We start from the raw sequence: 60948 nt of genomic DNA on the forward strand, positions 1-60948 counted from the left end.
GACGATGGATGCGCAGCAAAGCATGCGATGACATCATTTATATTAAAACCGTCTCTATCAAGGGCAAGGGGGTGGACCAATAACAGCACTCTTCCTGAGTGCTAGGGCATCGTCCCTTCCTTCTTCCACGCAGCATGCACGCGGTGCCACATTAAAAGCAAAATGCAAGCGTCTCCCTCCTGCTTGCTTGCATGTGGGACCTAGTCACCGAACTCACTAAATTGCCACCACCGACTGATCGACCGGCCAGCCGCCCACACATCGACGCTGCTCCCCTATACAGTACACAGTATAAATATGATATATATACATATATATTTTAGCATACACACCTCCCGTCTATGGACGACCTCTGATGTATGGCTTCTTTATCCCATGCTGCTGCGCTTTATCCGCATATATCAGCTGTCTATCTATAATTTTTTTCAGTTTCTCCTTCCTCATTTAACCGGCATGCAATGATTAAATTAAAGAACACAACACAGTGCTACACATCTTTTCTGCAGTAGTACTTAACACTTGCTGATATACATATGCTCTTCTTAGTAAGCTCTAGTGTAGTATCATGGAAGGTGTTGGTGGAAAACAGAAGATTTGGCAAGAAAAACAAAGTTAGGCGTGCACAAACCTACCTAGTATAGTTTGATACTTGTACTCATCAAATGGGAAAAATGGTCATGACTGCACATTTTTCTTGCGCGTAATTAATTAAGCTTTAAGCTGCGTTTATCAAGTGCTCTAGTATATTTTCTGAACTTGTCCAGGTGCATAGCTAGAATCCATTATATTTTGGAATGGAAGTAGTATTTGCAATTTTGTTATACGTGTACAAAGTACATATGCCGACCAAAATTTATCCATGTATGTTACATCATGTAATATGTCGGCACATCGCTAATTTTTTTAATCAATCCAATGTACACAAGATTACTACCTACAATAATGGCTATCTTTATCCATACAATGTATGGCTCAATTGCTAGGTCACAACGATCAATCTCAAGTAAATTAAGATTACTATGACATCGTATTCGATTAGTCAAAATACTAATATAGACATTGAACATTTCATACACATTTATGGTTTGTCAAAACTAATTAAATTTTCAAGGTTGCAAACTTTTTTCATGATTTTCTCTAAAGAATCTATAACAATCTAGTAAAATCTACACCACCCATATATTTTGTCATACATGTTTCTTGGGATATCATGACCGAGTGGCGACTATTCTTGCCGTATGGAGCCCGTTTGACGAATTCAATTGAAAGGTGCATTATGTGGAAGAAGGAACAAGAATTTATCATCCATTAATGTCTTCGATCTAGCTAGTGATTGGTATGCAACTTGCTCGATCAACAATGTTATTTTCTTGGAAAGAATTGGTATTCTTTTTGGACTCTGCAACTACTAGATAGAGGAAAACAAGCCAAATTTCTGTGTTTAAGATAGTGTAGTTTAAATAGTTGTTACTTGAAAATGAATGCATACATGTAGCCTTCATAATTCGTAACAAACTAAATGACAATTCCACGTTGAATACATAAAAAAGTATGAAAGGTCCAACTACCCTATTAGGGCATTGTTGTTGAGATCGAACAAGTTACCCACTACATTCATTGACTTCAGCTTTGATGCAATAACAGTAACTAATTTTGGTTTTTATGTTTTGGATAATATATATAATCTGTGACCATGGGTACTTGTATTTTTTGCTACTATTATTCATTTTAGTGGTTGTCAACATGCCAATATATATCTCACGAGATGCGCGCCTATAGTGATCTCCATCAATCTCAAGATTTGCTAGCCTAGTTTCTTGTAAGAGTGTCTCTGTTTATATTGGGAAGGAGAAGCTTTTTGTTGAAAATATGTTAACAACAGGTTCTTTCAAGAAGCTTCAATACGGGAACCTTCAAAGTGCTTATAGAAGTGTCTAGTTGTCTTTAATTTGGATCCATGCTTTGTTTAAAATAAACAATAATACAATATATATATATATATACTCCCTATCAATAACCAGGACATATCATAACAGTGCCAATTTCAAATTCATGTTTGTACATGAACATATATATAGTTCAAGAAGATGTCATGCACACATCTATCTAAAATAGGGGGCTTACTGTTCTTTCTTCTTTGTTTCATTTCCTTAACATACGCTTTCGATATCTGGTCGGGCTGCTATAACAGTCGATATATATAGTTGTCAACACATTCCTAAGTTTATCTAGTCCATTTAATTTACTTCACATGATTTTGACTATGCTTTTCACTTTGTAATCTGAGAACTCTATATATGTACCTATACACAGGGGCGAATCTACATCTTGTTACCGGGGTCGGATGACGCCGATGACTTTGAGGAAATTCCACTATCGCACTGCAATTTCCATAAGAAAAGTATCACATATAAGCATAGTCATTATATGCTGACCCCGGTGGTTAAAATCTCTAGCTTCACCCCTGCCTATAGAACAATTGGAAAAAAAAGGAACTTAAGGGGATAAAACAAAGATCCAACAATTAGTGGCAGAACAACTTGTTCATCTTTAAGGATGACAACAGGGCATATATTTCCCGATATTCGTCCATCCAAAAGGGGTTCAAATACCTAAATGGATAATTCATATATGAATTCGAACATTTAATATCCACCAAATCTGAACACCCAAAGTTATTAGATTTCTGATTCGTATATGGGATGGGTACCAATATTCAACGCATTAAACAACATTTGTATCCGGCATACCAGTTTGTATCTGTTCATACACAATCCCTTTTAGTTTCATCCTTATTCATCCATCTCATGGTCATGTTAATTAAGTGGTATGTGCAGGCCTGGGATGAGTATGTAGGATCTAGCAATCTAGCGGTCTAGAGTCTTGTTCAGTTCACCTCAAAAACCAAAAACTTTTCAAGATTCTTCGTCACATCGATCTTGCGGTACATGCATGGAGCATTAAATATAGACAAAAACAAAAACTGATTACACAGTTTACCTGTAAATTATGAGATAAATTTTTTGAGCCTAGTTATTCCATGATTATTGGACAATATTTACCCAATAAAAACGAAAATACTACAGTACTCAAAACCCAAAAATTTTCAGAACTAAACAAGACCTAGCTCTAGCTAGCTCCAATTTTACTCGGCAAGTATTGTACTACTAATATCAGGAATATGTTTGAGTATTTATGATTTGACTCATATGATTAAGTTGATCGAGTATGTCTAAGATATATGAAGTAAGCATATATATGTACACGTAAACCTCGCTACTGGAAAACCAGCCTTTGCCGAGAGCCGCTGTGTTTGCCGAGAGCAAAAACATGGGCTCTCGACAAACAAGACATTTGCCGAGCACGCCGCTCGGCAAAGAAGGGCTGTCGGCAAACGAACGACTTACCGTGGGCCAGAATCTCGGCAAACAAAAGCGCTCGGTGAACCGGCCCATTTTGCCGAGTGGGCCTCTCGGCAAAGAAAGGTGCACAGCAAATTGGACCTTTGTCGTGAGCTGAGCTCTCGGCAAACGGTGTTCTCGGCAAAGAGCTGCCGCCGTCACTTGGACTGATGGCGTGAGATCTTTGCATAGAGCCCCGCCGTCAAGGCTCTCGGCAAACCTCTTTGCCGAGCGCCCCTCTCGGCAAAGAGGTTGTCCATATTTCATGTGCATGCATGTGTTTCTCTTCTCCTTACTCTCTCCAATTAAATTTATTTATTTTTTCTTTCATTTGCTCCGAACTTTTTTCTCTCTACACATACTACATGTTGTTCAATATTAGTTTTTGTCTAGTTTTGTAATTATTTGCTATATATAATTAATTAATTGCAAATTTGAACAGTGAGTGTTGTATAGTATACTCTCTCCAATTTGAACAAAGATCCGAGGTTTATGATGACCGGTGAGTTCAACTTCTCTAACAAAACCTCTTTACTGTGCATGTCGGACATCGTGTCGTTCATATATGATGGGAGGCCTTCGTGCCATTGATATATATGTGTCTCGGCCATCGTGCCGTTGAGATGTGGTGGGCAGCCATCGTGTCGTTAGTTTTCTTACAGGTTTTGGAAACCCCAGGTACGGGGGAGGTGCTACCGAATTTTTTATGTGTCTAGGCTTAGATTATAATTTTATAACTAGTTCTGCAAATTTTTGACTTTACTAAGCCTAGATTACAATTTTATGCTTTGGTATTACTATAAGTACTATTTTTTCTTCTCCTTTGTGCAGGTTCAATCAGCGGGTTCGAATGAGGTACGGTGCCTCCGTCCGGAGGGTCAGCGAATCCACCACTTCTACCGCTTCAGCCGCCGTCGGGTGGGTCGGGTATGGGTATCCACCACGTTCGCCTCCGTCGCAGCAGCCGCCTCCAGTAGGGTCGAATTGGGATGCTTGGCAGCAGTGAACTTGTGGATGTTGTGATACTTTGAGATAATGTGATGAACATGTTGCTGTGGATGTTGTGATATATTGTGATACTTTGTGAATATATGTGATGAACATGTTGGTTTTGCCCTTTGAGTTGGTTGTGTTATATCTGTTAATATCTATTTTATCTACAGTTGGAAACAAAAATAGAAATTAAAAAAAGCTCTCTGGAGCCTTTGCTGAGAGCTAGGGATGAAAACGGTACGGATATTTTCCGACCGTATTCGAGACCGAATTCGTTTAGAGACGTTTAATCTATATGTATCCAAATTTGAATATTTAACATCTGATACCATATCTGTATCTGAATACTTAAATCGTATATTTATGATATCGACATTCAATCATATCTTATCCGACATGATTGATATTATCCGTATTCGAAACCGAATCCGACCAGAAATATGAAAACAAGTATGATATCGGTCATATGCGTCTGTATCCGATCCGTTTTCATCCCTACTGAGAGCTATGGCTTTGCCAAGAGCCGGGACTACGGGGCGCTCGGCAAAGCTGCGACCTTTGCCGAGCACCTGGAAGGTAGGCTCTCGGCAAAGAATCCCTTTGCCGAGCGCTGGGCTCTGGGCAAAGGCTAGTAGAAAATGGCGCAACCTTTTTAATTTTTTTAAAAAATCTTTGCTGAACAGGGCTCTCGGCAATCAAGCCCGGGCTCTCGGCAAAGGGTATTAGAAAATGCTTCAATCCTTTTTTTCAAATCAGCTCGGCTGCAATTCTTTTTCATTTTTTAAAAAAAATCTTTGTCGAGCAAAGGAGTTTGAAAAGTTGTCAGCATTAACGGTCGTTTTTTGGCACTCACGTTCGCCGAGAGCTTGGCTCCGTGCGCTCGGCAAAAACTTTGTCGAGAGCAATTCTCGACAAACTGTCTTTTACTGGTAGCTTATTTGTCGGCGGTTCTTTGTCGAGAGTTTCTTTCGGCAAAACTTTTGCCAAGCGTGTTTGCCCTTTTGCCAAGCGCTCGGCAAAAGGAGTGGAATCCGGTAGTGCCTACTTCCTTCCCTTGCGTCGCGATGCACACATATGTCTCTGACAAACAAATAACGCGCATGAGAGAGAGAGGGGGGAGGGGGAGAGAGAGAGAGAGAGGGAGATCGTACAAGTCACGGGTATCCCTTGATTGATATGCATGCTCGTACAACAAAGATTATGGAGATGTTCTAACCTCCTCCAAAGGAAAATCCACAAGGATCGACACTCTGTCAACTAATACTACTGCGCACATATATACAGGTGTATGTGCTACGACGCACTAGTAGCTGTACGTAGCAAACAGCGGCACATGCCTTAAATTACCGACATGCATGGCAAGAATTCCCCACAAGGACATCCTAGGCGTAAATGCCAACCTGTGTCCACAGCCTCGCAGCAACCGTGATGCAAAGCATACGCGCGCAAACCCTATAGCTAATAAGCTATGTGTGTATATATACGGTACGTGCAGATCAGTCTCGAGTGAAAAACAGTTAAATGTTGGGTTCAAAATATGTCGCAAATGCTCTCTTCTATTAGCTTCCATTCACCCCATGCATGTTTGGGAATTAATGTTGCACTGCTTGATGTTGTCCTGGAGCATGCAAGATACAGGCTCATCATCGTCTCGATCCCATGGTTGTGTAAGTCCTGCTTGCCACGTGTCCATCTTGCCATTATTCTAGACTACTGTAAAAAATAAGTTCAGCAAAAAAAAAATCCTCAATAGATAAATTATCTCGCTCACAGCTGGTATATTGGACTAACCATAAGAGATTGATGTGAAAATTTTGGGATGGATTGGAGTCTAATTTTCCACCTCAATTCTTTTTCCCAATGTACCCATGTGAATTGGGGTGCATTGGAGACTTGGAATGTAACCAAACAAGCCTTGAAATATTTCTAAAATTTTAGCAGTTCAGGAGTAGGTGTGCAGATCACACGGAGAGAGGTCGAGGGTTTCCCAGAGAGAAATAGTGAAATAAACGAACGATGGGTATGAGGATACCCCGAGAAGTGTGCTAGAAAAAATACAGATTAATTGCCCATTAAATTTCTGTCTAAAAAAACTGTCTCTTAGACGGGCACCCTGAAGTATTTTTATAGTCCGCACCCAGAGCCAAGGTAAAATTACAACAGGACCAAAGCGGGAACACCGCTCTAAGCACAGAAGGCAGCAGGGGCAGGGAAGTAAATTTCCCTTGCCCTTTACCAACTCCGTTAACCCTAGCTGGGTTAGAGGAGGCTGCCGCCAGCTTCATGCCCGGCTCGGCGAGCCTTATCTACCGTGCGGCGGTCACCTTTCTGTCAAGATCGCTTGGCGCTTCCAGTGATCCGCGATCGCCAAGTCATATCATACTTGGAAGCACCTAAAAAGAAGAACAAATGTCAGGAAAACTCTCATGCATGGGTGGTCGAGCCATCCGTGAGGTTGGTTAATGGAACATTGCAAGGGTCGGGGAACAGGCGGGGGTTGTTACTAGACGCCTTCCCCCAACGGGGATGATCAATCAAGTCAAAATTGCTTACTGCATATCTATAGACTAGGTTGTGCAAGTGGTATGAATCTATTGAGATAGACAGGAATTGAAGGATTAATTGGGCCAGCATCATGATTTGAGATTTTGAGTTGTCGGCCGGCCGAAGAATATGTACTGTTCCTAGGATGGAGCACGAGGCAAAGACAAGTACTTACCTTCAGATTAGATTCCAGTAGCATACATGCATGCATGCGTGAACACAAGAGGACAACTTGCACAAGTCGAGCGCGTGCCTCTTTATAGGTGGAGCATTTTTAAGTATACAAAAATTTACCTCTTGATTAACTTTGAAGGAACGGCCACACAATTATACGGCTAGTGTCAATATTTTGCATGTATTTGTTTCTTCTGGAAAAATTAGCAAGAGCACTGCTATATATCTGCATATAAGACAAGAAAGAGGAAAACGGAGTCTTACACACATTGATGTTACATATAAGAAAGGCACATACTACACAAAAACTAAGGAGGGTCATTTGGGGTATACAGGACCCGGCCGGTAGCTCTTTCTGCATGTATTATATTATTATCACATCATCCCAACTTTCTCATAAATTTAAAATATGTACTTTATGTTACCCACAAACTGTTCAATTGTATCACTATTACGTGTACTCCATAAGGCCAGTCTCAATGGAGAGTTTCATATCCAAGTTTCTAGCACATCTGATTTTAAAAACAGTGTAGAAGAGTTTTATGAGGATGAAACTCTCTCCGCTCCTATAAAACTTTTATCATCTCTCACTTCATTAATACGGTGCCACATCAGCATATTTAATGCCATGAAACTCTGATGAAATCACATTGAGATTGGCCTAATAGATACTCTAGAGTGTCATTCTAGCTTTGTTCTAAGTTGCATAATCTTAAATTTGACTAAGTTTATAAAGGCTAGCTAGCTAGAAATAATTATGATACTAAATAAATAGCATTAGATTAATAAATACTCTAGGTATTGGCGCCTCTAAATAAACCTCCATTTGGCACAGTAACACCAATAGCTCTAGAAGTTGTTTGGGACTATTTTTGCCAAAAGTTTTTAGATCTAGGCGAGGTGCTCCTTAAATCATGATGACTAAATCATGATGACTGGAGCCGAATGGAGGTGGAGCTAGAAAAACTAGGTTCGCCTGGTTCCAACCTCTATGTTTATGGGCTTGTCCCAAAATGCCCCTTCTTTGTGCGTGCAGATAGTAGGGTCGATGGAGATAGAATGTGATGCCTGAGGCAGTTGAGTAGGAGAACCATGTAAATGATTCGATGATACACCGGATCTACTCAAGGTTGACGATAATTGTGCCCTCATGGACTCAGATAATGGATGGCAATAGAGCGGGTCAAGCTAGCAGAGGCCTCGTTCACGAAGGCCATGGCGGCCTCGACGCGGATCCAACTACACCAGCTACCAGGATGTGTGTGGGTGTACACTAGAGAACAGACTTTTGATCCTCACTTGTAGTCCTGCTCTAAATTGAACCCGCCGGGACTAATAAGATTTAGTTCTGGTTGGAACCACCGATCGGGACTAGAATTTTCTGCCCAACGAATAGTGCAGCAGACTTTTGCAGCAGGGACCTTTAGTCCCGGTTGGTACACCAACTGGGACTAAAAACTACCCTTCAGTCCCGGTTGGTATTACCAACCCGGACTAAAGGTCCTCTAACTTTTAGTCCCGGTTGGTAACACCAATTGAGACTAAAGGGTGGCCTTTTAATCCCAGTTGAAGTCACCAACCCGGATTAAAAGTCTCCAACCCGGGACTAAAGGTCCCCCATGAGTGAATTCAAAGGGAGAGTGTCCAAGACATTGTCACATGTGGTGTGCAGTTGAGTTGGTAAGGAATATACGCACGAGACAAGAGGTCTTGGGTTCGAATCTCACACATGCAAGAGGGAGGTCTACAGGATTTCAATTATTTTTGAGTTGGAAAAACTGGGACTAAAGGGGTTTCTCAACAAGGTTTAAAACTCATCTGTCTACTAGTGGTGGGGGCACGGGCTGCTCAGGCATGATCATAAGGGGGCATAGACTGCCATCCACAGTCGTCGTGGGGCACAAGCCTCCGGGCATGTCCATTGTGGGGCGTGCGCGCGGATGTGTGAAGGGCCGAGAAGTAAGGAAGAAAAATGAATAGGAGAGGATGAAAAAATAAAGAAAAAAACAGAAGGTTGTTGTGGTCATTTAATTTTATGTTTTTTGTCTATCTTGAGGCACTATTTTGCCAAATGATTTACGAAAACAACTTCATTTCCACTAGTAGAGCTAGTCGTGGAGCTGATGCCAAAAACAACTTCACTAGTGATGTGAGTTATGCCAAACGGGACCTAAGTAACCCCACCACATATCAGGCAGATTGAACATTTCTAACCAATCTTACAAGATAAAAAAGAGCCTTCTAGATATATGTAGTTCAACAAGACCACAAAATAGAGAACCTCAAAGAGAGAAGGCAATTATGGGAGATAGGTGATTGGAGAGGAGACCAAGCAAAGCGCAAGAGGGATTAATCGTCAATATTGTGAAGTTTTAGTTCCAAACTTGGTTCGTACATTCTGTTATTGATTTGTCCAAGATTGAGAAATTTTGATGTATTTGTATGCCTCTAGCTCTAGTGTTCGCTAGATATGAGCTTTTTTCTTAAAACCCACAAGTTAAAATGGATGGAATGGACTTCACACCATGCTAAAATGGCATGACTCAGTAATTCATCATGACAGGAAAAATAGTGTCACCATGCTAAAATGGCATGACTCAGTAATATTCATCATGACAGGAAAAATAGTGTGTGGCTATAACAGTACCGCTAGATTATTTTTCACGAGGAGTCGGAGCACCTAGGAGCTATATAGCAAACAACCCTTGCAAGATAATGTCACATGCTATACCAAACAAAGCCGCTAATGTCACATATATGTAGAGTACTGATGAGAGTATATATAGCTACAGAAACTGTGATGTGCATCTCTTGCTCTCTCGGTCTTCTCTCTCTCCAATTCTTGGGCGTATGTATATATGTAGAGCTAGCTAGCTTAGCTAAAAGTAACAGCCATTAATACCTGCACATATCAATAGGACGACACGGCCGGTCCTCATCACAATTGGCGTGCTGTCATATTTGAGTTTTAATTAGGAAAATAATCTTCTCTTATCTCTCTCTCCGCGCCCTTCACCACTAGCTAGTGTACCAGTAGCACCACCACCACTTGCAAGCAGCAATCAACCTCTCGTCCGTCCAAGAGCCAGCCAGAGCGAGAAGAATACCGCACCGCACAACCGTATAGGCCGGCCGGCCATCCATTCCATCCATCGTCTTGTACATGTCTAGCTGGGTCTCCATCGATCTGTCTCTGTGTGTGGCGTGTGGGTGTAGTTAGGGCGCGCTGGTGGTCTTGTACTAGTCGTCCTCCTCCTCCTCCTCTGGTCCTGCTGCGTCGTAGCTATAAAGAAGCTACCTAGGCTGGCTGCCGGGAGGGGAGGTAATGACACAAGCAGGCCGCCGTCGATCGAGCTCGACCATGGGAGGAGCATCCGGAGACCACCACCAGCAGCAGCAGCAGCACGGCGGCGGCGACGATGGGCAGCTGCAGCAAGGCGGAGGCGGCGACATGGTGATGCCGGGGTTCCGATTCCACCCCACGGAGGAAGAGCTCATCGACTTCTACCTCCGCCGTAGGGTGGAGGGCAAGCGCTTCAACATCGAGCTCATCAACCTCGTCGACCTCTACCGCTACGACCCATGGGATCTCCCTGGTAAGACACGACGCATATGCAAGCAACATGTGAACACTGCTACTAGCTACTACCATACCAGCTAGCTCCTGCTAATAAAGGAGTAAATATCCAAGGGGATCGATCGATCTGGCATATATGATTTCATGCATGTGACCGACCCCCTTTATTTTCTTTTCTTTTCATCTCATGTGATCCTTCTTTATTTTAGCCTGCTTTTTGCTTGCTTTTGCTCTATGTTCCATGCATGCGATGATGGTGTCTATTTTTCACTTTTGTGTCTACTAACTATGCTCACATCATCTCATGCTCTACATAAACTACCACCGCATGCAGCTTTGGCTTCAATTGGGGACAAGGAGTGGTACTTCTACGTGCCGAGAGACCGCAAGTACCGCAACGGCGACCGGCCGAACCGAGTGACGCCGTCCGGCTACTGGAAGGCCACGGGAGCCGACCGGACGGTGTACGTCGAGGTGAAGCGTCCGATCGGGCTCAAGAAGACGCTGGTGTTCTATGTGGGGAAGGCGCCCAAGGGACTCAGGAGCAGCTGGATCATGAACGAGTACCGCCTTCCTTCCGGCGAGGCTGACCGCTACCAAAAGGTAGGAGCTTTAATTTTCTCGGTGCATCATCAGTTAACGAAAGTATAGTTGTGTGAAGATAAAGATTATTTCTTTTTGAGAAATTTTTGCTCCGATTCTCACCTCATGCATGGCTAGCTGCTTCAGTTTGTTTCCCTTATTTATTGACTGAGTTGTTTTTCTTTTTGAGTTCTTTGAGATCTTGGCAAAGCTAGCACAAAAAGTTCAAAGATCGATGCCTACACTGCTTAAAGTTCCCTATTTTTGGAACTTGGGATTATTCTTGATTGATGATTGCTAGCTAGATCTGTTCATGATTGCCGGCTGGCATGTGTATATATGCAAACAATACACTTGTTAAAAGCAAGTGCACCGTGTGAATTGCACGTGCAAGATCTGGCTAAGTTAATTAGGTTATTCCTATCACTTGCAAAAAAACACATCAATTTTTTTCTTCAATACTTATATATCCGGGCGTTTTTAGAACAGAGAAGGAACTTGAAAACTTTTCCAAGTCTCTGTACACAGATGGGTTTCTCTTTTCTTTCGTCTTAACTTTTGCAAAGACTGGTGCCTCCTTTTTGGATGTATGAATCATCACAACCTTCATATGTAAAAAGTTTTTGCAACTTACTTTTCAAGATCTTCACATATCTGGGATAATAGCTACTCAAAAGGGAAAGCTACACTTCATGCTTGTCAAACAATATTAGTATAGAACTGTAGAAAGAACTCAACATCAGATCTCAAAAATAAATTTAATTAATATTTTGGAGTACTGTTATGTGCCTATTTTGTTTAGTGTGAAGCACAACCTCGTTTACATGAAAAACTTTTTCAAGTGACATTTTTCTTCTGGCTGCAAACTTCCTCAGCTCTCTTTCAGTAACCATGGTGTGTATATCTACATATATATACTTAAATCACTAGCACATAAGAAATTTACCAATCCTTCTTATAATTGCATGAGCTATAGTTACCTTTTTAGCGTCTATTACAAACACTAATTTAATTTTGTACTGATCTTGATTAATTCATCTTCATATCATATATATAGGAAATTTCTCTTTGCAAAGTGTATAAACGACCAGGGATTGAGGACAACTTTCACCTCAGCACCACCACAACAAGATCATCCAGCTCAAAGGCTGCAGCGACCATGGAAAAGAAGCACCACCGGACTGCAGCGTCACCCCGCCTGGCGCCAATGTTCGACGGTGGCCACTCTTCAGTTCACATGAACAAGCCATACAGTGGAGCAAACACCACCATAGCCATGACATCGTCAGCTGCAGCTCGAGCAGCAACAATGGCGCCACAGACGTCAATGTTCCTGTCAGCCCCCTCACTCAGCTCCACCACATCGACGGAGGAGGACGGTACATCACTCTACCACATGAAAGGTGCTAACCCACCGATGCTGACTTCTTCCACACATGCCCTGCTTAATGCAAACTCTGCTACAATGGCAACAATTCCAATAGATGAGCTGAGTAGGGCAATTGGATCATATAATAGCCAAGGAAACCCTAACCAGCCCTTGCCATCACAAGGTCCATTGCTTCCTTTTCCTAGCATGGAAAAAATTTGGGATTGGAATCCACTCCTAGAATCTCCCAAGGTTTGCACAAGCTTCAAGTGACTTTCAGTACGTACGTGGCTCGAAGCATTTATATGCATGCTTGCATGCGTGCACGTATTATATATTAATACAAGTGTGTATATGTGCAGATCGACACATAATTATTACTTGGGCTAGAACATGGTGGTTAAGATGTAATGGTATATATAGGTTGAGTTAGTTCTAGTCCTATGCAATGCTCCACTATATTAATCAGTTCACCATCTCACATGAATAGCTGGTGTAACAACATGTCAATTTCTATTATTTGGTAATGCAGACCTTGTAGCATAACTCGATGGAATAAAGATTATTTGGTCATCTGATCTTAGGCTTATATATATGTATGTTTCAATTATCATTCAACTTAATTTATTGTCCCCCCAGCATTACTTTACAGATTTCATGTTTACATGAAATGACAAAAGACGTATGCAGAATTATGTCCACATATTATATATATTGAGATTTTGCACAAGTACACTGTTGAGAAAATGCTATTGTGCGATTGTCATGTTATTCTAGCTAGGTTCTTAAAGTATAAGTGTTTTTGCCTGATCATATGTATGTTAGGTCCCTAGTTTTCTGAAAACCAGGAGTCTAGTTATAAAGTTGGAACTAGCTATATCTAGGATCCGATACATTGGCGGACTCTCAAGGGGGGGGGGGGGGGGGGGGGGGGTTGGACTCAAAATTTGTTTAGCAGATTTTCTTTTTAGCAAAAGATTCCATGTATTTGGTATTTTTCTATGTTCATTTTATGAATCTTTCCTTTTGAGCACTTTGAATCAATATTGAATTATCAATCTTAGCTATATCTATTAGTGTACTAGATTGAGCGAGCAAAAAAAAATTTTAGCTATGTTATTTAGCCCCCTCTTGGTCCGTTTCTGGGTCCGCCACTGATTTGATACATGCATTAGAAATGAAATAATGATCATGTACTTTGCACCCATACAATATTGTGGAATAGTTAAGGTGGATGTATGTGATGTTTGGAACGAAAAGCATTAACAACAGTAAGAACCATTGTAGTGTAGGACTTATCGATCCATTCTTCGTGATCTGCCAATAATCATAAGGTATTGACTTTGAAGCATTGGATTGAGAGGCAGTAGCCATAATAAGAGTGTCTTTTTTCTCCAATGAAACTTATGGAAATATATTTCTATATTCAATTATGCTAATTTGATGTCATAAATATCATTCTCTCTATAAACTTGATCGAATTTGACATGATTTGACTTAGAATAAACTTGGATCCCTTATATTCCAGGACAGAAGGAATATATGTAACGACAGATTAATAATAAGCTAGTTTTGTCTTTTTTTTTGCTCTTATATTTATTTTCTTTTGTTGAACGAACGGGCACGAGACCACGCACTATTTCTTCTTAGATTCATATAAATCTCATCTCATATAAATATATAGGTGTGGATAGGTGGTATGCATATGTAAATGGCACATGAAGGTGGTAGTACATATATTTGTTTGTCGAGAAATGTAGTAGTATATATCTCAGCAGAGAATGGATGGTCTTGCATAGCATTTCAAGAGCACACACCAAACCGATCGAGCATATGAGCCGATCAAGAGCCGGCGGCCCACTTCGATCAATCGCTTTGTAGAATTATAATTAAGCGAGCATGAGACTGAACACAAAGTTCTAGTGTATTTGTTTACAAAATTTTAATTTTAAATGGTAATAGACTGCTCTTCTTAGGAGTTTAATTTTGTTCTTATTAATATAGTTATTAGTGTCAAGTATGTAAAAGAGAGAGAGAAAGAGGGAATTAAGTTTCAAATGGGCACCTCTTTCTGGTCATATTTATCTTCTTTAAATTATTTATGAAAAAATAAATTAAACAATACATAGTGTGCATTATTTTTGACAATCAACTAAATGCTGGTATGCTAATGTGTAGCATTTTCTTGAAAACACAAAATTTTAAACCGCCACGTTAGGATTTGTCTAATCAAGGTTGAATGCATAATTGTCGGGTGAAGATACAATGCATGACCATGCGAACTAGTTATTAAAAACATATGGCCATGTGAACTAGTTATTAGGTTTCTTATTAGGGTGGTCAATTCGCCCAGGTTCGAGCAAGCAACAGACACTCATACGCCTAATTATTCTTTTAGTGGCACTGAGTTTACATAGTTTAACTTTTTGTTTCAAGAATTATAGTTGTTAAAAGTTATTTCATTATGTTTTCTGTACTTGTCTACATATATAATTTAATCCCATTTTCTTCAAGCTGAGGAAAAGGTGAAATCAACCTTGAGCTAGACTAAAATTGACTTTCATTCAAAATCAACTAATTAATCTTAGTTTTAACAACAAAACTGTGGTGGTTTTGAGACACACGAGCTAGAGCCAGCTTAACGATCTACTAAAGGCGACTGTTCTTGCTTACGAAGTTTTTCGACTGCTGCTTTAAGAACACGACAACAACGGTAACTTGGCAAAGAAAAACTTGAAATGTTACACTACCTCTCACAGAATCACAGTCTTTGCTCATATCCAATCGTTTACCTTTTATTTTATTTGTTCTTTTTTGTGAATTATTAAACAAATCCAGTACTGTGAGGATAAGCCCTGCCTGGTCGCAGGATTTTATTTTGTTTACTCTCTACACGATTATTACCAGCCTGATGTAGCTGTCAAGTGTGGCGGTCCAGTTGGTGCACACATTGCATACACGCGCCGCCGCCATGTATGTATGATGCAGGCGTTGCCGTTGCCGACCGTGTTTACTCCACAGGCACAGTCCACACGGCACCCTTTCGTGCGTGCAGCTGCATCACCAGTTGCTCCTCCGATCCTCTCAACCTTTGGTAGCCATACATACTAACGCATTGTTTAGTTCACCTGAAAACCAAAAAGTTTTCAAAATTCTCCGTCACATATCGAATCTTATGGCACATGCATCAAACATTAAATATAGACGAAAACAAAAACTAATTACACAGTTTAGTTGTAAATCACGATACGAATCGTTGATCCTAGTTAGTCTATGATTGGATAATATTTGTCACAAACAAACGAAAGTGCTACAGTACCGAAAATTTTTCACTTTTCGGAACTAAACAATGCCTAAGTTTAGATGCGAAATCTTTTTGGATTTCGCTACTGTAGCACTTTCGTTTGTTTGTGGCAAATATTGTCCAATTATAGACTAACTAGGGTCAAAAGATTCGTCTTACGATTTACAGGTAAACTGTGTAATTAGTTTTGTTTCTGTCTATATTTAGTGCTTCACACATGTGTCGCAAGATTCGATGTGACGGGGAATCTTGAAAACTTTTTGGATTTCGGTGGGAACTAAACAAGGCCTAATTCTATATATACCAAGTATATATAAGTCAAACTGCTTATCTAATTTAATTTATTAACATTTACAATAACAGATAAATGCACTATATATATATATATTTGATAGTGTATCTTGTTAGTTTTATTTTAATGATTTATTAGATACTTGTGCTCTTTTTTATAAATTTGGTAAAACTAGAGAAGGTTGACTTGGAGAAAACTAAAAGGGCTTACAATTTGCAACTGGCGGAAGTAGATATGAGCGGAGTATATATACTTTACTTATATACGGTAATATCATTCTCCAAGCAGTGTCTCTCTACGTATACGTACTCTCTCGATCGGTTCCTTTCTATATGTCACATTAGCTTTGTCCTAAGTCAACACATTCAAAAAATCAACATATATAAATTATATATTATGAAAGTATTTCTTATAGTAAAACCTAAAAACATAAATCTTATGTCAAGAATCTATATTTTTTTAAAAAAAAATCTGTAGTCAAAGGTATAAATGTTTAACTTAGGACAAAACTAATACGATATGTAAAAAAAAATGGAGAGAATATCTGTAGCTAGCTGAAGCTGAAGCATTATGAAAATTTTACATATTAATTGCACTCTAGTTACTAGAATTTCTCTCTTTTGGGCCTCTTAGCGTAGGTTGAAAACCCACTATCAAGCTTATGATTACGGCCCATGTGTCATATTGGATTTGACCGCTTTGTCATAATTCGTTCTAGGAGTTTACTTTGGTAAGACCACTATTGATAACTAAAATTGACCCACTGCTGCAACTGGCCTTGGCCCATTGGAGCTTCATGTCAAGTTTTAGTTGTAAATGATCTTCATATGTGACAAGACCGCGGATAGTTTCTAATAATTTGTGTCTAAAAAAATAAAAAAATGGGCCTTGCATTAAGATTTAATTTTCAGCCGTCGTCTGTGCCACATAGACTTATCCCAAAATCTACTAGCCAAAATCTACTACTTTTTGTATTCTCATATCCGAAAATAATAGACGGAGAATCAGTTCTTGGTGAACCTCTATACGACGGCGGTCAAAGCGACACGGTATCAAAGAAGGGAAAAAAAAAACTACTACGCTATATATATGGTAAGTAGCGGTTGCCCACAAGGCCACAATGTCAATATAGATATCTAAGCAAGAATACTAGATTACAAGTTAGGATATATATATATAGAGAATCATTGGTGGATGCTCCTCTCATCCAGTGTCAACAAAGAAATCAAGATTGGAAGTTGTTTTACTCCGCTCATATGTACTTCCTTCATTCTAAATCAAGATTGGATTAACTGTCGGAGATTCTACTAGGCACAGTACGGTGAAATTAAAAAAAAAAGAAAAGAAAAAAGAAAAGCACACGACAATGGGTGATGGAGTAGTATATGAGAAAACCGCCATGGCACCACCCAACCGCCGCACGCTTTCACGCGTCCATGAATGCACTGGGCCTACTCATGCGTGTGCATGCATGCATGCTGGGCTATATTCGCTCGCATGCACACCGGGCTGCTTTTTATTACAAACATACGTGACGTCTTTTTTTTCTAATTTTGTATATTTCCTACATTTCAATTTTTATTAGAACAAACATGCCTTCATTTAAGTTATATATATATATATATAAATAATAGCCCCATCTCGTCCACTCAGAGGACTATCTATGCGGAATTCGCATGGCACTGAAACTGAAAGGGTGAAAATGACAAGAATGCTAAACATCGCCGATTTGGGAGTGTACAGTAAATATTTCAGGCCCGTTAGGTTTTTGTTTAAAGGCAGCCTATACACATGTTGTGCTGACGTAGTAGGCCTCGAATCTTTGAGGAAACCGCTGTGTGTCAGCTGTGGCCGGTTCTGGGCCGGAAGTCCAGCAATCAGGCCCGTGAACTTTTCCTTTTGGAATGGACAGGAAAAGGAAAAGGGCCCATAATGATTGCTCAATGCTCATCTGGCAGGCGACGACTGCGTGTTGGATGAACAAGCCACCATTTCGACGATTGTGGCAGTTTTTAGATTTTGACATTTTTATTTGTATTTGATAATTATTGTTTAATTATAAAATTTAATATGATAAATTTTTTTAAAAATATAGATTTTAGGATGAAATAAGACCTTGTTTAGTTTGCAAAAAATTTTGGTTCGGAGCAGTGTAGCATTTTCGTTTGTTTGTGGCAAATATTGTTCAATTATGGACTAATTAGGCTCAAAAGATTCATCTCACGATTTACAGACAAACTATATAATTAGTTGATTTACAGACAAACTGTGTAATTAGTTTTTGTTTTTGATTGTATTTAATACTTCATGTATGTGCCGCAAGATTCGATGTGACGGAAAATTTTGGGACAAGAAATCTTGAAAATTTTTTAATTTTGGGTGAACTAAACAAGGCCTAAACAAGGCCGTCTAGTTGCATTTTTCTTGCACGCAAGTGCAGCAACAACAATGAGGAAATCCGTGTAGCGTCCGGAGTACGTACTGTACATTGATGAGTGGTACTTGGGACTAGAAGGTCCAGGAGGAACACGACGGCAGGTACCGTGAACCCAGACACCCTACCCTCGGTAGTTGGGATTGCGGACACCTAAAACCCAAAATTTTACAAGATTCTTCGTCACATCGATTTTTGCTGCACATGTATAGAACATTAAATATATATAAAAAAGATAATTAATTGTACAGTTTATCTGTAAATCACGAGACGAATCTTTTAGCCTAGTTACTTTATGATTGGATAATGTTTGTCAAATAGTGCTACCGTGTCAAAATCTAAAAAGTTTTTGATCTAAACAAGGCCTGAATCTCTGAATTGCATATCCCAATCGCCATCCCAACATCACTCATCACATGATCAGGTCCGTCCAACTGGCTATCGTCGGTGTGCAGTGAATCCGATTCAAGCAGGTCAGGACTCAGGATAGGAGGAGACATCAACATCTCTCTCCACCAAGTGAAGTTGCTGATTGACATGTATCCAACAAAAAAAAAAGAACGAAGTTGCTGATCCAAGCCAATTCTGAATCGATGCATGTATTACACTCCATACAGGAAATTGGTGGATGCAGAATGCCAGAATCGCAACCAATTTCTCGCAACTTGGAGTGAGATTGCAGAGAGGATGAGAATGAAAATGCAAGAAAAAAAATGAAGGCATGAAAGAAACTGATCCAAAATCCCCGTCGAGGTGAAGCAAATCAAAATCGTCTCCATGTATGTACTACTAGTTCATCTCTCAATAAGAAGAAGACTCTGCGTCGGATTTTTATTCACATTTCCACGCCAAAATCTACCACTACTCACTCTAATCAATCAATCAGATACTAGTACTAGCTAGCTACTACAAGTAAGAGGAAGAGGATGAGGAGGGGGAGGCGGGCGTGGAGACGGTGACGGCGGCGCGGGCGTCGGAGGGGACGAGGACGAGGAGCAGGAGGACGGCGAAGATGGCGACGGGGACGAGGAGGAACAGTGGCGGCGGCGGGGGAAGCGGCGGCAGCAGCAGCGGCAGCACCAGCAGCGTGGCCGTCACGCACGCTAGCAGCGCCGCCGCCTCCGCGCCCAGGTAGGTCGTCGTGGTCGTGGAGGTGGTCCCGCCGCAGCCACCGGAGCCGCCCGCGCCGGGCCTCGCCGGGAACCCCGCGGCGGCGAATCGCGACGGCTTGCGGCTGCCGCCGTGGCCCGCCATGCTGCCGTGGTCCTGGCGGTGGTGGTCGTGGTGGTGTTGCAGACGCATCTGTCTGTGATCTCTGTCGAAGGCGCGCGTGGCGGCCAGGTCGTCGGAGGCGGAGGCGCGATCCCTGCTTCTCTTCTGGTGGAGTGGGGGTTGGATTCGCCGGCGGCGGGGCTGGATGGGTATGCGGGGACGGGACGGAGGGGGATCGGTGGCCGGTGGTCTGGTGGGCTTTCGGGGACATTTTTATAGGATGGGGGTGGGATGAGTCGGAGCCTCGGAGGGGAGGAAGGAGGGAGGTGGGGGGGAAGTGGGGCCCGCACGGCAGTGGCCAGGTGGGATGCATGCGGCAGGCAGTGCAGCCCACTTGGAGCGGACACATGGACACCGTGTCGCGTGTCCATAGAGTATCAGTGAGTCAGTGACGATGACACGACACGGTGGAGTCGTCTGCAGTGGAATGCATGCATGGAAATTGGGCCATGCAACTTGTTGGATGCAACACAGACAGCAGCGATGCATGAGTACTAGTATGATTAAGCAAACGAGGATGCATGGTTAACTCCCTAGAGGCCTAGATTATTACTCCCTCCGTCCCAAAATTATAAGTTATTTTAAAAATCTTAAAGAGTTAAAGTTTTTCAAGTTTAACCAAATTTACAGAAAAAAAATAAATATTTATATTTCTCTCTATATTTTTGGTCAAACTTGAAAATATTTTGACTTTCCAAGATTCATGGAATGACTTGTAATTTGAAACGGAGGGAGTAATCACGCCCACACACAGACACAGACTACACCTTCGGGTAAATCACGAGTGAACCGTGAGCACGCTGCACGCGAGGTTGGATCATATTGCAGGTAAATAAAGCGAAAACTCTTGGGGATTGGACTGCGAGTGATTTGAGTTTGAGAACGATGAAAACTGGATTCATATGAAAAGTTGAGAACGATGCATTGATTATATATATATATATATATATATATATATATATATATATAACTCGATGATCAGATGATGGGCTTGCTGTGCTGCTGTAGCATAGCAATGGAAGCAACCAACGTGTGCGTGTGATGCCGATGCGAAGCGCTGGGGGCTTGCTCGCTCGCTACACTACATTCTATGGTGGTTGGATGCAGATCGAACGGCCGGCGGCCAAGAGCAGGCCGAGACGGTGCATGCGGTCTCACCGTCTCTGTCCCGTGCTCGCCTCCGGCGGGGTCGTCTCGTCCCTGTCGAGGCAAAACCAAAACCAAAACCAGCAGCTGGCCCGGCCCCCGGTTTTGCCGTCCCAATCTACTACTGTAATCCCATGGCCTGCCTGCTGCCACCGCCTTTTGGTTTCGATGAAATTTTTTTATTTTGGTTATTATAATACTTTTATTTGTATTTATTGGGTGGGTGAAATTTTTTAGGTATTGTAGCATTTTCGTTTGTATTTGGCAATTATTGTCCAACCATGGATTAACTAGGTCTAAAAGATTCGTCTCGCGATTTACTGTGTAATTAGTTTTTTTGTCTATATTTAATGCTCCATGCGAATCATGAGGCACATGCATGAAGCATTAAATATAGAAGAAAACAAAAACTAATTGCACTGTTTATCTGTAAATTATGAGATGAATTTTTTGAGCCTAGTTAGTCTATGATTGGACAATAATTATCAATAAAAACGAAAGTGCTACAGTATCAAAAACCAAAAAAAATTTAAAACTAAACAAGGCCTTAGAAAATATTTGGCGGAAACGGTTTTAGTGGTAGTTTTATAATAATTTTTATTAGATTTATGAGGTGCCATGAGAAACTATTTCTTTCGGCTCCAGCTCCTCCATACTAAAACGACTCTAGCTCCTCTGGCACTTTGCAAGAGCCATTGTTTAGGTACAGGAGCCATAAGCCTGAACTGAGCCCTACCAAAGAGGGCCTCAATTTCTCGATTACGCAACTGCAAGTGCCGTTCACTTTGCTTGAACTTATATATCAAATATGTACCAACTTGTTCACTTAAGATTATCTGTCAGTCATTCAACAGTAATTTTCTCTCATAATAAATCAACGAATAGTCATTTCAGACATGGCTTATCAGTCAAACAAATAAATTGATAGTCATTTAACTCATAGGTGCTATATAAGGCCAGTCTCAATGCATAGTTTCATGGTACAGTTACCAAGACTATAAACTAGGTAACCGAGCCAGATGAGTTTCATGGGGATGAAACTCCTCTCTCATCTGATGAAACTCCTTCATTTAATGACTCTGCCAAGTCAGCAATTTTGCTTATGTGGCACCCTATTTAATGTGCATGACACTCTCATAAAATATGTATTGAGACTGGCCTAACAATATGCTCCAAGTAACTAGAAGTTATCAACAGATGCCTGAAGCAATAGAATATGCATGCCTCATACTTTAATCCGATCCTAATAAAGCCAACTATAAAGAAGTGGCAAATTGAGGAAGTGGGCGCTATATATACTACGCAACTAAACTGCGAGCAACACTCAAGCAATCCATCATCACTCCAAGAAAATAGGAGACAAGTTCAAGTTGGTATTTTATATACAGGAGTACGTTGTTAACAATGGCCGCAGGAATTATAGATAATTACTAGTAGTGTACAAATTAAGCGACGATCCAAGCATTGTACTCCGTACGACTGTGTTGTATATATGCATATATATCATATCAGGAGCGAGAATCTCGGTAGCCAGCTTGGCGTTTTGCAAAGATCGATCGAGCAGCCACTGACACTTCTTAATCCGGCAATGAGGCTATTTGTGGATGAAGAGAGTATACAAATAATATACTCTCTTTGTGTTAAATTAACTATTATTTTGTATTTTCGTGCTCTAAGTTTAACTTGATTTATAAAATATATATATAATATTTATATCTTTAAATAAAATTATTAAAAATTAGATTTAAAAATCTTTCCAACGATAATAATTATATATCATAAATATTAATATATTTTAATATATATTTAATCAAAGTTGGTTTTTAAGAAACGCAAATGATATTTTGTTTTAGGAAGAGTAGTACACTAGCTGTCAAAGTACGACATCGTCGTCAGATGCAATGCAGCAAATCGTGATCGCATTCTTGATTCTTCCAGCCCATAAAAATACATGCAACTTGGGCATGCATGTGAGTGTGAGCATATCTGATCGATTATCTAGAGACAACTATTACAAGTGGACTACTACTGCATGGCGCCGCCGGTAGAGGACACAAAAACCAAGGCCATATTTAAATGTAGATAGGAAAAAACTATTGTATAGTTTAGTTGTAAAGGCAAGACAAATCTTTGAAGACTAATTAGTCTATAATTAGCTATAATTACTACAGTAAACTAATTCATATGTGCTAATAATAGATTTATTAAATTTAATCTTACAGTTTTCATGTGAGCTATACAAATTATTTTTTAATTAATCTATGTTTAATACTTCAAATGTATGTTGATATATCCGATGTAATGTTTAAAATTTTTCTTTTCGCATACTAAACAAGAGGCAGTAAAGTACTAGTGCATATAAACAAGAAAAAGATAATTCGCAAAAAAAAAAAGGAAAAGAACGAAACAAAAGGATCGACAAAAGTTCGGGTATATATATCAGGTATGGCCATCAAAAGGTTGTCCAACAGGTTACCGAGCTCTAAGGCCAATCTCAATGGTCTATTTTAATGCACTGTTTCCAAAACAAATCTGTTGACAGAGCACTAATGAAACTAACAATGAAACAACCTCCACAATGCATGAGTTTCACCTTGATGTTTCCTAGGCTGGACAAAGCATTTAATTACTGTAAAATGATTGGATCACATGCAAGATGGTGAAACGATTTAGTCCTTAGTGGAGATTTCATTCTGTTTCACCGCGTGGGAAACAACGCCAGCGGAGTTTCACTATGGTAAAACTACTTTCTTCTCTCTCCTCTTCGTTTCATGCAAAAGGTGTAGTTTTGCTGACATAGCGCTTTAATAAATGTGTATGACATCCTGGTGAAACACCCACTGAGACTAGCGTAACGAAACTTGACCAGTTTTAGACCAATTCACCAAACATATTGTCCTATTTTGGGACCGAGAGAGCAGTGTGATCTTGCACTCCTTGAGATGGGCCGGCGAGAGCACCAGGCCAGCAGGGATGACCCCACTTTTTCCAGGTCGGCGCGCAGTCATCGATCTATCTGCTCGCAGGTTCACCTCACCTGGCCACCTCCCTCCTTTTGATTTCGTGCAGCGTGCATGTACCTGCACCTGCTCTGCTCCGTGCGACAAGCAAAAAGGGATGATTTGTAGGCCATAAAATAATCTCCCGTCGAGTGCACCACGTCCTTCCACGTCCACCTCCCCACTGCCACACGCTTGCATAAAATAGTAGCTGCTGCTGATAAGGCCTTGTTTAGTTTCTAGTAAATTTTGCAAATTTTTTGAGATTTCCCGTCACATAAAATCTTTAGACGCATGCATGGAGTATTTAATATAGACAAAAATAAAAACTAGTTGCACAGTTTGATCGGAATTAACGAGACGAACCTTTTAAATCTAATTAGTACATATTTTGATAATATTTGTTAAATACAAACGAAAGTGGTATTATTCTTATTTTTTAAAAAAAATTTAACTAAACAAGGCCTTTGTGATTTCAGCACGGGAGGAGAGGAGAGATGATGATATCAGCAGTACACCTGTGTGGCTAGCTACCTAGCTAATTAAGCAGGCGCTAATAATTGTCAATCGGTGCACAGTGGTGTGGTTAAATGCATGTCTAATCCTCCATCTGTTTACCGCGCCACAGTTCCTTCACTGTCGCTAGCTTTTTCCTTGGATCGTTGGACGGTCGCAATATAAATTAACCCTCTTCCACAAGGAAAAGGAACACGATAGACATTGTGGTACGTGTGATGACCTCCTTTTAATTAATAATTAACAAAAGTAAGTACAATTTCTGGCGCGCAGGCCCAAGATACACTGTGTGGTGTATCGGATTCTCTTTTTCTTTTCTGATATAATGATGATGAATGCGTATCAGAATCTTTTCAGATGTAATGCGTATCAGAATTTTGGAACGATATGCAGCTGAATGTGCACGTGACACTTCCCTTTTTTTTTAAAAAAAAAAGTGCACGTGGGATACGATAAAATCAATTTTTAGCGATAGTCTGATTTTGAACTTTAAACTATGATGAAACCGGCCGATAACAAGCGCCATATAGTTATCGTATACCCCGATAATTTCGTCATCGTGCTGGTCTTAAAAGTGGGTTTCTATTTTATAAACGAATAAAAATCTGATTTACTATTAGAAATTCATAAATACTTTATTTAAAAATATAAAAATTATGAAACTAGTAATTTTTCCAAAAAAAATGTTCTCTACTTATTTATGAGTATACGTATATATAGAATTGTTTATTTTTGTTTCTCTAGCTTATTTATTGCTCATAGGTAGCTGCACTCAATATTTATTTAAAACAAGTACAGACCGAATAACTCTAATTATAGCACCAACAGACAATGGCATGTTTAGAAGAAAACTAAAACTACTTTTATATTTTTTTTAATGATTTAAAATAAAGCAACCATGAATTTCTAGCTAGAGACCAGAGACCGGATTTTTCTATTGTTATTAGAAAATAAAGAGCCACCATAAAACCAGCCAACAGAAGATCGTTAAAAATCAAACTATAGCACAAGTTTGAGGACAGAGGGAGATATGGATCGGGATTCCTGACCACTTAAAAAATGCTCCATACACGCGTTGTCTAGAGATTGTAGAGGAGATTTGCTACTTAATACTATATGCTTAAGAGTATCATTGTTTTCCTAAAAGAAAGCAATAATTTTTGATTCAGTTATTATCCCAACATAGAGATCCTCTTGGGAAGAGAAGGCAAATTGAGGTAATATAGAAAAGAAATGGTGGTCCCATTAATTTAGAGCTTGTGATAGTAGTATGCTACGAGCTGTCTGAGACAGTGCAGGTACTCCAGGTGTGAATTGTGATAGCTCGCGAAAGGATTCCATTCTGAGACAGCAGTTGCTGCGTGTTGGGCTTGGGCTTTTGATTCAAGCATGGTGATGGGCTGAATCCATCAGTTGCTCCACTCCGGGCCGAAGTATATCTGACGTTGGGCCTCCTGGACCGCCTCGCTGCAGGCTGAGTCCGAGTCCCCGCAAGGCTCTGTCGTCGGGCCTATGATGGATAATATGAAAACAAACATGTTGGAGCACATGTTTTGTCGTTGGAAACACGGAGATCATGATTTGGAATTGTTTCTAGTAAGCCTTTTTTTGCCCTTTTTTCAATCTCCTGCTTTTTGTTGCATCTCTCTCTGCAAGATTTCGGCGTCCTAGATGGTCTTGTTGACCCTAGAACAACCTCAGACATACGGGTCCTCCTTGGAGATGTTCAAGAACGGGTTTTAGAGCATCTCCAAGAGCCATTTTAAATCTAACTCTCTAAATCATCATTTGGAGAGCCATTTGCATAAAAATCACTTTCTATATTTTTTTTACTTTCTAACAGTTTTGCTAAATCTCATGCGCACTCTAGAGAGTCATTCTCGTCTTCTATATTTGGCTAGCAAAAAACCCGAAATAGACAATGGCTATATTTGGATGACCATTTAGAGAAGCTGTTGGAGAATAGTTTTTCCCCAAAATTACTATTCCTAGCATTTAGGAAGAATATATAAAGTCTCTTGGAGATGCTCTTAGATCGGTCTAATCGATTTCTATACCAATTTTGTCGATTCTAGAGTTGTTTGCTGTGTGTGAAAGGTTGATTGGAACCTAGGATGTGCTAGCACTTGCTGGTGTATGTGTGATATGGATCTGAATTTGGCGTTAACACATAAAAGATGAATAAAATGACTTATGGAAATGCACTGTTGTCGATTATTATTTAATATATAAGCATAGTTAATTGAAAGTGTCATATATACAAAGAATTTTTTTTTCTATTGTTCCTAGTACTGACAGTTACATAACATTATCATCTATGCTGACCATCATTCTAAATCCACGTTGATGATGATCCATGATATATACATACCATTATTTGGTCTTTTAGATAGATAGATAGATAGATAGATAGATAGATAGATAGATAGATAGATAGATAGATAGATAGATATCACAATCAAAATGAAGACCAGTACTATAATGTGTTTGGTTTGTGTCATGAAGCCATCCACAATCATCCGATCCAAACATTAACCCTAATCAAAGCGTTTGGTTTGCATCTCGAACAAAAGGCAAAAATATCTTGAACTAGTTTATTCCTCTAGAAAGCACCGGACGACCTGATTCTTTTCCACGCTGCACCGTTTAATTTGCTTCCGGATCACTTTGATCTCCAAACCAAACACATTATGAATGGTTAAATTTAAAGTGGCATCTTTGTGTTAGGAAATTCTCCTTATGATTGAGCATTAGGAGAGTAATTGCCTTTTGAGGGCATGCCCACATGTTATAGGTGCAACATAGGAAGTGGACCAAACTTGTGTGCATCTAGTGTTTTGCCTCTTGCTTACAAGAGAAGAAAAGGGCCGACCCCGTTTGATTGGTAGCGGTAAATTTTAACCTCCATCAGATGGAATGTTTGGACACATACATGGAGTACTAAATATAGATTATTTATGAAACTAAAAACACAAACTAGAAAGTAATTTGCGAGACAAATCTTTTAAGCCTAATTAATCTATGATTGGACACTAATTGTCAAATAAAACAAAAATGCTACAATACATGTTAAACTTTAACACCTCAAACCAAACACCTAGGAGCAGAGAGAGCAACAACTTTAGCACAGCCCTTTGCTCCTTGTGCGTGAGAGGGGGAAGAAAACCAAAGAAAAAGAAAGAGAGAGAGAGAAGAGTGAGATTAGTGAGGAGATCTTGCAATATATCAAGAAGAATTATTCGTTCCCAAGATTATAAAGCTTCATATTCATATCTTTGGTGCCTCTATCTTGAGTTCCACCATCATTCGGTGAGGTCTTTCCACTCCCTAAGTAGCAGCCCCAAATCTTATTGTTGTTATCCAAAATATGTGAATCTTGATGTTTGTTGCTCTAGTGTTGTATAGAGATAAACTTGTTGTGATCCCAAAATCATATAGAAGAAGATTTGGCTGGCTTGGTCATGTGGTTTTTACACCAAATTTGAGGATTTACCATGTCAAATCTAGTGTCTTGTTATTGCTCCGAGTTTGGCTACAACTAGTTTTGGTTGTGGTTAGCTGTAATTAGTTCTGCTTGCTGTTGGTGCTGTTGCGACTGAGGTTGATGTAAACACAACTGACTAGAACCAGTTGTGACTGCTTCTAATTTGGATATAACTGATTGGGAACCGTTGTGACTGCCTGCTATTTTCTCCATATATATAGTGATGTATATGTTTCCTTGTGTGAATAGGTAATAATTTGGATTGATTTTGTATTTGTGGTGAAATTAAACGTTTCCACTGTCACTAGCAAGTATGTTGTGTGGTTATCCCAACACTCTGGTATACTAATTCGAAGGATATATGCTCCAACAACATCAGTCCACTACGGGAGACAGACGCTTTGCCGAGTGTTAAAAACACTCAGCAAAGGCCCAAATACACTCGGCAAAAAAAAATGAAAAAGCCAAAAAAAATAGAATTTTTTTTTGGGAAGGGCTGGCCATCAGCTAGCACCCGCTAGAGGTGCCCTCCACGTTTTTCTCAGCTTTTTTTCTACAAAATCCACAAACAGGGCGCAAGCAGGATTCGAACCCGCGACCTTGATCTTAAGGAGCTTCCTCCTTCACCACTGCACTACACCGTAGGTTGTGATTACATTACGTTTTGGTTCCTCATATATGATACTAAATCATATGTAAATTGATTATTTGAGCCTCTAAACGATTTCAAATCAAAAAGTTGTCAACTACAAAGTTTCATAACTTTTTGAGATCTATAATTTTCATTTAGAAAGTTTCTCCATCCGAGGTCGTTTACAAAATTTGAATTTCAAATTTGAGAAATTTAAACGTAGTTTTTGCATGACAATATGATTTCAAATCAAAAAGTTATCCACTACAAAGTTTCATAACTTTTCAAGACCTACAAAGTTTATTTAGTCAGTTTTTTCATCCGAGGTAATTTCAGAAAATCAAAATTTAAAATTTTCAAATAAAGACGCAGTTCTAAATTGATAAGGTAAACTCAATTGAAAAAATTGTCAACTATAAAATTTCATAACTTGTCAAAATCTATAAAGTTTATTTTGGTTGTTTGATCATTTGCTCATCTGACACGGTAATTCTAATATTTTTTACAAATCTTATATATCTCTCTTGTAGTTCTAGGAACTATAAGAGAGAGAGATAAAATTTGTGAACAAATTTATTTTCACTTTACCAAATGAAGAAATGGCCCAAATAAAGATTACAGATCTTGAGAAGTTATACAACTTTGTAGTTCAAAACTTTTTGATTTGAATTTGTTTAGGGCTTCAAATTTTGATTTGAAATTTTCTTTGCCGAGTGTTTCTTTTTTTGCACTCGGCAAAGAAGGTCTTTGCCGAGTGTCAAAAAAAACACTCAGCAAAGAGGGTACTTTGCCTAGTGTAAAAAAAAAACACTCGGCAAAGACCTTCTTTGCCGAGTGTTTTTTTGACACTCGGCAAAGTACCCTCTTTGCCGAGTGTTTCTTTTTGCCGAGCGTTTTTTCTTTAGCACTCGAAAAAAACACTCGGCAAACCATTAGACACTCGGCAAAGAGCCGGATTCCGGCGGTGGTCGTGACAAACCTCGTCCAAAAGAAATGGATAAACAAAGAACATACAAAAGTGGTTCTGAGGAAAAGAATAATGTTTTAGATTGGAATCTATGGAAAACTGGAACGGGCTAGCTAGGTCCTTAACAACTACTGTAGGAAAAGAAAGGAAAAATATTCGAGGATGTCGCCTCCGGCTTACGTTTGCTTTTGCTTGTTCTCAGGTATGGCGCGCACTGGATTCTCCATTTCTCCTGCCCTTCTCTTTCCACACTATATATATATATCTATGTATATATGTTACATGGCTTAAATTTGTGCATGCGCATGCAGTACTATCTCCTCCGATCCGATCCGATCGATCCATCAGCTGACTGGTCGATCGTTTCCATCAGCTAGCTAGGGATCGGATATACGATGGCTGACCTGACCCACGGTGCCGTGGACTCATTGCTGGGCGTCCTATCGGCGGCGATCAAGGACGAGGCGGAGCTGCTGAGCGGCGTCGAGGGCGACATCCAATTCATCAGGGACGAGATGGACAGCATGAACGGCTTCCTCCTCCACCTCACCAAGTCCGGCGACGACCACGACGACCAGCAGCGCGCGTGGATGAAGCAGGTCCGCGACATCGCCTACATCGCGCAGGACTGTATCGAGCTCTACATGCGCATCACCCCGTCCCACAAGGGCTTCTGGGGATACGTGCGCCACGCCCCCGGCCTCGTCAGGACCTGGTGGCCGCGCCGCCGCCTCGCCAACCGCCTGCGCGACCTCAAGGTCCGGGTGCGCGACGTCGGCGAGAGGCGGCAGCGCTACGGCGTCACCGTCCCCGAGGCAAAGAAGGGGAACAGCAAGCCCGCCGCAGTCCTCCTCCACGGTGGTGCCAAGGGTGCCGCCGACGAGGACAGGGCTGCTTTCCGGCAGGCTTTAGCGTCACTTGGCATGGATGCTTTCCTGCAGGCTTTAGCATCATCAGCTGCCGGAGGCGGAGCAGAGAAGAACCTCGCCATCATCACCACATTTCTTCCCGGGGACCTAAGGTCTGACGACACACTCATCAAGGACCTACAACAAGCTGCTGTTGCTCTACGCCATGGAGGAGAAGGAGATAATGCTACCATCTGCATGGCCATGGAGATGCTCCTCAGTGCTCTTCATGTGTCTCCTCAAGGTCAAGGCCGCGTGAGCAAGGAAGAAGTGAAGAACCTCGTCGTCGCTGCCGCCAGCTCCGGCGGCTCCATCGGCGTCAGTACAGGCGCAGATCTTGATCTTCCCAAGCAAGTGATGCTCCTCTGCTACAGCAAGCTGTCCAGGGATTACAAGAGCTGCCTGCAGTACCTGACCGCCTTCCACGAGGAGAAGAGCATCAGCCGGACAAGCTTGGTCCGGCGATGGGCGGCCGAGCGCCTGGTCGTCAAGGAAGAGAAGCAATCGTACGAAGAAGCAGCTGAGATGTGCTTCACTGAGCTTCTCTTCCGAGGCTTCGTTTACCCCGTCCAGTATGGCGCTGCCGGCAACAAGGTCAAGAGCTGCAAGATGAGAGACGAGGTGAAGGACTTCGTCGATGGGATCTCCAAGAGCGAGAACTTCGAGGGAAGCCGATTGCCACCCCACCTTGACAACCAGTTCCGGATCCGTCAGATGGTCGCCAAGCAGGAGAAGAAGCTGGACAAGGAGAAAGCAGAAGAACTACGAGGAGCATCGTCAGGCGGCTCATCAGCCATATCTCTGAACATCTGTGGGGTTTCCCTTCTTCCAAGAAAGCAGCAGCAGCAGCAGGGGCAGGGGCAGGACGGGAAGTCGTCCGTTTCGGCGGCGAGCAGTAAGAAGCTAGAGAAATCCATCGACAAGCAGCTGAAACATTTCAGATCACTCCCTGAAACCTACCGAGTGAATGTCATGGATCTCGGAGGCTGCAAAGGCCTGAAGAAGCGCCACCTCAAGAGCATCTGCAAGCTGCAGACCCTCAAATATCTGAGCCTCCGGAACACGGCCGACGTTCTGGATCTGCCCCATCAAATCAAGGCGCTCCAGCTGCTGGAGACGCTGGATATTCGGCAGACCAAGATCCATCCCTCCTGCACAAAGCACAGGATAAATAATCTACGCAAGCTGAGGCATCTTCTCGCCGGTGACATCAATCGTTCCAGCTGTAATTGGAGCACAACATTTTCCACAAGGATGCCGACCAACATCAGTGAGATGACCGACATGGAGGTATATATATATAGCTCTTTCTATTGCTTGCACAAGTAGTATATGATTGTACTCCATAGTGTTACATGCATGTAGCGAAGAGAAAAATGCAACACAAGCCACTAAGGTTTCCCCACATATGTAAGGTAGCTCTAGAAGAAGAACCAAAACCACCAAAACCTTGACTAATTAAATGTCGAACAGGTACTCTCCTGTGTCCAAATTTCCCATGGCAGCGAGCTCAGCGAACTCGAGAATTTGAAGAAGCTAAGGAAGCTTGGTGTACGTCTCCCCGGAATGCAAGAAGACATCAACGATCTACGCCAAGCCATTTCCAAGATGGGAGGACGCCTGCACTCCCTGTCAATTTGGATCAGTACACCCTGTGCCGACGACGTTTCTCTTGACAAGAAAGACGGCGATGGCACATTCTTGCATCTGAAGAACCTTGAGAGCCTAAGAATCGCTGGCATGGATAAATCTGGATTGCCTAGCTGGGTCGACGAAGGCCTCAAAATGCTTTCCAAGATAACATTGTGCAATACTCATCTGACGACTGGGAAACTGGAAACCCTTAGCAAGCTCACTCGCTTGCTATGCCTCAGGCTCCATCACGGGTCATTCATGGAAGAGGAGCTCGCCTTCAGGGCTGATGGGTTCATTGCTCTCAAGTTCCTCCTGCTCGAGAGTGCCGCCACCACCAAGCTCACCTTCGAAGAAAATGCAAGCCCTCAGCTTGAGAAGATCATCTGGTCCATGGATGCCAAAGTTGCCGCCAGAGCTTCTGCTCCTGGAATTGAGTGCCTTGCGGGGCTGAAGCAAGTGGTGCTCAAAGGCCTACATGAAGGTGATTCTTGCCCCTTGGTGGAAAAAGCCATCGCAAAACATCCAAAGCATCCAGCCATAAAGTTCAGTATTGGTGTCTGGAAGATCGTTGCTGTCACCTCCACTACATGATGGGCCACTTTCATTCATGAAAACCAAATTAATTACAGTGGAGTACATGTACATTTATATATATATATATATATCTAATTAATAAGCATTGGCATGTGTCAGATTAAATTACAATTCTAGGTTTTCCCATATCAACCAATAGTTGACCCAAGCTACTACTTTCTTCCTTGGTTTCAAATTATAAGCTATTTTGGCTTTGGTAGGTACATGCAAGTAGCTTTTGCAATGCACCTAAATATACATTATATCTTATATATACCGTAGAAATTATGTATCTAAGGAAGTCAAAACGGCGTATAAATTTGGATCGGAGGAAGTACGAAAATATTTCCATTGTCTCAGTACACCAATAAAGTATTCCTAAATAGTTAGTTTATTGTGTATATATCCTTCTAGCCATGTCATTTTTCTTCTGGCCAGACACACCGTTGTAGTACTCCATAAATGGCAACTAGTTTAAATATGGTAAAAGTGTTTATAAACCGTACATTTTCTGTCAGTCAATAATGTTTTTCTTTTACGATAAATCAGTGAATAGTACTTTTACCTATAATTTTTCGGAATAGCGAACAGACTAACTGCTCATTATTTAATTCAAACTCATGCATGCAGTTTATCAACACAATTAAAAAGGCAATGGCAAAGAAATTTAAAACAAAACAAAAGATGCATTTGAGGCATACACAAGGACTATTAATTACAGGAGGCCGCCTTCGAGGAATACCACGAGGATTTGGAGGATGAGGTTGGGCCGCCATTGCTTCACAGTTTGGTATTCCGTTTAGTTTCGACAAAACCAAAGAGTGTGCAGAATTATTCAGTTTCTTTACAGTTTGGTTTTGAAATTGAATTTCAAATGCATATAATGCTCATGATGAGTATGAAATTCAACATGTCATATTTGGGTCATGACACCCAGTAGGTTGCTTGTGACACAGGCCATTCATTCCTCGCCCGAGTGCTAGCTCGGGCTTGTGTTGGACTAACCGTCAACAGACGTGCTTAGGTTGTCTCCAACTAAATAAAAAAAATGCTCTTGCAACATGTGTCAAACATATGCGATATTCAAATAAAAAATGCTTGCATACATACATCTAAAAAGCAGATGAAATATTTTTTGAACAAATGCTTACAACATGCCTCTAAAACACTTGCAACATATGCAACATTCCAATCCACTTTTGCAATATCCACATAAAACACTTGCAACATACCTCTAAAATACTTGAAACATACACTTACAATGTGTCAGGCACGAAACTCTTGTGGGCAATGATCACCATGTTAGGTGCACTAAGCAACATGATAACCCCTCGATGGATAGATCGGGTTGAGGAGCCGGAGGAGCGAAGAGCACCACAGACTTGGTTGGTTGGCCCACCGTGAGCTTCTTCCGCTACCAGGGCATGAGGAACCTCGAGGTCGGTGCGAAGTTTGGTGCGGTTGCGACACCCTCGCTATCTCTAGCCGTAGGAGGAGGTGATGAGAAAGACATCAGCGCTAGCGCTGTCAATGAGATGGGGGTGTGAGAGGCATGACTCCATCGGTGGAGCCTAGCATCGCGGAGGAAGGGGAGCGGAGCTTGCGGCAAGCATGGGGGAGAGGAAGCAAAGCAGAGCCTGTGCAGAGTGTGTGAGTTGGTTTTTGTATTTAGACCTTGTTTAGACGCGAAAACTTTTTGGATTTCGCTACTGTAGCACTTTCGTTTGTTTGTGACAAATATTATCCAATTATGAACTAACTAGGATCAAAATATTCGTCTCACGATTTACAACTAAACTATGTAATTAGTTTTTGTTTTTGTCTATATTTAATATTTCATGCATGTGCCGCAAGATTCGATGTGACGGAAAATCTTGAAAACTTTTTGGTTTTGGGGGTGAACTAAACAAGGCCTCAGGAAGACGGCGCAACGATGGACGTTCTTACCGTATCATTATCATACCACCAATGTTTGACTCTTGTCAAACAGAAATCATCAATCATTGTATATTATATACAACAACAAAAACGTGCAAAGTTGCTTTTGCATCAAGAATACAAAGAATATCTTGTCCACCAACAATTTCAATTTCTTCTTTGAACAATGAACAGGTACGTAGAAGGAAAAACCTCCTCCTACATGGTTGAACAACCGAGAGAAAAAAAGTTGCAAGAAACTGTGTGAAACAGTAGCAGGCTACAGATTCAGGTTCACTAGCTCCATACGGCCCATCACATAAGTACATGGTAACACATGCTGCTGGGCTGGATCCATCAGTTGGTCCACTCCGGCCCAAAGTACCTGGCGTTGGGCCTCCTGGACCTCCTCGCGGCGGGCCGCCCAGCTGAATCCGAGTCCGAGTCCGATTCCGAGTCGGAGTCGGCGAGCACGGCGACGTCGCGCATGAAGGCGACGTACTCCTCGGCGCGCGCGGCGAGCGCCACCGCGCTGGCGGCCAACCTCCGATACGCCTCGGCGACCGCCTCCCCGCCGGGGCTCGCGGCGTACTCGGCCGCCATCCGCGTGAACCTCTCCACGGATCCGGCCGCCTTGGCGAGCAGCTGGAGGCCGAGCGCCTCCGCGCGCGCCGCGATGGCCTTCCACTCCGGGTCCCCCGGCGTGAGGTCCCCGGACGCGACGGTCTCGGCGGTGGCCAGCATGAACAGGCGCATCACCTCGTCCTGCTTCGCGTCCACCGCCTCGCTCTTGGACAGCAGCTGCAGCAGCTCCTCGAACGCCATGGATCGAGATGGATGTGGTGGATGGGTTGTGTTGGACGATCGAGAACCCGGGCCTTTGGTGGCCTTTTATAGACAGACAGAGGCAGGCGAAACTAACTGCAATGCCGTATGCGAGCCGAACTCGGTCGGATAGTCAGATTCCGAATCACCGATGGAAGATGAGATAGATATTAATTGGGTTTAGTCCAACCTATTTCAATTAAATTATAAGGCCCATAATGAATATATTACTTCTGAATCACTTAATTGGATTCCGAATCAGCGATGGAAGATGAGCTTGGAAAACTATGGAGAATGGAGGATTTACTGCGAACTCAGCTGCTGCAATTTATAATGAGTGTAGTATCGTCTGGAATGGATTCTAAGAGATTTCCATTGAGCACTTAAGTAGGGAGGCAAATAATGTGGCGCATGCGCTAGCTAGCTAGGCAGGCTATGATTTCCAGAATAAATTATATCTGGGACGATGATCTCCCTAGTTTTATTGTTCAACTATTATCAGACGTTGTAACTATCTTCGATCAATAAAGCTTGCCTCAGGGCTTTATTAAAAAAACTATTTGGATTTTTTTTGAAACTAAATTAACTAGAAATTGACTCGACTCAGTAAGTAGGTGGATGGTGAGCCATATGTGTGCCATGTTGCGGCTAGTATCTAGGGATGAATCCAGCGGTTAGGTGCGCGGAGCTGTAGCCCTCCTACCATCGCCGGAACCATGGAGCTCCCCCCTCCCTGCCCCACTAGAAATTATTATCATGGATGCAATTTGAGGAGGGACTGCAGCTGTCTGGAGGTTTAAGAACCCCCACCCCCCGACATTTTTCCTTATATGTCTGGATTCGAAATTATTGTCATGGATGCAATTTGAAAGAGGGAATGCAACTGTCTTCTAGAGGTTTAAGAAGCCGTCCTAGACATTTTCCCTATATGTGTGGATTCGGGTTTGACTGGCTAGGCTTAGGCATGAGTTATGCAATACCAATAAGATTTTTGTAACTAAATTAAAATATTGACTCAACAATGTTGTCCATTCTTTGTGGATTTGCTTTTGCTTGTTCCCTATTGGTACTGCAGGATTGCAAAGTTTTTTAGAATAAAGAATTTCCCTACTTTTATTGTGCAGAAAACAATATGATGATAGTTCGACATTTTAGTGCGCCCGCCCTACCAGAAAAAGGCATAAGATTGTGTCTAAACTCAACCATTCAAACTAACAGAAACACTGCTCATAGATACATCACTCAGATCCAAAATCGCAACGCTGGGAGCCAAAAGTTGAACATCTGATTGAACCAATCCTGATGATGAAGCCATTTCTATCTGCGGTGGTCGTCTCACCTTGTCCTCCAGCCGCTTGATAACCTCTTCCATTGTGTCGTCCCCATATCCTTTTGAGGCCTCGTTTAGTTCCTTATCCGATATAACAGTTTCGTTTGTATTTGATATTATTGTCTAATCATAGACTAACTAGGCTCAAAAGATTCGTCTCGCAAATTACAAGTAAATTATATAATTAATTATTTTTATCTATATTTAATTCTCTATACATGTGCCGCAAAATTCGATGTGATGAAAATTTTTGAAAAGTTTTTGGTTTTTGGGTGGAGCTAAACAAGGTCAGTATGAGCATCAAAAATGAAAATCGGTTGCAAGGCTCTTTAATTTGGGTCACTACCTGCGTGGTAACTGGGATGGTTGCAACCGTTTAAACTCCACTTCTACTTAATAAAATACATGTTGCAAGGACACATTCACGGAAAAAAATCGGTTGCAAGTGATTTTTCCTCAAACGTCTCCCTTTGTGGTGGTTAGCATTTTTTCTATTGATTTACTAAAATATCTATAACATTTCTCACTACCAAACCTGCTAGCTCGGCAAACCTCATTCGGTAAACCTTATATCCTTGCGCCTTATATCTCGTGTAAATAAAGCCCTTAATTTAATATATTTCTTTATGTTTCATAGACCGTTAAATTTTAATTAAGTTCTAATACAATGAATTGTGGACCGTAGAACAACACAAAATGTACATGATAGCACATGATTTTATAATGTTTGAACAAAAAGAATCAAGTGACGTGAACATGATTAAGTGTCACTTATGTTCATACTAAATAGTATTAAGTATGATGTAGTTACATGATGCTTGTGTTGTCTTTAAAGTAACTTGGTCGTTAAAGTGTGCATGCAGCAACGTTGGAGATCACTTCCAATACAAAAACCATCATAGTTTTTATAAATATTAATTGTAATGTCACCTGAGCATTTTGCTGATGTGGTAAGGTAGTTGTTAGAGAGAGAGCAAAAATTATAGAAAACCGAATCTAAGTTAGAACCATGTCTACACGAGATTCAAAACATGAGGTGATATGATTGGATAAAAAAATATTCTGTAGAAACTATTCATTGGTACCATGGTTTTTATATATAGTATGTATAAAAATTAATAGGTATAGAAACTATATGTAGAGAGTGTCTTTGGAAATTATCCACAACAAGGGACCAACGCCCACTACAGTCTGCGATGCTCAGCTGCGGCTTCTACATAAGCCTTGTTTAGTTCTCAATTTTTTTTAGTTTTAGGTACTATAGCACTTTCGTTTTTTGCTTAAAAATTATTATCTAATTATAGACTAACTATACTCAAAACATTCATCTCGTAATTTATAGACAAATTGTGTAATTAGTTTTGGCTTTTGACTATATTAAATACTCCATGCATGTGCCACAAATTTCAGAAAATCTTGAATTTTTTTTATTTTTAAGATAAACTAAACAAGGCTGTAGTCAGAAACTCAGAATAATCAATAGCGACTAATTACAAAAGATAACGAGAGCTTCTACACACAAGCAAGTACTCCCTCTATCCCAAATTATAAGGCGTTTAACTTTTTGATCCCAAGTTTGACCACTTGTCTTATTCAAAAAAAATTGTGCAAATATAGTCAAATTTAAGTAATTCGTGAAGAACTTTGATTAATATACCAAGCCACGATAAAAGAAGTGATATTTTGCACAATTTTTTGAATAAAATGAGTGGTCAAAGTTGGTGTCAAAAAATCAAACGTCTTATAATTTGGAATGGATTGAGTACCAAATAAGTCCATCAAGATTCAAACAATTTCAAGGTAGGCACCACAAGATAGAGCATGACGTTAGAAAACATTTAAAACTACTTTCATAATTTCAAAGGTAAAACAAATTTTTTGAGATAAAACCAGATTTTAGGATTTTTTAATTGTAATATTTTTCATGTAAAAGCATTTGGACAAATTTTTGAAAATTTACTTTCATAATTTTCTATATGTTTTTTTAAATATTTCTAACTTGATTTACCTTCTGAAGATAAAAATTTTAACTTTAACTTAGTTTGATTTGTCTTCTCTGAGCGTGACGCTGCTGCATCACCAAAAGCACAGTCAAATTTCACTCAAATATAGAAATAATTGTTTTGAAAAGTTAAAGGGGTAGAAAAAACTAGAAAAAACTTAATTTACAAAGCTGGATTGCATATGTTACGTTGCCACTTGCGTGAGCTGACTTCCTTGGGCCAGCTAGCCCAACTGCCAACTAACTTTTCCCCCTCGCACCGCCGGCGGCCACCCGTCCACGACCACCCCACCCCCGGCTCCCAGCCGCCTGACACGCGCTGCGACGCCTCCCTCCCTCTCTCTCTCTCTCGCGTTCGTGGATGAGTGGCACCGTCGGCGGCGGCAACACCTTGCTCAGTTCATAGTCTCTTCCTTACTCAAGTATAGTCACTGCCCTCTTCTCCAGGCAGCCCCTCGATCAACTGCAGGCAGACTCCATCTCTGTGGCCGTGAGTCGCTGGCGTCAAGCCTGCCGCCTGTCGGATTCACCGCAGCCGGCTTTCTCCCGGGTCCGGGTGAGCCGGTGAGTTCAGCTCCAATCTCCTTTCCGTCCTGATTTTTCGTGCTCCTCCAATCTCTGCGTCTTCCCTTCTCCCTCGACTCTGCAGTAGATCAGCCTCCTCTGATTTCGGAGGCACCTCTGTGCAAGCACGCACAACAGTTCTTTCATTCATATCATATATACTTCATACTTGTGTCTGGATCTACACGGATACACAACTTTCCAAATTTCTCTATCTAGTTTCCTCAAAAAAAAAATCTCTATCTATCCAATCACTGCTTGTAAACCATGGGAAACTGTCCGAGGAACAGAATACCATATTCCTTTGACCAGTTTGCTTACCAGAATCAGTGAGATCACTATAGCTCAACCAGTTTCATGTGCTTATTGATTTCTCTGACCCAATGTGATATACAGTCCGAGTTTTATTCTGAAGAAGTTAACATGCAGTCCTCCATGCTCATGTATCATCGTAATTCTAATTCTAATGTCTCTTTACCAGGTACAAAATTTATGGTAAAGTATACGCTATCAAAACTGACATATCCACACATTTTACTTCCCACCGTCAGGTGGGGTCTTGGGCTTCCGTACGGCCTTGATGCTCACAACCTGATCGTCCAGCTGATTCTTTTCCTGGTTAAGCTCAGTCAAGTATTGCCATGCGAACTCAAGAAGTCTTTTCCCCTTAGCCTTTGTTGGTTGGGGAAGAACAGCTCTTAACGCTTCAAGCCCATCTTTTGTTTCCTGTACTGCTGGTACAACTGCATCCATACTAGTCTGATCTTTCAACTTGTTATTTGCACTTTCCCCACTGCTCTGTAACTTTTGGAGTGTTTCAAGATAATTGGATGTTGAATCAATCTCTATTTCAAGCTCCTTGATCCTTGACGCTGCTTGTAGCATGAGGCTATTTTCACTTAGTTTTCCCGGACCAGGAATCATTGCACGAATCCTTGCCCGAATCTCATTTTTGACATGCCTGGACTGGGCACTCTGGCTGAGCCCGCACCTAATCACAATGTATGCATTGAAGTGAAAAAGAAATGTCGACAAGTAAAGTTTCCATACCACCCATGCTTATTCTCTGGGACAACCATCCAATATATGACACTAAAGAAAATGGTGTTGACAGCTATCGAGCCTCATTATAGTCTGTACATGCATACATATTACGTAGACTAAAGTTGTTGCAGAAATTTGCAAAATCTTAACTTTTTTTAATCAATTGCATACTCATATTCTAATTGGAAAACTAATTAGAGAAGAGTTATCATTTCTTTATTTTCCAGGATGCATTGCATACCATGTTCAGCAAGTTACAACAGCGATTTCGTTACAAGAGGTAGCATTTCGTTAGCAACTGAACCATCGGTTGTTAACAGTTAAATAAAACAACCATTATTCTTTATATATGTTCATAGCAATACTTCTTTTAACGCAAATTTAAGCAAAACAGACAATGGACACACACTTTAGTCTTCCTAAAAGAGCAACATTATTCAACATTATAGGTACCATTTTTTTTACCATCTTTGGTGTTAACCAGGTCTTAGTAGTCACCGCTCTACCAGTTTAGTTCAGGTTAGTTGAATTCAATCACATCAGCAAATTGAAGCCTGTGGTGTTTATCTACTTACCACTCTTCCTTTAGCAGAGTACCATCAGCGCGATCCTTCCTCTGTTTCTTGTTAGTCGCCACCTTGGCTTGTCCGGCAGCAGGGGAACTCCGTCTGAAACCAACAAAATGGACATAGATTTACCGGCATGAATTCTAGCAAAATAATGCGTACTTCCAATGCTCCACTCGTAAAAACAAGCAGGGCAAGAAAATAGGACGATAACCCTGCAAGAATTCAAGAAAACAATACGATAACCCCGGCAAGAATCCAATTAAACACGATAACCAAGAAACCCCAAAGCTTATGGCTCACAAAAAGCTGACAAGCAGAAGCAGGGTTGATTTGAAGAAACACAGCCCGACTCTTCCAAGAAACCGCCCAAGAACAGGAGAACGGCAGGATTCAAGAAACCTGCCGATCACATCAAAGCAATGATTCTGTAGCCGGCAAGAATCCATTAAAAAGAATAACCAAGAAACTTCAAAGCTTATAGGTCGCAAAAAGTTGTCATGCAGGCAGGGCAGATTTCAAGAAATGCAGGTTGAGTTCTCCGCCCAAGAACAGCAGAAACGCAGGATTCAAGAACCTGCAGAACAAAGATTCAGTACCCGCTCTCGTCGTCATGAAGCACTCCGCTGCGTGCGCTATCATTCTTCTTCCTTTTAGTCGGCGGAGGCATTTTCCCTTCTTGAATATAGGAACCAGAAACGGGGAAGGGGAGGCGGAAGCGAGGATGGCGACTTGGCGTTGGCGAGGAAGACGACGATGGGAGTGCGGGAAGGCGCGGCTTGGAACGCAGCCTATGGCTTCCGGAATTATAAGCCTGCGGAGGGATTAAGGCCCGATCCACGGCACCGGGCCGGCCCGTGTGTAAAACTCAGCCCAATAACAGCGGGCCCAAAGTTTATAGGTCCGGGCGTGGAACAGGGAACGCCGTCTCTCTCTGTCTCTGGTGCGTGCGGCGGTGCGGGGCGCCGCCGCCTGCCCCTCGCCTCGCACGCCGGCGATGGGCTTGCTTCGTTCGCTCCGTCCCTCCCGACATCATCTCCCTCCCGGCGGCGCATGCGCATGCGCATCTAAAGAACGCCGTGCGCCGGTGAGGCAGCCGCGACGGCGGCCGGCCCCGTCCTCTCCGTCTAAGAAGCAGCCGCCTCAGGTGCCCTCACCTTACTGCTTATAGAAAATCGTTTGTTTTCTCACTGCTACATGTATTTTGAGTACATAGCGTTAAGTTAGGTGACACATGATTTGAGCAGCCGCCTATGTATGCTAAAAAAGATTTGTGGTTTGTATCTGCTCTGTACTGCTACCTTTTGGAAATAGACCATTAGGAGAAGTGGGCTTTGGTGATATACCATCTGGCAATGGGGCTTCGCTAACTTGCAATCCACCCGGTAGAATGCTATCCGATGCCCTTAGAATACTTTTATTCCTCTTCTGCCCCTGCTCCTTATCTTCTTCCAGGAGCAGATGCCATCAGACGCTTGGCATTCTTGATGGGAGAAAGCACAGATGTCTAGCCTGCTGATGGGCCACCCAGCACCAATCAAGGAATACCAAGAAAGAATAGAACGACACCGAAGAAGTTGGTCCCCAGGAAAATGAAAAAAACATATAAGAACCTGTGTAATTTGAACCTATGTGTTTTAGAACATGTGTCTTGTATGAGTCTGAGAACCTATGTTATTTGAACCTGTGCCAGCATGGGTCATGTATGTAAAAACAAGTCCACAAACAAGAAGCAAATATTTCAGCAGCATTACTATCTCCCTAAGCTGCTTAACTTGTTCTTCCTGGCTTGATTCTCCATAGTTCATTTTGTCTTCGACAATTGGGACTTGCTGCAGCAACTTAGTGGACTCAAAAACCGGTTGATAATCTGGAGGCACCAATTTATTATCAACCAAGTATTGCTCGCGGTATTGTTTCAGAGGGAGTTCACTGATTGAACTCCTTTGGCTCCGTGATATTGTGTACTTGTTGTTCTCTATGGCTGCCCTTGGGGGTGTCGCTGCCGAGCTATACTCCATGGCCGGTGTGGAGGCGCTGCAGTCATGCGGCCAAGGCAAGCTAGGGCCAGCCATGGTGAGCGGGCCATTTGGGCGACGCTGGGCGTTGGGGGCGTGGGGAGGCGGGCGAGCGGGCGAGAGCTAGAACAGAGGGGCTCGTCGGCGATGGGAGGGGCTCGCCGGCGTTGGTGGGCTGCGGCGCTGCCGTGGGGGCAAAGAAGAAGCGCTCGAAGTCGAAGAAGAAGCCGCTCGATCCATTTTGTGCGAGTCCGTTTCGTCCAAGCGTGCACCTGCGAAAGGAACAAGGAAAGGGCAGGGGTAAATGAGTCAGAAAATTTTGTTTAAGGGCATCAGATGGCATTCTAGCAGGTGGGTCGTGTTTCATAATGGCAAGTTAGCGAAGCCTCGTTGCGGGATGGCATATCACCGAAGCCCACTTCTCATAATGGTCTATTTCCAAAAAGCTCTGCTTGACAGTAAGGGAGAGCAACTTGTCGAGATATACTACTATACAAGTATACATATAAGATGGGATTCTTGAGAAACGCTGACTAACAGTTGCATTGATCATCTCCTGACTCAGTTTGCAATTTTGCATGCATGCTGAACGAATCTTATAATAACTATTTTGTTTTGAGCTGCATACTCCTATTTTGTTAGTGGCTCATCATTGTTTTCTGTCCTTGTGTTGATCTATATTTTATAATAAACTAAATTATGCATTTGAATACGTTCTTATCCTGGAGACTTAGCTGTAACAATATTGTTTGTTTGCTAGGGTGATTGGTGACTGCATCCTCCTTGACCAATAATGTTATCTGTGCATGCTACCCTTAGATAGCTAGTGTTTTGGTTCAGATCAGTGATTGTGAATTCAAATGGAAACTTTTGCCAATTATAGAAGTCTTTAGATTTGTCACAAAAAGAATTTGGCGCTAATCATGTCTTTCTTAAGTTGCAGCCTGCGTGCTGTTTGCTTAACGCATGAAAGGTTTGTCGTTGTTAAACGGTAGTTGCTCGGTGGTATATATGTTATGTTCCATGCAGCGTTTGAAGTAGTATCAGGCCGTGCTTTGTGATCCCTGTGCGACTAGAGGCATTGACAAGTAGGGCTATATACTCCAGAGTCTAGATCCTTCTAATTTCCGTTTGAACCTGAACTTGCTGTAATTCCGTTGCTCTAAGATAATGAAATTTTGGTTGTGGGAAAAAAACAAATCATTTTTGTATTGTTTTTAGAAGCACTGTTCTGTTACATACTTCTCTAAATGCTATTAAACTCAGGATGGAGGTAGATGCATCATACATCCATAGTAGATGAGCATTTAGCTGCACATGCTAATAAATTAATGCATCTTTATTTTGTTTTAATTTCTTTGTCATTACCTTTTTCATTGTGATGATAAACTGCATGAATCACTTTAAATTTGAACCACTTTTATATAGGTTCTTTATTATGCATCTTTTGGACGAGGTTTCTCATATCTGATGCTGTTGGAGTATCTATGCCAAAGAGATGCCACTTTAAATTTAACCATTATTCAATAATGAGAACCTTGATACATTCATTCATTTTGTAGTGGTAGCTCCTCAATTTGATTGTGATACCCTAAAAGACCTAATAATCATATATGCATCATGCATTATCAATCATCCATTGGATTCAGAACGGTCTGTGTAGATGATAATATTACATAAATGCTAGGCAGTACTAGGTACTATAGAAAAAGTTCTTTATATGTGACATTTCAATTAATTGTGCTAATATAATAGCCGACAACAGTGCATTCCTATAGGTTAGTTTATTCATCTTGTATGCATTTGTTATCCACACAACGAATTATTGGTTTATACTTCAATGTTGAGGATTTCATCTTATCTATTCTCAAGATTGTTGCTTTATATATACATGAAGTACTTTGTATATAAAGTATGTATATTTTAGTTTGTGGGTTATACTTTATACATGGCGTGTCATGGATATTGAAAATACTTATATTATTCTTTTTTTTCTACTCTTTTATGCTAAATTAACTTCCTATTACTTATATGCATAGTGCACTTATTTGTTGTTTTTAGTAGGTACTCTATTATCGAATCTGAAATTTAGTCTAGAATTTCACTATTTTCCTGTGCATAGTGGAACATCTATTTAATCTGTAAATTTCTATTTTTTGTGATAATTTATCAATTAACATTTAAGTTATTTTTATTGCAAAGTTGCAAATTATTTGCTTCAATTAATACAGTCTTTCTAATACCATGTTATTTGTCGATTATATTTTTTAGGTTGCACCTTACAATATTTATTATTAAAGGTCGGCGAGAGGTCTTTATTAAGAGTCAGTAATACAACTGAGATACTGCTACATCTGACCCAAGACTCATTCGGTTCTTTTGCTGTGCACCTGAAAACTTTCTAGGAGGGAGGTATGAAAAAAAGAAGAAAAGCCTTTTTTTTATTAAGAGCAACTCCAGCAATGTCCTCAAATTTGAGCCCCTACTCTCGTGGTGACTCCTCACTGGTGGAAGGGAGCTCAAGGTTGGGGTGGCGCTCCGAGAAGGCCTGCTCGAGGTTGCCCTTGGGATGCTCTTGGATTGGCCAATAATGATTGAGGGGAGCTTGTGGGCTCAAGCAATTGGCGGAGGAGGAGCTCAGAGGTTGGGTGGCGCTCGAAAAGGCCTGCTCGAGGTCACCCTTGGAATGATCAGTGATGGACGAGAGCTTGTGGGCTCAGCTAGCTGGCGGAAGAGGAGCTCAAGGGTGGTGCGGAGCTCAAGGAAGTTACTCAGCTGGACTTGGAGAAGATGAACTCGGTGGAAAAAGAGGAGGAAAGGGAGGCTGGATCATGGGAGGTAGGAGAGGATTCCAGCCAGTGAGGAGGCCAGATCTGATGATTACAAGGTTTTCTATAGTCACATTATAGTCCATTGTATCTTTTTTATCATAGTGTATGATGTGTAGCACTAAAAATAGAATATACCGTGTACCTTTTTTTGTTCCTTATCCATCCCCATTTGGATGACTTGTGATGTAGAGATGTAAGGTTAGCACCATTTTTTTATAGTAGTACCATTGTAGCAACTACAAGAGTCTCTTTTTGTATCTTTTTGTGTTAAAGAAATAGAGATTATATTTTTAGTGAAAAAAAACTCTCCAACTGTTTCTCCATCTAGATTTCCAAATATTACCATATTGCCAAAGGTGGAGGACAGGGCTGGCTCTTCAAAGTGCACATAATATATAGAAAAGTTGTTAGAGGCTGGAGAGATATAGGGAGTGAATTTATTATTGGAATGGATCTCCAAATGAGAAATTAGAGAACGTGTTTAAGAAAAAATGTTGAGATGCTTTTACTCGGGAGCTTCTAAGAAATAATAGGTAAATTAAATAAATCTTATCGATGGCTCGTTTCAAATTTTTTTACAATTATGAAACTTGTTTTTTTTAATTAAAATTAGTTATTTTGAATGACGTTCAACTTTAGTTGAACTTGTTAAACTCGGTGTAAAATAATTATATCTACAAATTTAATAAAGTTGACTCCATCTTTTTTTAACTGTTCTGCTGGCTCGTTTTCCGAGTTGACCAAACTAGTCACGCGCATATAGCTTCCGTTCATCTCTCGAATAAAAAAAATGAACAGAAAAAGGCCCTTGCGGTGTGTTAAAAAAAATGAACAGGTAAAAAACTAGTCACGCGCACGTTCAGCCCGGCTCCTCATCGGTGATTCCGAGTCTGACATGCTATCCGACTATTCGAGTTCGACTCGCATACGGCATTGCTGTCTATAAAAGGCCACCAAAGGCCAACAGGGCTCTCGTCCCAAACGCAAGTCGTCCATCCACCACCACACCACATCCATCTCGATCCATGGCGTTCGAGGAGCTGCTGCAGCTGCTGTCCAAGAGCGAGGCGGTGGACGCGAAGCAGGACGAGGTGATGCGCCTGTTCATGCTGGCCACCGCCGAGACCGTCGCGTCCGGGGACCTCACGCCGGGGGACCCGGAGTGGAAAGCCATCGCGGCGCGCGGGGAGGCGCTCGGCCTCCAGCTGCTCGCCAAGGCGGCCGGATCCGTGGAGAGGTTCACGCGGATGGCGGCCGAGTACGCCGCGATTCCCGGCGGGGAGGCGGTCGCCGAGGCGCATCGGAGGTTGGCCGCCAGCGCGGTGGCGCTCGCCGCGCGCGCCGAGGAGTACGTCGCCTTCATGCGCGACGTCGCCGTGCTCGCCGACTCCGACTCGGAATCGGACTCCGATGGGCGGCCGGCAGCGAGGAGGTCCAGGAGGCCCAACGCCAGGTACTTTGGGCCGGAGTGGACCAACTGATGGATCCAGCCCAGCAGCATGTGTTACCATGTACTTATGTGATGGGCCGTATGGAGCTAGTGAACCTGAATCTGTAGCCTGCTACTGTTTCACACAGTTTCTTGCAACTTTTTTTCTCTCGGTTGTTCAACCATGTAGGAGGAGGTTTTTCCTTCTACGTACCTGTTCATTGTTCAAAGAAGAAATTGAAATTGTTGGTGGACAAGATATTCTTTGTATTCTTGATGCAAAAGCAACTTTGCACGTTTTTGTTGTTGTATATAATATACAATGATTGATGATTTCTGTTTGACAAGAGTCAAACATGGGTGGTATGATAATGATACGGTCGTCTTCCTAAATACAAAAACATCTCCCACCCAAACTCACACACTCGCTGCACAAGCTCCCCGAGGCCTCGCCGCTAGAGTCACGCCTCTCGCACCTCTATCTCATTGCTAGTGCCAACACCGACGTCTTTCTAATCACCTCCTCCTGCGGCTAGAGATAGCGAGGGTGTCGCGGTCGCACCATACTTCGTGTCGACCTCGAGGCTCCTCACGCCCTGGTAGAGGAAGAAACTCGCGGGGGGCCAACCGACCAAGTTTGTGGTGGTCTGCACTCCACCGTCTCCTAGACCTGATCTGCCCATGGAGGGTTTATCGTGTTGCTCAGTGCACCTGACATGGTTGTCGTTGCCCACAAGAGTGTCGCGCCCGACATATTATACGTGTATGTTTCAAGTATTATAATTCAATCTAACTTTTCTGGAAAGTCAAAACATCTTAAGTTTCATTGAATTTATATAAAATAAAATAATAATATTTATGGTACAAACTAAGTATTACTAGATGATTAGATTATTTATTAATTATATTTTTCATAGTATATCTATTTGATTTCATAATTGTTTGTAATTCTCTTTTATAATTTTGGCTAAACTTAAGATGCTTTGACAAGAAAGTTGGAACGACTTGTAATTTGGAATAGATAGACTATAACGTTGCAAACTGGTTTCTTCGGTGGTATCGCCTATCTAGGTTCGCACTCTTATTTCGGCTTAATATATTCATATATGATGATAGATGTGACTTTGTTTTATGCTGACTCAAAGCTTGTTTCCTTGAGGTTATCTGCCAAATATATCATCATTCAGTAGTGTTTTTCTCTCACAATAAATCAGCAAATAATACTATCAAGCAGGACTTTTTTTAGATAAGCGAAACCAAAGGTGCTTGCAGGGAAAAAAAAATAGCAGTTGCTGGAGAAGAGTGAGACGGTGGACGTGAAGGCTAGCCGTCTTGTTTTGAGATTTTTTCAGCAGATAAATAATAAAGTCTGTTATCGAATTTATCGACCATTCATCAATACTTTTTTCTTATAATAAATTAATGAATAATACTTTTAACTTTGATTTTTCTACATAGCAAAGAAGCTCATAGTCATAAAGTGGACTAGTGGAGAAATATTGCACTAATAATTCAAGATTCCTGTTGTAGAGAGAGGGAGATAGACCAATGGTCAGTGCGGTCAGACTTTGTTTAGTTCGTCATAAAAACTAAAAACTTTTTAAAATTTTCTATTATGTTGAATCTTTCGGCATATGCATTGAGCATTAAATATAGATAAAAATAAAAAATAATTACATAGTTTGTCTGAAAATTATGAGATCTTTTAAACCTACTTTGCCGTATCAAAATCTAAAAAATTTTGGGATAACCAGGCGTCAGACGCGCGTGCGGGCTTGCTTTTCGTTTCCGCTTGAAGCAGGTCGAGGACTCGAGGTCCCCTGTCCTCTGTCCTCTCCCTCCCTCCCTCTCTCCGTTCTTGGTTCCAGTTGTGGCCGAGGCCGAGTCGGTGAGTGCCAGCAGCCCCTCCCCCATCTCGCATGCGTGGCATCCTCCGCACACAAACGAGTGCGAGCCGAAATCCTAGCCGGCAGCCGTGGCGGCGCAGCCAAATCGCGGACGAGGCAGACGACAAGCGGACGGCAGCGCGCGAAAATCGAGAAAGGAGGTGGCGGCGTCACGGCCAGCTCTCCTGCACGAGCGCCGCCAAATCGAGGAGTTGGGGGTGGCCGACGGCGCAGCCTCGGGGCAAATCGAAGAAGGAGATGGCCGCCTGGGCGGCGGCGCGGCTAGTATCTACTGTACTGGATGCGCGTACGTGGGAGCGGCCAGCCGCTCCTGCTTAGTGCAACCGTGGCCAGCAGACACGCGACCAACTCGGCAACTCCTGCAGCCTGCACAGTCCTACAGAGAATCAGGTTCTGGTGCTCCTTCCTTGTTTGTTTTCCTTCAGCTCTCTGTTTAATTTGTTTTCAGATTACTGAATTTCTGACGTGAATGCTCTTTGCCTGAACTTCATATAAAGTTATTGTTTGGCCAATGCCTTTGCTCACCTGTATATGGTAGATCTCTATCATTATGCTAGTTGCTAGGATGTACAATGGTAAATTAGCTCAAATTTTGAGTAGCTTATCCACACTAATGCTTTATGATCTTGTTTCATGTGGGAGACGTGCTGTCAGGTCTAAGCTAGTGGAATATACAACTTGGATATTTTCTTTGTTTTGCTAGTCAAAACTAGATCCGTATCCTATCTCAGTTCTTATTGTACCAATGACATCGTAGGTGTTCATACTAGACTTGGGTATATAGTCTAGGAGAGTTGTAAGATGCAGTGTAAGTGACGATATAAACTGAGTGCGACAAAATAAGGTGTTCCTGTTAACTGAACTAGTCCATCAATCCATTTCACCGGAGCCACTGGGCCACGATTATGAGCACACCTGACGCCATTTCACTTTAGATGAAAACACATGTAGAGTATTTGGTAAATGTATCACAACTAAATAGAGATTATATAGTATTAAATGGGTATTGTGTTAGGAAATAAACATACAGAAAAAGTAAAGACAATCATTTTTATGTTGTACTGCACGTGCTAATTGCTAAATTTATCTGCACAACTACCTTTATACTTATGTAACATATATTTTTTTTTTAAAAAAAAGAAAAAAATATTTTAAACCATGCTAGAGCACGGAGTTGATGGACTATTGCTGTATAATATAGCACGACAGTACATTTGGCGATGCTGTTGTTGTAGTGCTGCCCGCAGACGTCGCCACGGATTGCAGGAAGACGACTCCTGCGTCCTCTGTCCGCAGGAACCATCAGCAGATCTGTCTGGGCTTTGGCTCTTCAGGCGCTGGGGTTGTTGAACCTCATCCCACAAGATCAGGTGTGATTTCGGGGATGGTGGATCTAGGCTAGAAAGCAGGTCGACAAATGCAAGCGCTAAAGGTTTTAACTCCTTTGTTGTGTTAGTTGTTTGGATGCTATGGAAGTAGAGAAACGATAGGACTTTCAACAACATGGTCAGGACGGTACAGGAGCTCGTTCGAGCTATCAAAGACGAGCCTAAGGCTCTGGGAGTTAGCAGGTTTTAATAAGATGTCAAATGTGCGCACAAACATTGCACTTATTACACAAAACCATCTATGTAGGCTGATGGTTGATACAGATGATAAACATAGGCACTCAGTGCAAATCCGTGAGCATAGGCACAACCGCACAACCAATATGCTCAACCACAAACACAAGGCACTCAGTTCAAACATGCGCAGGCGCAGCAAACAGAAACTCTAATAGACAAGCATAATAGCAAATGCAAATAGGAATTAATCCACACAAACCTCACCATGGGATCAAAGGAGAGGCTTCTTCGGATTCAAACTTGTTTCTTGCAGCAGAATAGTGAAAACCTTGCAGCATCATCGTCATCGTCCTCTTGCTCGTCTTCTTTTGCTTGATTTTGAATTTCTGGTTTATTATGTAGGAAATTAACTTTGTTTTTATGATTTTCAATGGCTTCTTTCACCACATCAGGGACAGGGTCACCGTTGAATTCGAGTTCCTTCAATTTTGGCAGGTTGTTGATACCAGAAAGAGACGTGGATGAGGACCATACGATTTTCTCGAGCTTAGGAGCAGATCCACTGGTGAAGATAACCTCGGATGTGGCAGACGTGCATGTGGAACAAACAATTTTCTCAAGCTCACAAGCAGATCCGCTGGTGAAGACAACCTTGGTGGTGGCAGTGCAGTCAACAGTAAGAAGTTTGAGCTTCTGGAACTCACCTTCGTTGAAGGTAATCATGTTCTGGGTTTCTTTATCGCCTTGCTCAAGCGACGTACTGACAATTGCCAGCATGGCCATTGTTTGTTTTCCATTGTTAAATGATGATAGCAACGTGTCGTTCTTCTTCTTGTTGCTGCTGCTCATACGCAACTCGACCTCTCCCAAGTTTTTAAGACCATCAACTCCAGAAACAGACTCTATGTTGGTGAGAGACAAAGCCATCTTCTCAAGCATACAGGCTGCTTCATCTTCAAAGCTAATTTTAGTGAAGCTGGATCCTTCAACAAGAAGGTACTTGAGACATTTGAACTCCTCCTTCTTGAAGTCAAGTGACTCTATGTCGGTGATGAGGCAGAGCCTGATGAACTGTAATTTAGGCAGCTTGGCAAGGTCCTCAAGATTATTCTTGTTCAGTGAGGTGCTACTCAAAGTAACCTTGACAAGGTTGTTGTTAGCATCTTTGATGAACAATGGAAGAAATCCCTTCTGTGTGGTTCCACTGATGCTCAGACTCTCAAGAAGCTTGGGTTGATGTTTGAGTTTGAGTGGTACTTCTGGCAACTCTTGACTAGGAGTAGCCTCGCTTGTAGCTGTGGGAAGAGTGATTGACAAAGAACAGAGGCACTTGTGCAGATCACTAATTGCTCGGAGCAAATTCTTGAGGTAACAGGGGTCGTCATCAACTACCACTCCGAGCTTCCTTAGTTGCCATAGCTTTCCAATATCTTTCAAATCTCGACTGCTCCGGGCCTTCACATTGGATAGTATCTCCATGTTTACCATTTTCTCAATCTTATAAGGAATCAGGACAGCAGTAGATACTAATTCCTGAGCTCTGAGGGTTGGTCTTGGAGTCCAATCAGTGTTACCAGCAAGCAGACGCTTCAGCTTCAGAAGCAGGACATTTGCTGTTGCATGTGGAGGCACCTTAGTTTGTCGGATATCCAACACCTCTAGCTCACGGAGGTTGTTGATTTCCCTAGGTAGCTGGGTAATATCTGTTCTCCTTAGGCTCAGATATTTCAGCAGTAACATCTTTCTGCAGATGTCCTTGAGGTACCGCTGGTTCTTCCCACCAGCAAAGCACTCACAGCCTTCTAGATCTAGCACCTTGAGCACCGACACTCGAGATGATCTAGAGAGCCCCTGGAAGAATTTATCAATCCTGTCAGAACTGCGAAGCTGGAGATCGTTGAAGACGGAGAAGTGGCGAGCCAAGTGATCTGACAGACGTGTCTCCAGGATGTGTTGTTTTCTGGCGATGGTGGTAATGATTCCATGAATCGGTTCACCTACGACGCAGCTCCTTACTTTTCCTGTGACACCAATATCAGCTGGACAAACAAGGCACCGGTCAACAAGTGCGTCAAAACATCGGTTGGCCTGATGCACGGAACTGTGCCAATCTTCCTTGGAAGTTAGCCCTTCTGCAACCCACCGTCCAATCAAGGTTGACCGCCTGATCTTGTGTCCTGGAGGGAAGATAGCTAGGTACAGCAAGCAGGACTTGTATTCTTTGGGCAGATCATTGTAAGAGAACTTGAACATCACCTTAGCGATGCTGTTGAATGATGTTGGCGAATCCCGCAGGATGCTGTGCAGCTTCAGTAACTCCTCATTGCTCCTCTTGGGGTTAGCATACAGAGCACGAGTGAAGATCTTCATGCATAATTCATGTGGCTCACAGTCGTTCAAGATATCATGAAAAATTTGGGGGTGGTAGTAGTTGTCTCCATTATTCTTCTGCTGCTGCTTAGCAATAAGATCGAGAACTGTATCATGGTAGAGGCCAGCAAGAGAATAGTCTATAGGTTCCATCTCTGGGTAGCAATATTCTTTGGCCAGCTGGATGTCCTCCTTCGTAGTGGTGATGATCATTATATCGGCGCTGCAATTTAACAGGCTCAGTGCATTTCTGGTATCCTCCAATGTGGAAACATCCATCAGCTTGTCTACTTTGAGGATAAACAGGGGACACTCATATCTATCCAAGTCGGAGCAATAATTCAAGTTGTTTTTTATCTCGTCAACAAGCCCTTTGATCTTGAGCTGCCGTCTGAACTCCTGCTTCATTTTGTCCATCATCTGACCGATTTTGTTAGAAATGGTTGCTGGGTTTTGATTCGGAACATCAGATTCACCATCTGTTCCATATTTAGTTTCTGGGTTTTGATTCGGAACACCAGATGCACCACCACCTGTCCCTTCACTCCTGTCATATTTAGCTTCCAGTAGCTTCAATAAGATGTCTTCCTTTGCGTCCTGGATCATTTGTTTGATTTGATCCGCACCCAGTATAGCCGTTGTGGTCTTTGTAGCTTGCTTGCCCACTAACGATCTGTCTTGAGTCTGCAGGGGCCTGCTGCTGCCCTTGGGGAACAGAATCTGCACGATGCGTGCATATTGTGCCTCATCGAGGTGAATCCATGTAGTTTGCTGACTTTCGATTTCTTCACCTCCACCTCCTCTTCCTCCATCCGTCTCCTCCATATGCTCGGATATTTCTCCTGCCTCCTCTGCCGCCGCTGTATGTTTGGTCACTTCTCCTTCACCCTCCGCCTCCACCATATGGTCGGTTATTTCTCCTTCTCCACCCTGCACCATATCCTCCTCCTCCATAGTCTTGCCTGGGGCTTCATCTCCTTCCAGCTCCATATGTTTTGTCACTTTTTCCTTTTCAAGCGTCTTGTCCATTTCCGCTGCTTCCATATGCTCCTTAAGCTTCTTGGCGATACGCACTTGTAATTTTTGCATGTCATTGTTCTCCCCTTGGTTTTGTTGAGACGTAGCAAAAGGTGCCTCGAGCAGCAGCTGAAGGAGTACGTCTAGGTCTAGCTTGTCAAGCTCACCGTGCAGCTTGTAGCCCTTTGGTAGTCCGCCGCTGTTCCCTACTCGACCCTGAATATCAATTTTGATTTTGTCAAGCTTTTCGTTAACCTTCATCTCTTTGATATTCTCCTTGATTTTAAGACGAGCAAGAGCCTTCTTTTTTTCCTCGTAAATTTGCATCTTTCTTCTGAAAACCTCCTCCCAAGGGTCAACAACATACTTCCCCCCTTCTCCTTGTTGGTCTTTCTCCTGGTCTTGGGGTTGGGATTTGGCATTCTTGAGCTCACGCAGAATGTAGAAGAGAACTTCCTTGGCTCGTAGCGGCAAAAAATTGGGGTGCACGGCTGGGATATCTACCACGACGGTGCGTTGGTAGCCGTAGCCAACCCAAGTTTCTTCTACGAGGGAGAGGAGGTCCTGATATGTATACGGCGGCGCCACAGTGACGACCATGGACCAACTTTCGCCGGCGCATGGAGGAACTCCTTGTATCCACTCCCATAGCTTTTCCTTGACGTAGTCGTCCAGAGTGCGACTGCCGCTTGTGCTCACGAGTTGGTTATCATGATCACCGTCGTCTTCTTCTTCGTTGTCAGCAGCAGCACCACCTCGCGCTGATGTCGCCGCCGCCGCCGCTAGCCCAGCTTTCGACTTCCCTGGCACCTCCACGCCGTACCTCAGTCGTCGCTCGCCGACATCACGCGCCCGGTCCTTGAGCTGGCGTAGCTGGACCGCCGCGCGGTGCTGCGCGAGCAGCTTGCGCAGGAACCAGTAAACCCACCAGAAGTAGCGCCGGAGTCTGCCCTTGGCGCGGTGGATGTGGGGGTTCCCGCTGTACAGGTAGAGGTCGATGCAGTTGTGGCAGTCCTGGGCGAGCAGCCGCACCTGGGTCATCCAGGTGCGCACCTGCTCGTCGTGCTCCCCGCCGGGGGGCGTGCTCCGGGCTAGATGCACCAGGAAACTCTTCATGCTCTCCATCTCCTCCTTGATGAACTGCACGTCGTCCTGGACGCCGCCAAGCAGCAGCGCCTCGTTGCGGACGACGGCCAGCAGTGAGCTCACGGCGCCAGCCGCCAGCTCAGTCATGGTTGATTTGATGGCGGTGGTGGCTCCCTGCTTCCCTCCTCTCTCTCTCCTTCCGTCGGCCGGCCGGCGCCCTGCTGATAGTTGGTCTCACGGGGGCAGGCTAGCTAGCTGCCTAGCTGAGGTATGCCGCTGGCCAATTTTTGTGTGTTGTGCAGTGTGTCACCATACGAGAACGGATGGAGTAGTCTTTATCTAAAGATGTTTTATTCGGTGCGCACTAATAAATGACCAGCATCTCCCCTGATTCAATCTCTGCCAGCAAGGTTCTAGCTTCAACGACGTCATGACTTACCCTGCAGGCACTGCATTTCGGGAGATCAAAACAGATCCCATTTCATAGGTACTCGAGAGAGGCTCCCGGTCAGTGGAAGGCCAAGCCTTGCACAGTTTACATCGAGGGTTACAATTTTGAGAAGAGGGTCCGCATGTTCGTTTAAGTTTATTTGTCGAATCTCTTCGTTAATATAGTGTTATATTAGCATATTTAATATCCATAAAACTCTGATAAAACACCATTAAAACTAACCTCGTAACTAAGCCTCGCTTGTCTGGGCCTTTTAGTTGCACTAACTTAATTCATTAGGCCAGTCTCAATGCATAGTTTCATGGCACAGTTACCAAGACTATAAACTAGGTAACCAAGCCACATGAGTTTTATAGGGATGAAACTCCTCTCTCATCTAATGAAATTCCTTCATTTAATGACCCTGCCAAGTTAGCAATTTTGCTTATGTGACACCCTATTTAATGTGCATAACACTCCCATAAAACATGCATTGAAACTGACCTTACAACAGATGTATAAAGTGTGTCGGCGTCACCTAAGTCACCCTGGGCATTCGGTACTTCGGTTCGGTTCGGTACCTCTATTTGGTTCCTAGGAAAATAGGTACCGATCGGTTTCTTCCAAAAATCGGTAATGAGGAAATTTAGTTTTGGTACTTTCGGTTTGGTTTCGGTATTTATTGAAAAATACTGAATTGATCATATGAACATGTAATAGCATGTTCAAAAGCTAATTTTGACATAATTTGGAATGATTTTATAGAGAATACTTGTGCCAAATACATACATATATAAGTCCACAAGATTATATGAGTACAGTACCACATATACAAAATATAATAAATTAAAATATAACTACACTCAAATTTAGCACATTTCGGTAAATTCGGTTCCCTGAGGTATAGTACCGAATTTACCTTGGTAAATTCGGTTCCTGAAAATTAGGAACTGACCAAGGTACCGAAAAATTCAGTTTTAGTATTTTCGGTTCGGTTCTCGGTTTTTTATGTTCAGGGTGCTCGGTTTTTTGTGCCCTGGGTGAACTAAACTTATCATTATACCCTTTTAGGTCGAATACCTAGTCCACAAACCATTAATTGTTAAAGAATGATGTTTTTCTTGGATAACATTTGGGTCATATTGTTATTTTTTCATTGACTATGATGTGTGACCTACATTGACGTGAATGATGAAGTGTAAAAAATAGTGACATGGACGCACAGGCCGAGGGAAGGGTGCGGTGAAGGAGGGGGACACGAATCCCCCTATGCTAGTGTATTTTGCCTTCGAAAAAAATAGCTCAATCTAGTTTTGATAAAATGTTGTACTACTGATCCAACCCCCCCCCCCTCCACATACCTACGCTAGGTAGAGAGCTTTGGACCTCGCGTGAACCACTTTATAAAAGTTTAGGGATCAGTGTACAAACTAATAGTTCTTGGATCTAGGTTTATCTTGTTCGTTCGACTGATAAGTCATAGTAGAAAATATTGTTGGCTGATTTATTGTGAGAGAAAAATATTGTTGAATAGCTAATAGATTCGGCTGACAAACTCAAGCTGTATTTTATTTCTATAAATTCATTGATATATTGAGGACCAACAACAAATCAAAATTGCATATTTTTAGGTCCTCTCCCCCCTCACCTTTGTATTTTCTAATAAGGCCTTGTTTAGTTCGCGAAAATTTTTGGCTTTGGCTACTGTAACACTTTCGTTTGTATTTGACAATTATTATCCAATCACGGACTAACTATGCTTAAAAGGTTCGTCCCGCAAATTATAGATAATATATGTAATTAGTTTTTATTTTTGTCTATATTTAATGTTCCATATATGCGTACAAAGATTTGATGTAATAAAGAATCTTGAAAAATTTTGGGAGCTAAATAAAGCCTAAAATTTTTTGTCTATGTTTAATGTTCCATATATGCGTCCACTCAAAATCTAAAAACTTTTCAAGATTCTCCGTCACATCAAATCTTGCGGCACATGCATGAAGCATTAAATATAGATAAAAAAGTATCTAATTACATAGTTTATCTGTAATTTGATAGACGAATCTTTTGAATCTAATTAGTCCATGATCGAATAATATTTGCCAAATAAAAACGTAAGTGCTACACTAGCGAAATTTAAAAGAAGCCCATATGGATACTATGTAATTTGTATCCCAATAATTACAAACTTTTATGATTACCAATTATTCTATATATTCTTCCATATACATTATCAATGGTTTCTCCCTTTGCGTCACATCTTCATGTGCTTCAATATGTGTTCAGTTAAAACATTAGCTAAAGTTATGTCAGCTCTTATTGCAACCCATGTGTTGCAACTCTAGTGCTTATTGCGAGGGATTTCACGTGAGGTTGATCCGTGAACCTGACCGAGGGCGAGGGGGGTGTGCCACAGGATCCATTGAACCGGGCGGCGCAGATGGGATGACACAGCATGTTTAGATAATATTTATCAAATACAAACAAAAATACTATAATATTTATTTTAGAAAAAAATTTGAAACTAAACAAGGCCACTGGCATATGCAATCTGCCGGCAGTCTGTCCTGGACCACCCCACCAAAAGGTGAGAAAGATGAAGGAAAGCACTAAAGCAGCACGGATACATGCTTTGCGAGGAATTGGATGTGCCACAATTATATGATATATATGCTCTTGAGGAATCGAATGTGCAGGAGATAAGATCTTTCCCATATGAGAATCTGACTTTACTTTTCTGCCAACGTACCTTCTGCCTCGGAAAAGAATACACATCTCGGTTTCAAGAAGTCAATTTTAATAAGGTTGAAAAAAATATATAAAAGGTACTAATATTTATCATGTGTAATAAATAGTACTCTCTCGGTCCCTTGTTTCAAATTGTAAGTCATATGTTTTTTATACACAACTTTTGCTACGAGAAAAAACTATATGCAAAGAACTACTAAGTAAATTTTGAACTGTTTGATTTTTAAACGTTATATGAATGTTCACAACCAGAATATGAAACTTCTCCAAGTGAAGTGAGGTTCTACTAATGTTTAGTATTCAGTATTTGGTATAAACTTTTCCGTACCGAATGCTATGGCTAGTAGTGTTGTTATTATTATTATTACTTAAAAATAATAAGATAACCCTACCATTTTGGTAGTGGTTGGTTGTCATCAAGAATATGTAGACTATTTTAATGAATGTTAAGTAAGGACATAGAAACATGTTTCTTAGGGTATGCATGTATTTGAGTATTTATGTTCATATAAAATTCCACATGTTTTTCTTCATAATTAATTTTAGCACTTTTATGTTTTCTATAAGTCCACTAAATGAAATAGTTTGCACTATATCCGGACCATAGTTTGTTAGAGAGCATGTCCAACATAGACCCTAAACAGAGACTATATTCTAACTTTTGGTACCATAGTAAAAAAACCTTAATTCAACAAGGCCCTACTTAGACCTAAGCATTTTGTGGGTTGGGCCGGGCCAAAAAATCTAGTTATTTTGACCTGAAAAAGTCTTGTTAATGACCATCATCCCACTGGGTAGGTCGGGCCTAATTTTTCAAGCCGAGCCATCCATGCATTTTACACAGTAAAATAGCAAAGAACAGTGTTTTAGGTCAGGCTTAGGCCAATAAAATTTTTTCTGGGCAGCGGGATCTGTGCTCAGGCCCTGTCCAGTAAGTTCATGGGTGGTCTAAAACCCATCAAACTCAATTTGGCCTACTCAAGTCCTTACTTTATGGAGGCCTCCAATCTTTTCTCTCAGCTCCATCTCTCAAGGGTGTGTAGAGAGCTCTCTACTTGTTCCTAGAAAAAAAGTTGCACCAACTCGCTCCCACCCTTCCTTTTTGTTAGAAATCGAGTCACTTGGATTGCTCACAATCACACTCACGAACATAGAATTTTGGAACACAGGAAATGAGAGGAAGAGGGAGCTATGTATTCACTTTCCTTCAGTTCTTGTTTCTCCATACAAGCATGAAAGTGATCCTCCTATTTATAGAGATGCAAAGAGAATGGATACAAAACATCTATAGTGTTTGAACACTAAGACTCTCCTCCTCCCTTTCATTTAATTGGACACCATTCAAAGTCATTAGTTCACATTGTTTTTTGACTTTGATTCACAACACTCCCCCTTGGCCAATTATATGTCATGTGTATGCCTCGTTAAAAACTCCCCCCAAAAACCCAGTGGGAAAAAAGGGTAGGAGAAAAGAGTACATCACACGCATCGTTTATGTTGCACATGTTGCCTCGTTAAAAACCTTGCATGAGAAAACCCAGTGGGAAAAACTCATCAAGGAAAAAAGAGTACAACAGTTGATGTTCAGGTCGGTCTTCAGGACCGACTCATGATCTTCAGAACCACGGTCATAGATTATGTCTTTGGGGCTGGTCTCCCCTAAACCCTGCAACTCTCTAAGCCGCCTCATACCAATTCCATGGATGCACTTATAGAAGCTAGAGGCGGGTAAAGATTTTGTGAAAAGATCTGCGAGGTTATCGCATGATCTTGCTTGCAGGATATTTATCTCCCCGCTCTTCTGGAGCTCATGGGGATAAAAGGACTTTGGAGCAATATGCTTTGTGAGATTGCTCTTGACATAACCCATGTGCATCTGTGCAACACAAGCCACATTATCCTCATAGATAATGGTGGGGGTGTCGGTGTCGTTCAAACCACATGACTTCTAGATGTGATTGATCATTCGTCGCAACCAAACACATTCTCGTGCAGCCTCGTACAGATCAATTATCTCTGAGTGCTTGGTCAATGTGGCAACCAGAGTCTGTTTCACAGACCGCTAGGAAATGGCTGCTCCACCATAGAGAAAGACAAAACCAGTCTGTGATCTGGCATTATGCGGGTCAGACATATAGCCAGCATCCACATATCCCACCATGGTTGGTGCTTGGTTCTTCAGGAACCATGGACCAAGGTTATGCCTCCTAGTCAGGGCAGCGTTGTACCTTTGCCAACAAATTTACTGTAAACGTAATATCAGATCTCGTGCAGTTTGCAAGGTACATCAGTGCTCCAATGGCGCTCAAGTATGGAACTTCAGGTCCCAATACTTCATCATCGCCCTTGGTTCTGAATGGGTCCTTATCCACTTCTAGGAATCGGACTACCATGGGGGTCTTAAGAGGGTGGCACTTGCTCATATTGAACCTTTCAAGTACCCTCTTAGTATAAGTGAACTGGTGTACAAACACTCCTTCAGGGAGGTGTTTGAGCTA

The 60948-nt window shown here is 41.9% G+C and overlaps 6 protein-coding genes and 1 long non-coding RNA gene across 7 annotated transcripts; 4 read left to right on the forward strand and 3 right to left on the reverse strand.

Moving 5' to 3' along the window:
* Nucleotides 10204-13263, forward strand: LOC8068557 (NAC domain-containing protein 35). Its single transcript, XM_002443711.2, has 3 exons — nucleotides 10204-10708; nucleotides 11024-11292; nucleotides 12329-13263. Exons 1-3 carry the CDS (start codon nucleotides 10438-10440, stop codon nucleotides 12911-12913), a joined length of 1125 nt encoding a protein of 374 aa, XP_002443756.1. The 5' UTR covers nucleotides 10204-10437; the 3' UTR covers nucleotides 12914-13263.
* Nucleotides 19403-20153, reverse strand: LOC8066090 (protein AUXIN-REGULATED GENE INVOLVED IN ORGAN SIZE). The gene has a single exon (XM_002444869.2). The coding sequence runs from the start codon at nucleotides 19970-19972 to the stop codon at nucleotides 19577-19579; it is 396 nt and encodes a 131-aa protein (XP_002444914.2). The 5' UTR covers nucleotides 19973-20153; the 3' UTR covers nucleotides 19403-19576.
* Nucleotides 30002-32859, forward strand: LOC8068558. Its single transcript, XM_002443712.2, has 2 exons — nucleotides 30002-31883; nucleotides 32067-32859. The coding sequence occupies exons 1-2, from the start codon at nucleotides 30081-30083 to the stop codon at nucleotides 32817-32819; spliced, it is 2556 nt and encodes an 851-aa protein (XP_002443757.1). The 5' UTR covers nucleotides 30002-30080; the 3' UTR covers nucleotides 32820-32859.
* On the reverse strand, nucleotides 34795-35563 carry LOC110437394. The gene has a single exon (XM_021465859.1). The coding sequence runs from the start codon at nucleotides 35541-35543 to the stop codon at nucleotides 35076-35078; it is 468 nt and encodes a 155-aa protein (XP_021321534.1). The 5' UTR covers nucleotides 35544-35563; the 3' UTR covers nucleotides 34795-35075.
* LOC110436878 lies at nucleotides 41973-46104 on the forward strand. Its single transcript, XR_002454759.1, has 2 exons — nucleotides 41973-42196; nucleotides 45339-46104. It is a non-coding gene; the product is annotated as an uncharacterized LOC110436878 (long non-coding RNA).
* On the forward strand, nucleotides 46881-47660 carry LOC110437344. Its single transcript, XM_021465762.1, has one exon. The coding sequence runs from the start codon at nucleotides 46924-46926 to the stop codon at nucleotides 47377-47379; it is 456 nt and encodes a 151-aa protein (XP_021321437.1). The 5' UTR covers nucleotides 46881-46923; the 3' UTR covers nucleotides 47380-47660.
* Nucleotides 50770-57665, reverse strand: LOC8066091. The gene has a single exon (XM_002444870.2). The coding sequence runs from the start codon at nucleotides 55417-55419 to the stop codon at nucleotides 51094-51096; it is 4326 nt and encodes a 1441-aa protein (XP_002444915.1). The 5' UTR covers nucleotides 55420-57665; the 3' UTR covers nucleotides 50770-51093.

This window comes from Sorghum bicolor, chromosome 7, assembly GCF_000003195.3.
Source record: "Sorghum bicolor cultivar BTx623 chromosome 7, Sorghum_bicolor_NCBIv3, whole genome shotgun sequence".
Lineage (NCBI taxonomy): Eukaryota > Viridiplantae > Streptophyta > Magnoliopsida > Poales > Poaceae > Sorghum > Sorghum bicolor.

Bases quoted from the DNA above. Each gene is read 5' to 3' on its own strand.
- LOC8068557 (XM_002443711.2), top strand. From the start codon at position 10,438: ATGACACAAGCAGGCCGCCGTCGATCGAGCTCGACCATGGGAGGAGCA. The intron at 10,709-11,023 runs GTAAGACACGAC...CACCGCATGCAG, and splicing joins CGACCCATGGGATCTCCCTG to CTTTGGCTTCAATTGGGGAC. The intron at 11,293-12,328 runs GTAGGAGCTTTA...TCATATATATAG, and splicing joins AGGCTGACCGCTACCAAAAG to GAAATTTCTCTTTGCAAAGT.
- LOC8066090 (XM_002444869.2), bottom strand. From the start codon at position 19,972: ATGCGTCTGCAACACCACCACGACCACCACCGCCAGGACCACGGCAGC.
- LOC8068558 (XM_002443712.2), top strand. From the start codon at position 30,081: ATGGCTGACCTGACCCACGGTGCCGTGGACTCATTGCTGGGCGTCCTA. The intron at 31,884-32,066 runs GTATATATATAT...AATGTCGAACAG, and splicing joins GTGAGATGACCGACATGGAG to GTACTCTCCTGTGTCCAAAT.
- LOC110437394 (XM_021465859.1), bottom strand. From the start codon at position 35,543: ATGGCGTTCGAGGAGCTGCTGCAGCTGCTGTCCAAGAGCGAGGCGGTG.
- LOC110437344 (XM_021465762.1), top strand. From the start codon at position 46,924: ATGGCGTTCGAGGAGCTGCTGCAGCTGCTGTCCAAGAGCGAGGCGGTG.
- LOC8066091 (XM_002444870.2), bottom strand. From the start codon at position 55,419: ATGACTGAGCTGGCGGCTGGCGCCGTGAGCTCACTGCTGGCCGTCGTC.